At 39.9% G+C, this 72,089-nt stretch overlaps 4 protein-coding genes across 8 annotated transcripts; 2 read left to right on the forward strand and 2 right to left on the reverse strand.

Moving 5' to 3' along the window:
- Positions 1-13,125: 13,125 nt before the first annotated feature.
- On the reverse strand, positions 13,126-20,127 carry LOC141612398 (peroxisomal nicotinamide adenine dinucleotide carrier-like). 5 transcript variants are annotated; one of them, XR_012529082.1, is made up of 5 exons: positions 19,921-20,127; positions 19,745-19,820; positions 17,673-17,866; positions 15,135-16,488; positions 13,126-13,516 (listed from the first exon to the last, which is right to left on the reverse strand). XR_012529082.1 is itself a non-coding variant. In XM_074431162.1 (5 exons), the coding sequence occupies exons 2-5, from the start codon at positions 19,810-19,812 to the stop codon at positions 13,458-13,460; spliced, it is 237 nt and encodes a 78-aa protein (XP_074287263.1). In that variant the 5' UTR covers positions 19,813-19,820; positions 19,921-20,127; the 3' UTR covers positions 13,126-13,457. The 5 variants fall into 5 exon arrangements, 3 of the variants coding, with proteins under 3 accessions (XP_074287263.1, XP_074287262.1, XP_074287260.1); XM_074431162.1 differs by lacking the exon at positions 17,673-17,866 and adding an exon at positions 14,107-14,161 and having other exon boundaries at positions 15,135-15,189; XM_074431161.1 differs by lacking the exon at positions 17,673-17,866 and adding an exon at positions 14,107-14,161 and having other exon boundaries at positions 19,936-20,124.
- A 564-nt stretch (positions 20,128-20,691) lies between these two features.
- On the forward strand, positions 20,692-26,156 carry LOC141614725 (uncharacterized). The gene is made up of 3 exons (XM_074433470.1): positions 20,692-21,995; positions 22,091-22,922; positions 23,058-26,156. Exons 1-3 carry the CDS (start codon positions 20,692-20,694, stop codon positions 26,154-26,156), a joined length of 5,235 nt encoding a protein of 1,744 aa, XP_074289571.1.
- Positions 26,157-39,108: 12,952 nt separating this feature from the next.
- LOC141612394 (uncharacterized) lies at positions 39,109-41,862 on the forward strand. The gene is made up of 4 exons (XM_074431156.1): positions 39,109-39,233; positions 40,649-40,847; positions 40,965-41,163; positions 41,438-41,862. The coding sequence occupies exons 1-4, from the start codon at positions 39,190-39,192 to the stop codon at positions 41,572-41,574; spliced, it is 579 nt and encodes a 192-aa protein (XP_074287257.1). The 5' UTR covers positions 39,109-39,189; the 3' UTR covers positions 41,575-41,862.
- A 5,492-nt stretch (positions 41,863-47,354) lies between these two features.
- On the reverse strand, positions 47,355-49,743 carry LOC141615365 (uncharacterized). Its single transcript, XM_074433755.1, has 3 exons — positions 49,660-49,743; positions 49,461-49,552; positions 47,355-48,238 (listed from the first exon to the last, which is right to left on the reverse strand). The coding sequence occupies exons 1-3, from the start codon at positions 49,674-49,676 to the stop codon at positions 47,529-47,531; spliced, it is 819 nt and encodes a 272-aa protein (XP_074289856.1). The 5' UTR covers positions 49,677-49,743; the 3' UTR covers positions 47,355-47,528.
- Positions 49,744-72,089: the final 22,346 nt, after the last annotated feature.

The following is a 72,089-nucleotide window of genomic DNA, read 5'->3' on the forward strand; positions in this document are numbered from 1 at the left end:
ATAAACAGACAACGAAATCACACACACACACACAAACCACACCAATCCCAACAATCTCAATCACCGATCGTCCACTGGACCCACCACGCGATGGGGACCGCAGCACCGTACCCACCAAATCCCCGCTCCACATAGTGAGCGATAACCCTGTCCATTAATGTGCACATCCCCTTCCGTGGCGGGTTCCACGAAGGGCGAAACTAGGGCGTGAAGCCACTCCCGCAAGTGACTCTACTCAGCCGAGAACGCATCTCGAGAACCATAGGCAACCAATCACAATATCAACAACCGTCTGAATCTATCAACAATGTACAATCACAATCACAGCCGTCACAATACAATTACTATATCAAACAATCAATCTCAACACATCAACAATCATCCCATTATGGGACTAATACTTTGAGTAGAAATCCTACCCGAAAGCACACAATCGACGGTCTCTCTCTTTGTTGAATCAAAAAGCTTCCTCTATGAACCCTCCTCCTATCATACAACACATAAAGGCTACCAAATCACATACTACACATAAACCCCCAAATCTCTAAATTAGGGTTTAACCAAAACAAAGAAAAGACAATAAAAAAGGGTATACAGATCTTACCCTCGACGTAAGGAACTCAACGGTATAATCAACGCTAAGAACTGACCTTCCAAACTCCGGGGATTGCTAATTATGCGATTAGGATGAAAAACTTGTTTGCTTTCTCTCTTAAACAATGATTTAGGTTTTGCAAAAGTGATTTAGAATAATGACGACAAAGCTTATATACCTTAATCGCATATTTAACAAAACCCGAGAAAACTCTCCGTAAAACCGGCTACTCAATCGAGTACCCAAGGATACTCGATCGAGTACCCCCTACTCGATCGAGTACCCCAGCTACTCAATCGAGTACCCAACAGGTCAGAAACTTTTCTAAAACACAACTTACCCTTACTCGACAGAGTAAGGCCTACTCGATAGAGTACCCAAAGACTCATAAATACGGAGTATTACAAATTGATCATACACATTCATTATGGTCCACTTGTCATCCATCATCAATTAACAACAAGCACACATGGTTTACTCCCCTTTTCTTGGTCTTTGTATTAAAATCAGAATTAAACAAATGACAAGGCCGGGGGAGTATTTTCCAAGATGGACAATTATATGTTTATAATTAAATTACAATCAAGAATAACTATATTTTTATAATTAAATTACAATAAATAAACATTTATTATGTTTAAATTAAATTACAAGAAATAAATATTTATAGAAAGGCTTAATTTGATCAGCTCATAACTACGACCTTAACCTGACCCGAGATTCGTACAAATCCGACCCTTACAAAACCAAAATAGAATCAATCCTTATTTTACTTAAATCCAAAATAACCGAACTCGTAACCGACTTCCCAAACTCGTTTGATAGATTTATTCAATAGGTTTTAAAAGAGTCCAATTTCTCTCCATTTCCTAAAAAGAAATGGAGGGGCAAGTTCCTATTAATGGTACGGATCGCATCTTGGAAATATCTAACGATTCTCAATTTACGCATAAAAGTAAAGGAAAAATGGGAGTGAAATGGGTAATTATTATTAAAATAGATTGTGAGAGGAAATGGAGAGAAAGGAAATGGAGAGGATCCAAATCCGTTTTAAAATGCAAGTATACTTTAGGAGTTCATGTACCTTTGGCTGGAAAAATCAAGACCAGGAAAACAATTGTGTTATAGGAGCAGTTGGTCTTGCTTTAGACGGGTCGAATCTTAAGACGGGTAGTTACACTCATAAAACAAATAGGGGGACAAGGTGGGGGCACCCCCCATGTGCCTCCCACTATCACCAATTTGGGCATTTTGTCTCACAAAATGGTATCCGTCTACAACTAAAGACGGATAGTGCCCGTCTTTAGTAAGAATTTGTGTTATAGGAGTAGTATCTTGATGGCAGAAAGGCCAAATCAAAAGTAAGTGGGCCCCAATGATAAAATTGGCTTTGATAAATTTTAGGCATACGGAGTACAGACCAGTAAGTGGATTATACATCAGATAGTATAGTTTTTGAGCATTGATATAATGTTTTTGAGTTTTAATCTAAAATTTTTGAGTTTTATTATAAAGTTTTTGAGTTTATTTACTTAAACTTTAATCTCAAAAAGTTATATTATAACTCAAAAAAATTACATATAAGCTCAAAAAAATTTGACTTTTGACATCATAAAACTAAAATGTAATTTATAACCTCTATAGTACTCGAAAAAAATACACAAAAACTCAAAAAGTCATTAAGTATTGTTCCGGGCGTAATTCCAGAGCAGTTATTAGTTACCACCCGTGGCTTGTAGAATAATGTCTTGAGTTGAACCCTTCTTGCTTCTATCGTCCCTCTCGGCCTCTCCTGCAACAACAATGAACGAATCGAGGGCTTGGGCGTGTGTGCCAAGCGTACTCACTCCGACGCTCAAGTCAGTAAACTTAAAGGATTAAGCTGTGTTACTTGGCTAGATACGTATTGTAGAGAGATAAGGGAGATATTACCAGATGAATAGTGTATTTAGGTTTTTGTGTGTGGATCCTTTCCTCAATGAAGGTTGAGGAGTATTTATAAGCTTTCACCTTTTGTCACGTAGTGGCCAAGTGGCCAAGTGGCTAGCAGGTGGAAAGACTGATCTACCCCTCGGCCGAGGGACCCATGGCAGGCCGGCGGGCCCTGTTGACTCACCGCCGAGGGGTCTTGGATATGAGTACGCGGATATGTGTCCCGGCTGGTAGGTTGTCGCGCCGAGACCCTGGCTAGCAGGCCGATGGGCTGCATCGGCTAGGCTGTCTAAGTCGTTGACTTGCTGTGGATATCTTTGACTTTGCTCAGTGTGTTGACTTGGTCAGCGGTGCAGAATATGCCCCATCAATTTGCCCCCAGCGTAGTCTATGCCGTGGTATGGGCTCCGATGTACGTTGAGCATATATTCTGCACAAGTATTTTCAGAAAAAATTTCTGTATCGGCTTCTTCTTCTGCATCGGCGTGGCTCTTGGTAGGCCGTACTGTATACTATATCCCCCCTCCACATGGATGCGTAAAGGGCATCCGATGTGGAAAAGAACATGACGCTGGCCGAGACCAATCTTTGAGAGTGCTTGGTTGATTTTGATTGCCCCCGGCCGGTGCTTCCTAGCTTGGTTGGTCAGGTGGCCGGCGGAGACCAGATACCTAGGAAATTGTTGAGGAAGATGAATAGTCGAAGAGATGTGAATGGGCGTGTTAAAGACGCTTGGTCACTGTTGCATTGATTGACGTTTAACTGTTGCGACGATCGACATTCCGTGGTTGCATGCTCGACACGTGTCTGCTCGCTGATTGGCTGTCGCTTCATGGGCTGTGCTCTAATTGGCCCTTCTTTATGGGCTTTTTTCCTATAAATAGGGCAGTTTTTCCATGATTTTGGTCACTAATTTCATTTCCTCAAATTTTTCTAAAATCTTCATCTTTCTTAAACTTTCAAGGGCTTCCTTTTCTTCCAATCTTCAGAGTCTTTGATCCGGCGAGCACTTTTTCCTTTTAAGGTAAACAAACGAATTTTTCTTTTATCTTGCTAGTAATTTGCTGTGAACATGTCTTCTGCTGATGCTGGACCTAGTGGGCCTGTGTCGGAGGGTCATAGGTCTCCTTCTCCTGAAGTTGATCCTCAAATTCTGGAGGAATGGGAGGATGAAGATTCTTGTGGTGATTTTGGTGATGATTTCGGTGAGGAGGAGGAAATATCTCGTCCTAGTGAGGGGAGACAAGATCGTCATGGATCACGGCTATGTCTGTAAGATCGGTCTTGACCGTGCTTGGTCCCATAAGTTTGCCGTTGTTCCGTGAGAAACTTTTCGAGGGCCATTTTTTCTTTGGTAGGGGTATGAAATTGTTATCCCCGGGGAGGGTCGATCCGTCTGTTGCCCTCCACCGGCCCACCGGCGTGTACATGCGGCATTTGGAGTACGGGCTCCGGTTTCCGTTGAACGGGTATGTTATGGCCATAATTAGGGCTATGAACGTTGCCGTTGCCCAACTGCACCCGTTGGCCATGAGAACCATAATCGGTTTCGTCTGGCTTTGTCTCTTTAAGGGAGAGGCTCCGACGGTGAATTTATTCCGCCGACTTCATCATCTTAAACCATCAATCTCTGGCCGCGTCGGATGGTATAGTGTGCAAACGGAGCGGGGTTATGTCTCTGTGACAAACTCTCTTCTTGCAGGACGGCGGGGTCGGTGGGTGTACGTTAAGGTGCCGGACGACTATCCGCTGCCCCGCTCCTTCCAGCACCAGGTTAATTTGCGGTGTGAGACTAGGGCGGAGCATGACAGATGGGTCACCCGGAAACATCTGAAAATGGATGCCAGCAGGGTCCATCTGAAGGAGGACGAGAGGCTGGCGATGAGGCTATTCGAGGTGGACAAGAGTGGGATGCCGAAAAGATGGATCCCCCCGACGCAGATAATTCTTCAGGATGAGCCGCTTTGCTATGTCGGCCTCATACCGGCCCTAGCGCAGGGTGAGTGGGGTCGGTGTGAGGCCCATCACCGCTCTCAATGTTCCTGTTTTCTCGGACCTCGATTTATTTCCTCTACTTGACTCTTGCTTTGTTTCTTTTGCAGACCACTTTGGACCGGACCTATCTGAGGACCTTCTTCGGAGAATGGGGCTGCACAAAGATAAAACCGTTGCTAACTTGCATCCCAAGGCCCTAGCCCATGATCGCAGGACGTCGCCGAATGACCTTATGGAACGGCGGCTGAAGGCCTTGAGCAAGGAGGAGGCGCAGGCGAGGGTTGTTAGCGGCGTAGTGCGTCGGACGCGGAAAACGGCGTCGACACCGGTTCCCGCTCCCATCCCCTCCCCTAAGAAGGTGGAGATTGTTGATATTCCCGATGAGGGGGATTCTGACGCGGAGGGATCTCCCCTTATCTGTAAGAGGAAGAGGACAGCCTCTACCGCTGGCAAGGGAGTGCCTTCTTCGGTCAAGAAGGCCAAACATGGTATCCGTCTATCCTGTGGCTCATATTTAGTCGAAATATGTTGGTGTTGATGCCTTTATTGAATTTTTGCAGGCCAACCACTGCCGGCTTTCGCTCCCATTGGGCAGCAAGTGGAGGGGATTTCTGCGCAGGTCGGTGATCAGGGCGTCACCGTCAATTCTTCATCCCAGAAGGTTTCCTTCTTCCAGCCGCAGGCTGGTGGTCAAGGTGCCACCACCGTTCCTCCCCCCCAGAAGGCTTCCGTCTCCCAGCTCATAGAGGAAGGCACGAAGCTGATTAAGGAGCTGGCGAGGTGGAACGTGGTTACCGGGGCTCGCCTCATGGAGCAGGAGAGGGCCATTGCTCGAGCTGTTTTCGAGCGTAATGCCGCTAAGCAGGTGGCTGCGTCGGCGAAGCTGGATCTCCTCAATGAGCAGAGACTTAGGGGAGATGCTGAGAAGGCGCTCTTGGCTGAGAGAAAACTCCGGGAGGACGTTGGAAAGGAGGTCCTTGCTGAGAGAGCCAAGGCCGAGGCTGCGGCAGCCGAAGCTGCGAAGCTGCTGGAGAAAAGTAGCCTTGCTCAGAGGCGTGCTGACCTCTGTCTCCAGCAGAGGGATGAATACAGGGGTCTGTTTAAGGCCCAGGCGGAGGTGATTCGGGGCAAAGAGGCCATCATCAAGCAAAAAGAGGTGGACATCAATATGCTCCAAACCGTCATGCTCCCCAAACTGTGCGCCGAGTTCCGGGACTTGGCCGAAGACGCTGCTAGGGAAGTTATTGGGGAGCTTTTCCCTCTTGATGGTTCCTTCCCGTGGGGCAGGTTCGACGTGCTGCTTGATGACAAGCTCGAGGCTAAGGAGAAAGCCGCGGTGGAGAAGGCCCAGGAGGCGGCGAAGGCGAAGATGGAGAGGGAGGCGGCCGCGGAGAAAGCAGCTCTTGCTGAGAAGGCTAGGGTGGCTAAGGAAGAAGCTGAGAGGATGAGGGCATCTGAGAATGCCGAGGCCAAGGCTGAGGCTGCTAGAAAAGCTGTTGGGTTGCCTACTGGGGAAGATGTGGCTACCGATACTGATGGCAGGCAGCAACAGGCTTAGGAGAGCAAGTTTACAGCAGATCTGTTTCAGCTCCTCACTACCATGTGCTGCTTGATGAGAACAAGTTTACAGCAGATCTGCTTCAGCTGTTCGAGGGCCAATTACTCAGCCCTTCCTCCCCGCTATCTCTTGGTATATGAACATAATTGTAGCTTTTGCTTTTTGTACAACTTTGGTAGGTTGTGTTTCGACTTATCCCTGGGGGGACGGCCGTCGTCTGTATTCTTTTCACTTGTAATCTTGTAACTTATCTTCTAATAATAGTTCGTTTCTTTCGCCTTCGGCCTGGCCGAGGTCTTTGTCTCATCTTTGTCAGAGTTATCTTCCAGTATTCCTAATTGAGCGCCCCTTTTGTTTTCGCCTCGGCTTGGCCGGGGCCGTTTTAGAGTGCGTATCTCAACTGTGTTTCAACGCTTCCAAGACACTTCGAATGCTCTTGCGAGTGTAATGTGCGATGGCTCTTGTCGGATTGACCGTGGGAGCCGGCGTTGGTTTCTTGACGGAGACTGCCGCTCTTGTCGGTATGACAGTGTGAGCCGGCGTCTGTTTCTTGATAGCGTGTTACGTGGCGTCTACCACTTGGAGTGACTGCGACGGCGCTAATGTCTTGATGGAGACTGCCGCTCTTGTCGGTATGACAGTGTGAGCCGGCGTCTGTTTCTTGATAGCGTGTTACGTGGCGTCTACCACTTGGAGTGACTGCGACGGCGTCTACCTCTTGGGGTGACTGCCGTGGCGTCTACTACTTGGGGTGACTGCGACGGCGCTGTAGTTCTTCATAACGACTGCCGCTCTTGTCGGTATGACAGTGTGAGCCGGCGTCGGTTTCTTGATAGCGTGTTACGTGGCGTCTACCACTTGGAGTGACTGCGACGGCGTCTACCTCTTGGGGTGACCGCCGTGGCGTCTACTACTTGGGGTGACTGCGACGGCGTTGTAGTTCTTCATAACGACCGCCGCTCTTGTCGGTATGACAGTGTGAGCCGGCGTCGGTTTCTTGATAGCGTGTTACGTGGCGTCTACCACTTGGAGTGACTGCGACGACGTCTACCTCTTGGGGTGACCGCCGTGGCGTCTACTACTTGGGGTGACTGCGACGGCGCTGTAGTTCTTCATAACGACCGCCGCTCTTGTCGGTATGACAGTGTGAGCCGGCGTCGGTTTCTTGATAGATAACTGATGTGAAAATTTTGCTTTGATGGAAGGCTTGGATGGTTTTTCATTAGGTAAAAACATGCGTTGGGGTGTCCACAGCTATTTTGGGCACCTCCGCAGCTACATAAATTTCTACGAGATTGCCAATGCCCTAATGGCTCATCACAGGTACCCCTCCCCAGTCAGCCACTAGTTGCATCCATGAGGTCGCCTTCCTGCTGTAAGGACGGGCTTTTTCCTTTCTCGGACTTCCTCGCCTCTTTGAGGGATTGCATGTTGCATCCTCGGGCAGCTATCTGGATGTTGATCACCTCATCCTTCTCGTCTTTGGAGACGAGCTTATGCGCTTCCCCCCGGTCCGAGACGTACAGCAGTGTTAGGGCCCGGATGGACATCACTGCGTCGGCCTCGCTCAGGGTGACTCGGCCTATGAGAACGTTGTAGGCGGACGAGCCGTCAATGACCACGAACTCAGCTAGGACGTTTTTAGCCGCGTTCTTTTCGCCGAACGTCACCGGGAGTCTGATTGATCCCAGCGGCACTAGGCCGGCCCCGAGAAGTGTATAGGGGTTGGTGCGGGGGCTCAAGTCCTTGATCTTCAGGTCGAGGCCGAGAAAGCACTCTCTAAACATGATGTTCGTGTATGCGCTGTGTCGATCGTGGCACCTCTTGACCAGGTGGTTGGATATGTCCAAATTGACTACAAGCGGGTCGCTTGTGGGGCGATGACCCCTTCGTAGTCCTTTCTTCCAATGGTCATATCGGGGATGTTTGCAGAGGGGATCCCTGAGTGGGGCACAAAGTTGATGGCCTGATATAGCTCGTTTAGGTGTCGTTTGTGCCCATGAGCGGATCCTCCGTTCTCGTTGCCCCCGATGACAACATGAATCACTCCTATCCGCTCGAAGACGGACTTCTTATCTGAATTGCCGCGTCGTCTTTTGGCCTTTTGCAACGTACTTGCCGAGGCCTCCCTTCCGGATCAGTTCCTCTATGGCATTCTTCAGATGGCGGCAGTCGTTGGTCAGGTGGCCGGTGTGGCCGTGGTACTCACAGTACTGGCTCGTGTCACCGTCGCTTTTTGGCTTGGGGGGTCTCTCCCACTTCTGGCCCTCGTTTTTGCTCAGGGCGAAGACCTCGGCGGCTGATACGACGAGAGGTGTTTTTTCACTATACCGCCTCTGGTGATACGTTCCTGAATTCCACCCGGCGCCCGCCGAGTCTTGCTTCCGGTCGGATCTGTCCGACCGCGATCTATTACTCTCACGACGTCTTCCCTCGGACCGCGAACCGTTGTTGTCGCGGCGTCCTTCGTCCTGATTGTCCTGCCTGTGACTCTTCTTTTCTGAGTGCTCGGCTTCGCTGGGATCTACCCAGGTCTTGTGATAGTCTTCTACCTTGATGGCTTGGTCGGCCAACTTCCTGGCGGCGTCCAAGCCCAGGCCTCCGCTCTTGATAAGCTCGTTTTTTAAGGCTCCCCTTGGGAGGCCCTTCATCAGCGCGAAGGCCGCCAGCTCGGGATTAATTTCTCGAATCTGCTGGACCTTTCCATCAAACCTCTTCACATAGCTCCGGAGAGACTCGCCCCCCTCCTGTCTGATAGTCAGGAGGTCAGATGTCTCTACGGCTCTTCTCTTGTTGCAAGAGTACTGGGCTAGGAAGGCATCCTTTAGATCGGCGTAATAGTACACCGAGCCGTCGGGAAGCCCTTTGTACCAGCTCTGCGCCATCCCATGCAAAGTTGTTGGGAAAATTCGGCACCAGACCTCATCGGGCTGCTCCCATACCGACATGTAAGACTCGAAAGCCTCAGCGTGGTCGGCTGGATCACTATCTCCCTTGTATGACAGAGGTGGCAACTTGAGCTTATGCGGCACCTGGATTTCCAGGACGTAGGCGTTGAGGGGCTGCCTAACCACGTGTCGAACGACACGCGGCGATCGGCTCCTTGCATCCCTAACCTGGCTCCTCCCTCCGTAGCGGGAGGGGCTCCTTCTTCGACTCGGACTTCTTCTCCAACTCTGCTGAGTCGGACTCCTCTGGCTCCTTCGGGGTGAGCCTCGTTCGTGTGGCGGGGACGCTGTCCTCCCACGAGTGCGGGAAGGACTTAGGTCCACCGCGCCCACTTTGGGCTCCCCCGGCGTCTTGGCTTGGTCAGCTTCTCCTAGTGCTCCGTTCAAATTTCTTGGAGTCACGTTTAGGGCCCTAGTCTCCTGGACAGTTTCCGCCGCTCTTGTCGGCGTGACAGTGTGAGCGGGCGTATTACTGATTAGGTCCAGGAGTATTTTCAGTTTCGCTACGTCAACCACCTGTCCCATTATGGTGACCTGGTTGGCTGGCAGCGGCGTGTCGGGTATTATTGGCATCCCGAACTCTGGTTGGATTACTCCGCCGGTGGAGGGCTGCGCAACTCCAGAGTTGTTGAAAGCATCATCTTGGTAGAACGCGGTTTCGTCGGTCACGACTGCGTCTTGTTGTTTCGACATTTTCTTAGCTTTTTGGGTGGGTTTTTGTTGATTTGTTGTTTGGGAATGAATGTGACTAGCTTCTAGTGTCTAGTTCCCACAGACGGCGCCAATTGTTCCGGGCGTAATTCCAGAGCAGTTATTAGTTACCACCCGTGGCTTGTAGAATAATGTCTTGAGTTGAACCCTTCTTGCTTCTATCGTCCCTCTCGGCCTCTCCTGCAACAATGAACGAACTGAGGGCTTGGCTGTGTGCCAAGCGTACTCACTCCGACGCTCAAGTCAGTAAACTTAAAGGATTAAGCTGTGTTACTTGGCTAGATACGTATTGTAGAGAGATAAGGGAGATATTACCAGATGAATAGTGTATTTAGGTTTTTGTGTGTGGATCCTTTCCTCAATGAAGGTTGAGGAGTATTTATAGGCTTTCACCTTTTGTCACGTAGTGGCCAAGTGGCCAAGTGGCTAGCAGGTGGAAAGACTGATCTACCCCTCGGCCGAGGGACCCATGGCAGGCCGGCGGGCCCTGTTGACTCACCGCCGAGGGGTCTTGGATATGAGTACGCGGATATGTGTCCCGGCTGGTAGGTTGTCGCGCCGAGACCCTGGCTAGCAGGCCGATGGGCTGCATCGGCTAGGCTGTCTAAGTCGTTGACTTGCTGTGGATATCTTTGACCTTGCTCAGTGTGTTGACTTGGTCAGCGGTGCAGAATATGCCCCATCAAGTATAATGTAGTACATCTGATGTACAATCCTTTTTCTCGAGTACAGACCCTAACATTAATACTCCGTATTTGGTAATAACTAACGTGCTTTTATGCAAGCAATCTCAAATTCTCAATAGTAAGAACATTTCTTGGAACATTTTGTGTAAACATTGACATTTTTGTTTAATAATATTATTGTGTTGTTAAAAAAAAAAAAAAGCAATCTCATTATAGCCAACACTAGTTCATTACAATTGTGTTTTTATAGTGAGATTTGACAAGTACTCTATAGAATGAACTCTATTTTTTGTTTCTGACAATATAATACGGAGTAATATTTAATATTAAACAAAAAATTATCAAAAAATGTTCGTACATAAATTAATTGTACCGAGTACATTTTTATTTGTATATAAAGCGAATCCACAAGGCAGCAAGGGGTAACCACTACTACCCTAAAGAAAAAAAAAATCAATCGAAAATTTGAATGTGTGCAACCCCGAATCTGACAATTTTTAAGGTATAATTACCAGAAATCGCTTAATTGTGCATTAGAACTTCAGTGGATTAGCATGTCAGGAGTTTAATTCTCCTCATTAGAAGTTTTGGTTAATATTTTTTGGCCTTGTTCTACTTCCCTCGTTAAATGATTCTATAAATGGCTCAAAGTATTCCAATGAGAAGGGGAAAAAGATTGTAGATGAGATGTACTATCTTACACTTAATAAGTTTATGAGTTTTTGTGTATTTTTTTTTTTTTTTTGAGTTTTATAGAGTTTATAAGTAACATTTTAATTTTATAAAATTAATACTCAAATTTTTCTGAGCTTATATATAACTTTTTGAGATTAATATTTAAGTAAATGAACTCAAAATTTTATAATAAAATTCAGAATTTTAAAATAAAACTCGAAAATATTATCTTAATGCTCAAAAGTTATTCCATCTGATATAGCATATCAGATGTATAATCCACTTACTGAGATGAGATGTCATGGCTCATATAATTATTCAATTTGTTATTTTTTGCTTTGTGAGTTAATTTCTTTTATAAACTATAAAACATCAAAATTGTCGTAGAAAATTTAGATAAAGATAAATTGTTGAACTACTATAATATGAAAATTAAAGGCTACTCATAATACATAATAATGGTTACCCACAAAACTACAATCAAAATTAAAGTTGGAAAATAAAATGAAGTTGTTGAATTACAAAATGAAAACTTTGACATTTATTATTGATTTGAGTTTGTAATTTGATTTTTCTACAAGACATTTTATGCGATTTTCATATAATTTTTCGATACTTTTACACTTTTTATATTTGCTACCCCAAACTTGAAATCCTGGGTCGCCACTCGCCCCTGTGTATACTCTCTTCGTTATTTATATATGGCGGTTTTACATTTACGCGGTAAGTCTTTGATTTTAATATTTACAAAAATATATAAAAATTATAAAAATGCTACTATTAAATTCGTTACAAAAGCTCTTTCATATAAATATAATATCATAATATAAATTTATCATATTGGATAACTTATACAAGAACCAATATTTTAGGTTATTTATACTGAAACTAAAATGAAATATTATGCAAGGATTTAAACTACGAAAATCCAATCAAAGCCATAAACTGCGAAGAGTAGGTCTCTTGAGAGACGGTCTTTTAATAAATTTTATTGAGAGACCATTGTATAATTTTAAGAAAAAATGGTACTAAAGGTAATAAAATAGGTACAAATCATGATTAATGATAAAATTGGTACATTTATTATGTAAATAGGTAAGAAATTACTATGTTATCAACAACATAAGGGGTACGAAATGCAAATAAAAGGGTACGAAAAATTGTTCTCTCAATAACTTAGTGAGAGACTGTCTCTCCCAAATTTTAGTGAACTGCGAAAGTTTTGAATTAAGAGTCTCATACTCTATTTCCGCCCCAATTTTTTGTCAAAACAAAAGTTATCGTCTTTGAAATTGTATAAATAAGTTATGACTAGTCAATTTTTTTGTTTTTAAAAAAATGTAAAGTACAAGTGAAAAGATGAAGTAAATTATAAAGCCTATAAATGAAAAAAAATCCTTATAATAAAGTCATCCAGGATCAATGACCATATCTCCTCTGGCCAGTGGCCACAATCCTCCTAGGGAATATGCGATATGGCAATTTTCTGTTCAAGTCCCTTTTCTCCATTTTTTATTTTAGTTTATGTTGATTAAACTTTTAACCATGACTTTATTTAATCGTGAAATAATTTAATTGAAGACCAAAAGTAAGGAAAAAATAAGGATAAACGAGGGTTAAGCCTAGGGATTGGGGACACTAGGGCAGATTTTGGTGAGTCTCACATTGCATCCGTCCCAATTAAGACGGATGCAGGTAATGATTTGATGGATGATAGGATGGGTATGGTAGTAAAAGTATCACCCGTTTGCGGGTATCATTTGACACGACCCCGTCCCGCTTATACCTGCCTTATCCACATCCCTGTCTTACAAAACCAACAATTATACACTCTAAAATTGCACATGTCATTGGTCAAACAGCTAAGCTCCATCTCTTGAAGAGCAATATAGGAATGCGGCCAGTAGTGAGGGTTGTATATAAAATTATACATATTTGTGTGCATCTAACAAACATTAATACATTAATGACATCAATATACGCGTAAAATTGTCCAGGATTGTATTCTCATAAGAGCTTGATCCGTTGTGAAAATAAATGCATTTCTGCACCAACATTTAATCCGTCAAGTAGTTCATCAATACAGTACATAATGTATGAGATTCTGGCTTGTCATAAACTCCGTAAGTAGTTCATCAATACAGTACATAATGTATGAGATTCTGGCATACGGAGTACTAAATTATTTTGCACATCAACTGGTGCGTCGTAACATGTGTAGGTGAAAAAGAGCCGGATTTACAGTTATCAAGGCTTTGGCACCACCGACTTTAAGCCATTTTTACTAATTCCTCCTTAATCATAAACAAGATGGCAGCAGCGGCAACAACACTTTGTACAATTTTAGTGCGCATCCCTTAATAAAATCCAGCTAAACCTTCATTATGAATCATCTTCATGATCGCATCAAATGTTCCTGGGAACATTACAAACATCAATGATAATAGCATAACATGAAGATCAATGGTCATAAAAATAGTAAAATGTGCGTACAGCCATGTGCTACGTAAAATTAATCGCTGCCTCTTGACAGCTTCACGTCTTCATATCATGACATCACCATAAGCTTCAGCTCACTCAAGAAAAAGACCACGTCTCAAATCACAGTGAAATCTGAGAGCACTTTTGCAATAAATAGCTAAAATCTTACGGTTTAAATCAACTCTTAAGGTATCTTATACTTATCATGTGATCACATACTCCATAGAGATGCCTTACTTTCTGCATCATGACAAACCTTTGGTTTATAGTTTATACTGTCCTTTGCATCACCATAAGAAGACCAAATTGCTTCTTTTTTGACTTACTTAGTACTCGGTAAATAAGCTATAACATGATCTCTCAGAATTATCGACATCTGTAGACTTTCATTTAATTTAAGCCCTTCCATGACTAGTTGTTAGTTGTTACCCAGGTAAAAATCAAACGACTTAAATCAAGTTGGAAATTCAGTCATTTTCGCAATCGAGAGTCTATAAAAAAGTGGAAACTGAAGTATTTACAAACTTTCGTAATGATGCCTCTTGTCTGCTTCAGCAACTTGTTTCGCCTGAAGCCTAGACTGCAAAAAAAAAAAGGGTACAATTAGAAAACATGCTGACCTAAGTTCGATACTATAGTTAAATTTATGCTTTGGCACACATAAGAGAACAGCACAGGTAAATTCAAGTTTCTCCTTTAATTGTTAAAGTCATGAGAGGTAGCAAAACCCTCTTTTCCTCTTCTCTTCAAACTCCCAATAATAAAGGTGAACAGGCCAGAGTCAATTGGATAGGAAAAGTATCAGTCAATAGAAAAGGCATATCCGATTTTCCTGTTAATATGTCAAATGAGCGAATATGGGGTAGCATTTCTTCTAGTTGAAATATATAATGACCAAATATACCGATACACTTGAACATGATAACCATAACAGGTAGCACGGGTAAATTCAAGTTTCTTCTAGGTCGGCGCAGATCTAACCAGAAGTTCTCATTCAATTTCATGAAGATCAATGATCATAAAAACAGTAAAATGTGCAGTGCAGCCACGTGCTACGTAAAATTAGTCGCTGCCTCTTGACAACCACTCTTTCTAGTTTTAGATTAAAACTTGAGAGAATGTGACAGCTTCACATCACCATAAGCTTCAGCTCACTCAAGAAAGGCTAATCTAAGCTCAGACACTATCACTAAAATGACCCATCTCAAATCACGGTGAAATCTGATAGCACTTTTGCAATAAATAGCTAAATTCTTACAGTTCAAATCAACTCTAAGGTATCTTATACGAAGTACTCCTCATGTGATCACATAGAGATGCCTTACTTTCTGCATCATGACAAACCTTTGGTTTGGAGTTCGGTAAATTCAAGTGTTCGGACTTCGGTAAATAAGCTAACATGATCTCTGAGAATTATTGACATCAGTAGACTTTCATTTAATTTAAGCCTTTCCAAGACTAGTTCTTGCGCAGGTAAAAATCAAACGACTTAAATCAAGTCGGGAATTCAGTCATTTTCGCAATCAAGCAAGAATAACTGAAGTATTACAAACCTTCGTAATGATGCCTCTTGTCTGTTCCAGCAACTTGTTTTGCCTGAAGCCGAGACTGCAAAAAAGAAGAAGGTACACAATTAGGGAACATGCTGGCCTAAGTTCAATAGGATCATGTAGGTCAACAAGAGTTAAATTTATGTTTTGGCACACATAAAAGAACAGCACAGGTAAATTCAAGTTTCTCCCTTTATTGTAAAAGTTCACTTCACTGGTAAAACTACTTGTTAAAGAAAAATAGTCGGATCTCCCACGAGAAATATTTATAGCTCCTTGCATCAGAATTCTGATTTCTGAATTTATAGCTTCAATATCCAACAGTCACGCCCACCAGATTTTTTTCTTTGAAAAGAAAAATAGAAATCTATAGGTCTTTCGGAGAATTCCTTGAAAACTTATTCTTAGTACAAGCATGCTCCCCAAAGATGAAGTCAATACCCTGACGACCAAAAGTGGATGTGTCACAACAGTGGCTCCAAGCTTTAGGTGGAAAGTTGATATTTACAACTTTGATACCAAGACAAATGCCAACCTCTAATGCAGTTACACCATTGCTAGCGGTCTTTTTCATTGCACGTCTTTCCTTTACTTTTTTTCAACAGGGTTCCATACAGCATAAACTGCATGGAGGATTGCCTTCCTGCAGGTGCATGTGCACATAACACCACCTTAATTATGACAATAAAATGCTCCATATACTATCAACCCTCGGCCAAGATATGTAAATAATTCAATTAAGTACCATTATTGATGTTCGAATCGCCTCTTTTCCAAAAGCCCAAAAATCCAGTTACACTGTAAACTTCTTGCAACTACAAATTTTATAAATGAAAATAAAGTTGTGTAGACCATACCATGCCACTAAAGGAACAAGCTTGCCGTAAAAGCAAGGCGTACCATATAAATTTTGTTAGCACTCAGCATACCTACGAATCTCATGGTATCCAGGGATCCATGATACAAAAATTCACCATTCTCATTATTATACAATGTATTTACTAGTCTTTTACGCTGATCATAGAAATTGCTAGTGGTTACAACTTGCATCATCCGTGCCATGCTATGTTTATGGAGACCAATTAGACATCACTTAAGGACTCAACGAGGTCTGTATAATACAGCAGAAGATCGAGGTCATGGAATAAGGAATTAAAATGTAACTACATGCTCAATGAAGAGCAAAAAACAGTAAATACGAACAAGCCATTTGATGATTGGAGGGAAGTGATGAGACATGGATACTACATACTGCATTGCTAGCTCTATATGGAGGTGGCTCAATGGCTGCTATAATTTCTTCAGGAGTCTTTGGAGCTTGTCGATGGTGGTTCTTCTTGGAGGACTTGGTGTGGATCTGTAAAAAGAAAAGAAGACAAAAAAATAAGCATTCCAAAAACAGGAACTACTCATTCTAGCTTAGTATTCTACACACATCATTCAACATATGTGCAGAGCAGCATGCAGTTAAAGAACAAGTTTCAATAGTATATACCAATGCTGAACAATAGAGGAAGACATCACGGGATCATATGTTATCATCGTATAGGGAACAGAGACAGTTCAATCTAATATAAATTGTGAAGACAATACAAGGGTAGGAGAAGTTGCAACAGATGATACCAGCATGAAGACCTCAACAAAGAAAACAAATCAATCACCTCAACTGAAAAATGTTGGAAAGACCTATTTCTCGGCAATCACCTAACTCAATTAATACTGTGCTAGGAGCCAAGGTGTAGTTGCTCTATCCAATATTTCGTATCATTCGACGCTTATGATCTCTGTTAGTCAGAATGTTGGACAGCTAAACTCATGGGCACAATCCAGCATAAAGTAACAGCGTAAATTCAAACATCACACCACACTAGTTATTCGTAGTTCTAAGTTCTGTATGGCGGATTGGCGGGTGTTCATCTCATTTTGTACTACATGTATTGTGCTGAAAAATCCTATTACTTTTACAGTCACCAACTCATGTTGACAATATGCATATTAGCTACTAAGAACTTCACTGTCTTGCTTTGAATGTGGAGCATATCTTTATTTGTAATGGATAATGAAGAAAGAGATGATGAAGAAAGAGGTTAAAAAGAACGAGAGTGGGAAGCAACAACATTACAGCCTTACACAGTTACACCCTATTCCTAAAATGATTTGCAGGGTGGGAAGCACATGACCCAAAAAAAGTATGATTCTGTACGTAATTGTAGAAAACCTACTTTGATGGTTAATGCATGTCCAGAGAATTGTTGATTATTAATTCAAACCCGAAATTTTGACTAGAAAAAAAAAGGCCAATTTGGTTTGCTACTCAGGCATCTCAATATGAGGTGTTCAAAGAAATATAAGTGCCATGCTATGGTGATAAGCAGGTAAACTAACATTTATGATTTATTCATTCAACGAGACAGTAAAGCAACAAGGGGAGATACTTGATGTTAGTATGTAGCTACATGTAGAAGCAAATTTAATAACACCCAAAAACATCGACGAAGAGGTTCTATGAACAAGGATCAGAATTAAATAGGGCCAACCTACCAGAATAAGAGAGTTTTATGAACTCCCAAGACCTAATCCTCTACACAATCTTTTCAGTCAGCACACCCAAATACTTAAAAGTCAGGCTCCCCTCCTTAAGCATGAGACTTGCAGTAACTCCTTAATTAGACCCTCCCGAACTCCAATGAATAAGCAGCAAATTTCTCAAGATTTAGCTGCACTCCACTAGCCTGCTAGTTAGAGGCGTGTCACAAAAGTAAAAACTTGAGTGAGATCGCTGTTGCCAACGGATAAAGTGAGCATTGAAGACGGCCAAATACCCCCTCCGTCCCAATTATTTGTTAACCTTTGATTAAAATACCCCTCACAAATTATTAAAAAAAGGTAACAAATAAATGGGACGGAGGGAGTAAATGTTAAACTGAATGCTTTAAACTTTCTCAGGAACAGCGATAAATACACCATTCCATCATGTAGCAAACATTACATCTACACAATATCTCAAACGAAAATAAATGTTGTGTGACGAATGAATCACATAATGTGAAAACTAGTGTTGAATAGCAAAATCAACAAGTGGTATCAGAGCCCAATATTTAGGCGTTGAATAGCAAAAACCAATCAGATAATGTGAAAACTACTGTTGGAACAATCAATCTCTTGATCATAAACAAATGCAGTAGAAGGAAAGGGAGATAGGGTCAACCCAAATTTATCTGTAGCTGCAATCATAAATCAAAGATATCAAATCACAAACGATTTACAAAAAAGTTACCATACACAATACCGTATGTCAAATAGATGCTACTCTCCTAGAAAACATACATATGTAAACTAGGACTTGGGTTTTCTTAATCAAATACAGCTTAACGAGTTAGTTTTGCACATCAATAATCACACTCTAAGCTGATATCTCCATATCTTCTCCAGCGAATATGTACTAGAAGATACCAAACTGAACCAATGAAATCAAGAGCTAATCTTGGCAAACCATGTTCTAATTAACAGAAGGGAAACGATCAATAATGCAACAAGAAGACTTTGATTGAGTAACTTACTTACATTATACCATCCATCATACACTGCGAATTAGGGACTTGGTTTATTTAAATAAGTAATTGCTTCACGGGGATTTACAAAGAACAATTGACACCAACAGGCTAAACTAGGCAGAATTGGTTGCACAGCAGTTTGATTTTGAATGCTAAGTACTATTCTCAGTCTATCAGTGAGTCGGTGTCAATACAGAAATCAGCCAGTGAATTTGCATTCTGACGTAGGTGCTGTTCTAAGTCTCTCAGTGAGACAGTGTCAATACAGAGATCAACCAGTGATTTTGAAGGATTCTGAAGCGGGTTTCTTTACTCGGAGATTGGACAAAATCCAACAAATTTTAAAATGAGCCACTAACATACTTAAACATGGATCCACCCCGAAACCAAAGAGATATTTTGGACCTGAACGTAAAGTTTTGACTTGAATTGCAAAAAAAAAAAAAAAACACTAAATAACCAAAGAGATCCTGGTTCTGCTACTCAACACCTAACAATGCTATGCATTATGTTAAAGGCAAACAAGAGCTACTACCCTCTATATGTAAAAACTTTCAACTTTTTAAGTAAAAATATCGAATTTTTCAAAATCTTGGCTCCGTTGGCCCGATGAATTCAAATCTTGGCTCCCCATGTATTCTATTCTATTACTCTACATTACTGAATTGCACCCGATGAATTCAAATCTTGGCTCCGTTGTCCCGTCATGGTTCCACTCATACGGAACCAGTTTTTAAAATCATAGGAATAACAATAATTTCCTAACAAATCCATGAAATTTAATGACAAAGCAACTCTTGTAATAAACACAAATACAAATTCTTTTCCTCAATCAGAATCCATGAAATTTAGTGAAACATTACTCGTCATCAACTAAATGAATAGCAGAGCTAGAGCGTTACATCTTTTCCTAAATCAGAATCCCGTCTTCCACAAATAACTTGGTGCCGTAATCAGCCCAGTCAATTATAATGTAAAATTTCAGAATTACAAATGAAAACACAAACAATTGAGTGATAAATACATGAAAACATTCACATCAAAGATTAAAAAATATACCGGCGATTCTTCTTATCCAGGAGCCAACGGCAGGTGTTGCGATCGTCCGAAATTGCTTCGGTGTCCATGATTGTTCCTTCATTTATATTAATAAACCATCGAAAACACAAATTAGGCAGAAATTGATTATATATACCATCATTGCATGTGATGAGGGAGAAGAAACGAGAACAAACCCTAATTTGTTTTACCAAATTCTTGTTTAAGACGGAGGTATCGGTCTATTAGAGAAAATGCGCGGCAAAGAGTTCCCGCGGACTAAGATGATCGGCGGAGTAATTTGAAATTCTTTTTGGTTATGGTGTTCTTATGAAAAGAACTAATTGACCGAGTAGAGTTGTTTTAATTTTAAATTGATTTCATCCGACATTGGATGGACATATGATTTTCGCTCTCTTTTATTTTCGTGTCTCGTTTTGTGGTCTCATCACCTTATCTTCTAGCACATAATTATTTTATGATATTCACACAATTTGTTTCTATGATTAATGCTTATTAGTTTGGATGTCCGTGCGTTGTAACGAGTTAATTAATTAACTTAGTAACAAAAAAATGGTTATAAGGTGTTGATACCTCATATTTATAATCATAAGACCGCCGCAACCTTTGTAATACTACTCTGTTCAACAAGCATTGTAGCAACAATTATACGAAAAGAAATTGTACGAAAAGAAAATTCGATTTTTTTTCCTTAAAGGGTCTTCCTAGGGTTCTATGGGAGTTTCGTCCTAGTTCATCTACGCTTCTTCCTTCTTGTTCAAGGGCCCTACCTACATCGTGTGTGTAGTTTTGGCTTATAGGTGCGTTCTTTTCTGCTATTTTTCACGCGGTTTGTCGTTTAAGGAAAGTTAGGGTTTCTGTGTTTGCGCGGGTTTTTGTCTGGGGTTTTTTCGCATATTAGGGTTGCTTTGGTTTCATTACGTGCTATAGCTGGAGTTCTCTGAACTATGGCGTGTGGGAGAAGTAAGGGTAAAGGAGTGCTAGGAGAGTGCTCAAACGGAGGACGGGAGGTTTTTGTTTGGGAGGCTGACGAGGAGGAGGGCTGTGAAGGGCATGCGGAGAAGATTCTTGTTGGGAAGATTTGGGCTACAAAGACGATTAATAGTAAAGCAGCCATTGATACGATGCTTCGCTTATGGAATCCAACGGGGAAGGTGATGGGTAATGTGCTCGATGTAAAGGAGAGAACTTTCCTATTCAGATTCGAGGACGATAGGGATAAAACTAGGGTTATTGAGGGCCAACCTTGGCACTTTGACAAGTTTGTGTGGTGCTTCAATGAACCTAGTGGGGAGGGGAAGCTGTCTGACACGATTCTTGATAAGTTACCGATTTGGGCTCGTATTTATGATCTCCCAATTAAAGGTCGTACCAATGAAGCTAATTTGAAGAGATTGGGGGAGCAGCTGGGGACTTTCGTTATGCGTGACGTTCTTCCATATCCGGAGCTGGAGAAGGCGGTTCGAATTCAGATACTTCATAATATTCGAAAACCGCTTCAACCATTGGTGGAGGTCAGATTGGCAGATGGTAAGGTTAACACGTTCGATGTAAAATACGAGAGGCTACCGCTTTTTTGCTATGGGTGTGGTGTTCTGGGTCATGGTCTCAAAGATTGTGATAAGGGGCCGCATGATGAGGATAACCTGATTTATGGAGAGAAACTTCGTGCTTCACCGAGGAAGGGTGGTAAGGCGGGTGTGGCGGAGGGGCGTAAGACTTGTAGAGATTTGAGACCGGAGTTTGATGAGGAGTATCGGCGGTGTGAGGAGGAGATGATTGCGAAGTTAAAACGTATTGCTTTGACAAGTAAGGCCAAGTTTCAGAAGGGAGAGGAAGGTATGGAGCTTCGGAGTGTATTGGAGGGGAGTGCGCAAGAAGGGCAAGGGAATGATGGTGTAGGAAGCACGGGGTCTATGCAATGGGAGGGTGGTAGACGTGTTGAAGGGAAGACTGTGGATATCATGTTTGCTGGGGATAGGGGTGCTGATATGGTGGAGATTGTAGAGAATAACACGATGGCTAGTGGGCAGGCTGGTGAGGTTGTGGCCGAGAAGGTTGATGGGGAGTCTGGTAGGGTGGACCCGTTAGTGGTGGGGTTTTCTTGTGGGAGGAAATGGCAGCGGTTTGGGCGTGCGGATCAAGGAGGGGTTTTGGTTTCGACTGATTTGGCTGCTGAGGGTTTTTTAAACGAAAATTATAAGCGGTTGAGGGATAATGATGATGAGGAGGTTGATATTGGTTCGAGAAAGTTTGCTTGTCACAGGGATGTGTATATATCTGAGGCGGAGGTTGACCCGAGTCAACCCCGCCGGGCCCAATGAATCTATTGAGTCTTAACTGCAGGGGGTTGGGCAATCCCTCTGCGGTTGGCGGGCTCCGGAATCTTGTCCGGAGGGAGGCCCCGGCTTTGGTCTTTCTGTGTGAGACGAAGCTGAGTAGTGAGGAGATGAAGTCAGTTTTTTCACGTTTTGAGGATTATGGTGGGATGGCGGTGGATAGTGTGGGGAGGTCTGGGGGTCTGGCCTTTATGTGGAGGAAAGATGTTCATGTTGTGTTTCGGTCTGCTTCTGTTCATTTTATGGACTTTGATGTCCGGATAGATGGTCTTGATTGGAGATGTACGGGGTTTTATGGGTGGCCGGCAGTTCATGAGCGCTACTTATCTTGGGAATTACTCCGGTCTCTAGCTGCTGAGTCACGGATCCCGTGGTTATGTGTGGGGGATTTTAATGAGATTCTTTATGCTCATGAGATGAAAGGGGGCAATAGGGCACAGCGACAAATGAACAATTTTAGAGAAGCTGTGGATGTGTGTGAGCTAAGCGATTTGGGTTTTGAGGGGTATGAATTCACTTTTGATAATGGGCAAGCTGGTATGGATAATAGGCAATGTCGGTTGGATCGTGCTTTCAGTACTGAGGGATGGCGGGATTTTTACCCATATGCGAAGGTGATTAATATGACTCGTGAGTGGTCGGATCACTCGCCTGTTAAGGTGGTGCTCGATGGCCGAGAGAGGATTGACGGGCCACGTATGCGTAATTTCCGTTTTGAACAAATTTGGGTGGGGGAAGAGGGGTGTGAGGATGCTATTAAGAAGACGTGGGAGGAGGAGGATTGGAATGTTGTGGACACTATTGCTAGGTGTGCGCGAGAACTGCAAAAGTGGAAGGGGGTGAGTATAGGTAAAATAATGAGAGACTTGGGTCGGAAGAGGAGACGGCTGGATTGATTGAATAGCAATGAGAGGACCGTGGAGAACGTAAGGGAGAGGAAGACTGTCATTAAGGACATCAATTGTCTTTTGCAGCAGGAGGAGGTCTTCTGGAGGCAGAGATCGAGGGCTTTGTGGCTGAAGGAGGGTGATAGAAATACTAAGTATTTTCATAGGAAGGCGGGACAGCGAAAAAAGAAGAATCGAATTGGGAGGATTATTGTCGAAGGGGAGCGGGTTGTGACGGGAGATGTGGGGATAAAGGGGGCGGCTGTCGATTTCTTTAGTTCTCTGTTTACATCTTCGCGGCCGGGTGCTTTCGATGGGCTGCTAGACGGTGTCAGGGATAGGGTAACGACGGAAATGAATGAAAATTTAAGGGTTGTGTATAAGAGTGAAGAGGTGTTTGGGGCCTTACAACAAATGAATCCTCTAAAGGCACCTGGTCCTGATGGTATGAATGCTCTCTTTTATCAAACTTATTGGCATATTGTGGGTCCGTCTGTCACGCGGTTGGTTCTTCGTATTTTGAACGGTGGGGAGAGCCCTGTAATTATAAATAATACTCATATCGTGTTAATCCCAAAGAAAAAGGCGCCGGATAAATTCACTGACTATCGACCGATAAGCTTATGCAATGTGTTATACAAGTTAGTGGCTAAAGTGTTAGCAAACAGATTGAAGCAGTTCCTGGGATGTCTAGTTTCGGAGAACCAGAGTGCCTTTACTCCCGGGAGGTTAATTTCTGATAATATTTTAGTTGCTTTTGAACTGTTTCATTACATGAAGAATGCTCGAAGTGGGGGTGGTCATTTGGCGCTGAAGTTGGATATGGCGAAGGCGTATGATAGAGTTGAATGGGTTTTTCTGGAGAGGGTGCTGCTGGCTATGGGGTTTGATGGACATTGGGTTGGTAATGTAATGAGGTGCGTTCGAACTGTGTCATATGAAGTGCTAATTAATGGGTCTCCGTCTGCGGCGTTCGTACCAGGGAGGGGTCTGCGTCAAGGGGATCCGTTATCTCCTTATCTGTTTATTCTCTGTGCAGAAGTGCTGTCAAGTATGATTAGGCGTAAGGTGGAGGAGGGGGTGCTTCATGGTATCCGGGTGGCACCGCTTTCGCCGGTTGTCTCACATCTATTTTTCGCGGACGATAGTTTGATCTTTGTTAAGGCTAGCGAGACTCAGGCCCGGGTTGTCATGGACTTGTTGGGTCAATATGAGAGTGCTTCTGGGCAGTTGGTTAGTAAGGAGAAGACTACAGTGTCTTTTAGTAAGGGTACAGCAGCTTGGAGGCGGGCTAAGGTGGCTTCGGTCTTGGGAGTTAAGGTGGTGCAGGAACAAGGGAAGTATCTAGGTTTACCAACGGTTATCGGTCACTCAAAACAAGTTCTTAATAAAGTTATCCGTGATAAGTTGAATAGTAAGATGCAGGGTTGGCGTGGTAAGTTATTTAGCCGAGCGGGTAGGGAGACTTTGATAAAGGCGGTTGCCCAATCTATTCCTACTTATGCGATGAGTGTTTTTAAGTTACCAGCCAATTTTTGTGATGAGCTTCGTTCTATTGTCTCGAGATTTTGGTGGGGTTCGGAGAATGGGAGAAGGAAGATATCATGGGTGGCGTGGGAGTCAATGTGCCGTGAAAAGGCTAAGGGGGGAATGGGGTTTCGAGATTTTGGTAAGTTTAATTTAGCTCTTTTAGCTAAGCAAGCCTGGCGTTTGACTTGCAATGAGGAAAGTTTGATGGTCCGAGTACTGAAGGGTAGGTATTTTCCGAGTTGTTCTTTTATGGATGCCGAAGTAGGAAATAATTCTAGTTATACTTGGAGGAGTATCTGTGATGCAAAGCAAGTGATGGGATTGGGTGTTCGGAGGCGGGTGGGTGACGGGAAAGGAACGAGGGTGTGGCTGGACCCGTGGATACCTGGAACGTCTTCTAGGTGTGTGATCTCACCGCGGGGTGCTTTCGATTTAGAGATGAAGGTTGATGAGTTGATGGTCGAAGGGGAGGCGAGGTGGGATAGGAATAAGATCGAGGCTATGTTTTTACCTTTTGAAGCGGAGAGGATTATGAGTATAAGGCTGAGTGCGTTAACCCAGGAGGACAGTTGGTGCTGGGATGGAACGAGTGACGGGGAGTACTCGGTTCGGGAGGGATATCGATTGTTAAATACGGAGGGCGGTGATGATGGGGAGCAGTCCGATGCTTCGATGGGGGGTTGGCTTTGGAAGACGATTTGGAGCACACCGGTATTACCAAGAATTAAAGTATTCATGTGGCAGCTGTGTTGTGATGCGTTACCAGTTAAAAGCAATATAGCGGCCCGGGTCCGGGACTTCGACTGTTCTTGTCCAAAGTGTCATGGTGATGAGGAGTCTTGTATCCATATGGTTCGGGATTGTGGATGGAATGAAGAGGTCTGGGAGACGGTGGGGCTGGCGGTCTTTAGGAGTCATAGAAGCTTGAGCATAAGGGAGTGGGTAGAGCAAGAATTGCGTGATATGGGGGTGGAGGAACGGATTCTTTTTATGACTTCGTGTTGGGTGCTGTGGGAACAGAGAAATAAATTGTTATTTGACAATGGGGTGTGGAGGGGCGAGCGAATTGTAAGGAGGGTGACGGATATGATTTGGGAAATGAAATGCTTGTCGGAGGATAGTTATGAGGAGCAACGGAGGCGGGATGTATCTTTGGAGGAGGGATGCTGGACTAGGCCGAGTGGTGGTGCTTGGAAGATTAATGTCGATGCAGGCGTTAAGGAGGGTATGGGCGTAGGCTTGGGAGCAGTTTGTAGGGATGGTGATGGACGGGTGGCTTGGGCAGTGTCGGTTCAGGATGAAAGTATTTGGTCCGTGCAAATGGCTGAGGCGGAGGCTGTTCTACTTGGTTTGAAGGAGGCTCAGCGTGTAGGGATGCGGAATGTTATCGTCGAGAGCGATTGTCTTAATGTGATTGCTGATCTAGAGGGAGGAAAGATGGGCCGTAGCGATATTTTTCTCATTTACAAAGAAATTCTTAGTTTAATTCCGTCTTTTGAATCTGTTATTTTTAATTATACTCGTAGGGCGAATAATAAGCTAGCTCACTTAGTATCTCATGCTTCGCCATGGTTCATAGGTAGGAGATTTTGGTTGGATGATTTGCCTTTATCTTTTGTGATTGCTGCGGAACAGGATTTAAGTAATATATGTTAAACCGTTTTGGTTTACTTCAAAAAAAAAAATAATCATAAGACCGCCATATCTTATGTTATCTTTCAATGTGGGACAATTCTATTATTTTTATTTTTATATAATCCTACATTATTTTTTCAATGTGGGACATATAACATACTAAGTACACAATTTTATATATGTACAAATTATATGAAATCTATACGCTAATGATAGCATTTTTACCACGAATCAAATGAGATGTAGAAGTTTTTGTCCCTCTTTCCTTTTTTGGTAACTTTTGTGTGGTCCAAATTTAATTACATGTGGGGTAGACTGGAATAAAGTGTTTTGTGTGGTCCAAAATCATTTTCTTAATTCTTGTGCAAAATAGAAGGGGGACAAAATGAATGAATAGGAGGGAGTATAATAATTAAAAGACTCTCCACTTTATTTTTTACATAAAAAAATATTATTTATAATACTTTCCTAAATTAATTTTTAAGATCGCCTCACCTTATAATAATTTTCTAATGTGGGACAATTCAACTATTTATATGTAGTATATTTACCACACCTACATTATTTTTCAATGTTGGACAAATAACACACGAAAAATTACACCATCTTTTTTACACCTATTTCGATATCCAACCTGATTTAATAATGAGAAAATATTATACTATCTATTTATATTCGAACGTTTTTTTCCATTTTTTGTCATAAATAAAACATGTACAAATAACAAATGATATGATTTAAATTACATTTTTTTCTAGCACAACTTTTAAGATGTAATTGAGGGAGTAATAAAATTTATAAACAAATGCAAAATATTTTCTTTTTCTGGTGCGATTTTGATTAATGATTAGAAATTATGATGTGTTTTAGTTACTCAAATGTAATGAGGCATAATAATTACCTATATTTGAAAGTTAAAAAGATTTAATTTTACTATTTATCAAAGTAAAAAAGCTCATTATTGATTTGTTTGTCGATTCAAGATCTTTTTATGCGACCCTTGATTGTATTATCATTCATAAATTTTCTATTTTAGTGCAGAGATTACCATTATATACGACACATTAATAACCAATTTATGTATATTTAGCACCCATTTTATTTTTAATTATGATTTTGTCTTAAATAAAGTTATTATACTATCGATTGTCTTAAAATAAACATTATAATATCACTAATATAGTAATATATAATCGCTTTTATAAATATCTATGTGATTAATATTTGCATGGTATTGTTGTAACTAAGGTTTGTCGTTAATACAAACTCTTATGAAACTCTCTAAGATAATATTTAAGCGATTCAAATATTTTGGGTTGATACCCCTAAGTTTCAAATATGACTCCAATTTATTATCATGTGATACCTCACCTCATGATAATCTTCTAATGTGGGACAATTCAACTATTTATATGTATTATATTTACCACACCTACATTATTTTTCAATGTGGGACAAACAATATAGTTAGAAATACACCAACTTTTTCGCACCTAATTCGACATCTAACCCAGTTTAATAATAATAAGCAAATAATATGAAACTATATTTTAATACTAGCATTTATTTACCACGAATGTAATTATATAATTTTTCAAAAAAAAAATTATGTTACTTTTTTGCTAAATGAGATGTATAAGTTTTTATATAAAAATTATAAACATCACTTGGACATAATAAAAACTATATATATCATACCGTTGAGATAATGATATAAACTCTTAAGAGCTCTCCAAGACAATGCTTAAGAGACTCATAAGGTTTTGGGTTGGTATTTAGGTTCTAAGGATGTCTTCTATTTATAATCATATGATCGCCCATCTTATGCTAAATTTTCAATGTGGGACAATTATATTATTTATACGTAATATATTCACCACACCAAATAAACTTGCATATATGGTGGGTTGAGCCTTATCCTTAAGCGCCTACATATCCGTTGTGACGGAATCAAACCCGCATCGTAGTTCGACATACATTGGTCTTGGCATTCTGCTGTCTCGACCTAAATACTGCTGGCACACATTCTGCTAACTATGCCCGAATACTGCTAGTATGCTTTCTGCTAACTATACCCAAATACTGTTGGTATGCATTCTGCTAACTATACCCAAATAGATGGTTTTTTTCCGAAGGGGTTGCCGTCACACATTGGAGATACTTCTCCCGCACTGTCACCCACTAGACTTAACAGTTTTCATGATCATAGCCTACTTGAGCTGTAATTCCTGGTGCCCAACTCCGAGCAGTATTGTTGTAATACCACTAGTTGCATTCGGTGGGGAATATTTTCATCTTTGTAACCCGAACTGGATTGCTTTACTCGGTGGAGACTTCTCCGTTCATCGTCATGTAGTAGTGGTGGGCTCTGGAGCCGATCGGTGACATAGCCCCAGTTGCATGAGGTCTAAAGTTTCTGACTTTAGGGCGTCTAGCTGAGGCGTACCTACTTAAACTTGGACATATATCATAACAGAAATCACATAATGTTATTCTGAACTTTCGGAAATCATAACTCAAACATGGAGGGGCTCAAGGCCCAAACTAAAACATTGGGTTGTTTCTGACCCGATTGCACGTGAAAAGGGGCTTCGCTCGTAATTATTACTTCATTTTGAAAATGGGCTTCAGCCGTAACATTTTGTTTTAAAATGGGCTTTGCTCGGGATATTTCGTTTTGAGGATGGGCTTCGCCGGGAGCTAACATTTTGAAAATGAGCTTCACCTGGGATCATTAACATTTATTTTGAAAGTGGGCTTCGCCCAGAATATTTTATTTTGAAAGTGGGCTCCTAACAACTCCTACCAAGGTTCATGTTAGTTTGACTCCCTAGGTTCATTAAATTCATTAGTTATAGGTTCCAAAATCGTTGCTTTGATACCACTTTGTAACACCCACAAACACGAAGGTGCCTTACCAAGACCACCTAATGCATGAAAGTGCTACCATTTCGGTTACCCGAGGCAATGTATATCAAATTGACCATAAAAGAACGTACTTTAATAGATAAGTTTAAAGTGATACATAACCAAATCCAAAACTGTCAAAACAGATACAACTGTTCCAAATCCAAAACCATTAAAACAAATGTGAAGTTTGATAACACATCGCAAGACTCTAAACGACTCATGGTGACTCAATCCCAACTATCCCTCGTGCATCCCCGAATGGATCACCACCGTTTTTAAAACAATTCAACGGGGTCAGTTATTGATTACACAATATAAGATAAGGTAATAACAATAATACATACAATCCTCCAACACCGTCACATCACCAATCACCTGACTAGCTTGAAGGTCTAGTTCTGCCAGATTACGGCCGCAACCAGTAATCCACACCGCCAGTGTGGGACCGCAGCCGTTCCCACCTAAGCCCCCCTCATCAATACCGAGCGCAAACCCATGTTCTTTAATGTCCACATCCCCTCTTGTGGCGGGTTCCACAAGGGGCGAATCAAGGGCGTGAAGCCACTCCCGCAAGTGACTCCACTCAGCCGAGGGCGCACCTCGCGAACCAAAGTCACAAACAACCACAATCAATTACAACATCAACAATTACCAATTCAATGCGATATAGATAAATGACATCAACCAATCAACCATCTAATATACATGTAACCAATAACTGAGTAGGAAATCCTACCTAGAAATGCAATCACCACAATCGTCACAACAACGAATTATAAGCGTTCCTCTACGAAATCACCTCAAATCAATCATACAATCATACAATCACCATCTAATATCAAAATACTCCCAAAACCTTTAAATTACCCAATTAGGGTTTCAACCAAAATAAACAAGACAATATAAAAAATGTACTAGGATCTTACCTACAACGTGACGGTCTCAACGACGTAAAAAACTCTGGATTCCGATGACACAAGCCTTAGGATTTGATAGCAATGCGAAAGAGAAGAGCAAGGTAACTTTGTTTTATCTTTGTGAAGTTTAGATTAAGGTAAAAGTGAAAAGAAACTGACAAAAAGAGTTTTTATATCCTTCTCGCATTGCTATCAAAACCCGTCAAATAACGCGTAAAATCCAACTTACTCGATCGAGTGGCCCCTACTCGATCGAATACCCATCAGACAGAACACTATTTCGTACGCAAAACTCACTTATTTGACAGAGTAAGCTTTACTCGATAGAGTACCCAACAACACATAAAACCGTAGTATTACAGTAGACACAAAAAGGCTATAAAAGTAAGCAATATTAAAAATTAATATTTTAATCATCTTTAATGTTTAAATTAATTATATTAAATAAATATAAAAAATGACTTACTTTAATAATTCTGTTAATACTAAAGGTTATACAAGATATAAAATCGATTTTTAAGTTGAGTTTGTAATTTTAATTAAGTAATAATTTTTAATCTATTATTTCAAACATAATGTAACACCCCCGCACACCAGAACGCCTTACCAAGGACCATTCCAGTATATGACGGTGTCACCATCTCGGTTTCCCGAGGAGGTAGATCAAATTAGACAATACAAGAACTATATCATATCATTTGAATATCTGTTACAATACAATTCTATTCACGGTCCCTAAGATATAGTTCAATTACAACACTTGTGATTCTATAACTCTAGACCAAAGAGCGTGATGACTCGATCCCTCCAATCCCAAAGCAGCAGTAATCAACAATACCGCTAAAACAACCGCTCACCATCCCCGAATGGATCACCGCAGATACCACAAAACAACACGGGGTCGATCGACTAATCAAGTATAAGATAAGACAATAAAGTAAACAGCTAATCATCCGCCATCTCAACCTTACCACATCGTATCATAATCGACTACACCGCGAAGGGTGTAGCCCTGCCAGACTACCCATCGCAACAGGTAGCCCTCGCCGCCAGTGGGTGACCGCGGTCCATTCCCACCTAGTCCAGCTCATCATCGAGCGACTAACATTCCCTGTCCCTTAATGTGCACATCCCCTCCCGTGGCGGGTTCCACGGAGGGCGAACTAGGGTGTGGAGCCACTCCCGCAAGTGACTCCACCACAATCACAATCACATACCCAGCTGTCACGCCACAACGACATCATCACCCCAACACCCATACTCCGATGATCAGCAGATAGCCACAAATTACAATACAATCATAATCTCAAATCAATTAACAGTAGACTGAGTAGGGAGACCCTACCTCATCGCAAAGCATGAAAGACTTCCAACTACAAACAAGCACGACTCCAATAAGCACCCTAACAATGATAACCATGTCCTATTACACGACTATACTCAAAGAATCATTCAAAAGGGCACAAGGCAGAAACTTACCTAACCTTGCACATCGGTGACGACATAGACAACCACCACCCACGTCCTCCTTGCTCCGCGAATCCCGACATTCCCATGGTAGGGGTTTAAGCTAATCCCTTTAAGGTATGAGGCTATGGAGTGATAGAGTAGGGAGATGGTCTAGGGTTAGAGAAAGAGAAACTGTCGAGGAGATGAGAAAAATAGAAATGAAACTCGCGAACTCGTACTTATATTAACGCGTCGACAGCAGCCATACTCGGTCGAGTATAGGAACACTCGGCCGAGTAGACTCCACTCGGTCGAGTATTGGTGATACTCGGCCGAGTGGCCTCAGCTAGGTCGAGTAACTAACCAATACGTCTCCTATTACCAGTCTGATCCCTCACCCAATCATTCCTAAGGTCTGTTTGGTCAACAAGGTCGGTCAACAACGCTCCTACAATCCTGGGTGTTACAATCTTCCCTCCTTAAAAGAACTTCGTCCCCGAAGTTCAGCCCGTACGACACTCCCCGCAAAAATTATGTACCAAGACCTTAACCACCTTCACAAAGGTGCACAAATTCACACTATCCATACATTACCATCAGCCAACTTACTCAACAACAATCCTCTATCACAGCTACCTTTCCAAACAATAACCCATTCTCAAAACAGTATTCACCCTATACCTACACAAGTATGCAATTGCAACACTTTACACAATGTAAGAAAACCATACACACTTGTAAACTACCACGTTCCATACGTTTATATTAAATATACAAATGCAAAGCGATACACCATTGTAAAGTACATAAGTACACAATCACCACATTCCGAACACGTATACCAACTATCATCAATTGAATCGAATCTTCATGTTACTTGACACCCTTGCGCCATAAAATTTTCATATTAATTGAATACAACATAGATGCGGCTTAAAGAAAACATAATTGTAATCCAGTAATTCCGAATGTGAGCACACCTAACATACATATGATTCCCAATATTTCATAAAATTAAATACTTACACATGAAGAAGATACATCTTTCATAAATAAAATACTTTTCATAAAATTGAGTTGAGACCTCCGTGTATAGTATAATCTTTATATTACCCGAATACAACATAGCTATCGCTTCAAGGAAACATGAACATAAATTCCGAATGTTAACTACATACATGTGATACAACATAGCTATCGCTTCAAGGAAACATGAACATAAATTCCGAATGTTAACTACATACATGTGATTCCAAAATCATAGGTATAACTAAACACATATTTTACATAATTAAATACTTAATTCCGCGACATTACTCTTCCCCTCTTAAAGGAACTTCGTCCCCGAAGTTCACCAGTAATCATTTTCCCAAACCCAACGCTAAAACGTACCACATGACGGTGACATTACTTATAAACTCATGTAGCTCAACTTGTTTTACGACATTACACTCTGGTGACTTATAAAAACCAAATACTTCAGCAACCAATATATATACTCTTATAGCGACAGTTAACACATAGAATAATTGAAAAAGAACAGGTCTATACGTAACCTCATTGAAACAATTATCATTGTAACCAAACATATACATACGTATAAAACTTCTTACAGTGAGCATGTGAAATGAGTAAAGTATTACCTTCATATAATTAAATGTCTAGGGTATTTCCCCCCCTTAAAATAACTAACCTGTTTTATACAACAAAACATTCATAAATTTATAGCCGATACCAACAATCACAAATCCATGATACCATAATGATCCATCTGTAGGACGTCATCTAGTATAACATAGTAAAACAAGTATCTAACAAGCTTTGTCACACAATTATCACGTAATTATGAAATTTTCATAACAAATTTCCAATGTCCCTCTGAAGTCGCAATAATCGGCCGAGTATGAAAGGCTACTCGGTCGAGTAAGTTTTACTCGGTCGAGTATAAGAATACTCGGCCGAGTAGACTCCGCTCGGTCGAGTAGTAATATATATATTCGGTCGAGTATACCTGCCAGAGAGTGTTTTGTCGACAACCTAGCTATCACTAACAACCTGCATCCATTCTTCACCATAGATCCAAAACATAACCAATTCCGACATTAAGTGACATTTAAAACTTCTCCATACGATAACCAAGTAACGGCCTTATGGCCAAATACAGTCATCCAACCCTAGATACTAAATACTGATAACAACATTCAAAGAAGAACAATAAATCCGATCGATAAGGTAAATCCATCATAGCCAATTAAGTCCAACACCAAATAAATCAAAGTAAATAACCTAACAACCTAAGATCAGCAACGAGGACCCTCCTCCATGTCATCACCACCACCTGCGTCAGAGGTACCTGCACCTGAACTCCCTGCACCTGGAAAACCTGCTGCTGCTGAGTAGTCCCCTCCTAGCTGACTACCGGAGTTGGCTCCCCACGGTCCCCGAGGTAGCCAAACTCGCCTCCTCTCGGTGTTCTCCGAAACTCGGGTCCACCCCATAACTGTGGAATACTCCCGTATCCACTCCCGGTCCTCTCCACCATACAGGCCGTGCAAATCAGTCCCGATGCCCCGATTAAGGGTCATCTCGTGTAGGTTGCGAGCACCAAAGTAGAAGAGATCCGCTCAGCCAGCTCATGGGGCTGCATCCTAGGGTCATGCACCGTAGGGTACGGCGAGTACTGATAGGGGTGGTAAGGGTAAGAGTCGGGGGCAGAGTAAGAGGGCTCAAACACAACCGGGTCTACCCTAGGCTGCCTAACTCCACGACGCTCCCTAGGTGGGGGAGGTGCCTGCTGCTGTCCCTCATGTACGGTGACGGGCTCAGGTAAGTCCAGGAGGATCCGTGGGTCAATCATGTAGGACTGGGGCTCAAGTCTAGGGATGCCACAAGGCTCCCACTCGGCCAAATGATCAACAACAGGGAGATGAGCTGGGTCCGGAAGCACCATCCACATAGTTCCCCTCACTCTCCAAGCATACGACCCATCATCCATCTTCCTCAACCATCGGTTCGACGCCGCATCGGGCGTCCATGGTGGGTACAACCTCAACATACTCATTCCCCTCGGAGGTGGGGCCTCAAAGTCGGTCGGTCGGCGAGCTAGGCGGGTCACTATGGCCCCGCAAGCAATAAATCGGGTCTCGATCGTGCCATGCGCTCCCGACTAGAGCACACTATACCAGAGCACTGTAGTAAAACGGTTTCCGGCGGTGGAGGTTAAGGTAGGACACAAGGAGCATGACTTCGTGAGAATTGAGCTTACTCACGTCCTCTCTCGAGTAAAGTAGACAGGTCAACATCCTTAGAAACATACGAAGGGGAACGTGCTGGATATCATTAATCAACATGGCACCGACGGTAGGGGCGGGTCCGCCACCAAATAAGGAAGGTACTGAGGTGCGCCACTGTTCTTGGCTACGTCACTAAGGTAGTCATCCTCCTCGGCCTCTAAACCTAAATGGTCAGCCAACTCATCAAGGGTAAGCTCATGATCCTCATTCATGAGACGAAAAGAGACGGTCTTGCCCTTCCTATCATAAACAAAAGAGCTTAAAAACTCTAAGGTCAAGTGGGGGTATGATTTCTTTCTCAAGTGATACAACCCCTCCATGCCCAAAATCTTGAAAATGTGAACTATGTCCTCCTTAATCCCCAAAGTCTCAAGGATACTAGGGTTGACACATCGGGTGGGGCGAAAAGGACGGCGCATAAGAGCCACAAAAGCCTTACGATGATCGAAGTTAGCAAAAATTACCGATGGATGTGCCTCCACCGGCGGTACAACCGGTCCATCGCTACATTGCCCACCTCGAGTTGGACATTCGCGCGAGGTCTCTTGTTGGGTAAACCTCTAGTTTTCACCATACTGCAAGAAAATCATTTTTAACAAAGGATTGACACTTGAAAGTTCTTAACACAAAGGACGGACTGTTTTACTTGTATATCGATTTTGGAATAAGCTTTGTGAGATAAACTATCAGAAATCACCATGTATTTTACAATTCACATAGTTCCAAGTTTTCAAATCGCCTCAAATCAGGAAATACTCATCAACAATAAGAAAAATTCCGTTTTTGCTAACCCTAGAATTCAGAAATTGAATTTTTCCCCATGAAATTAATCAACCAAAATATACACAAGTTCTATACGTGGTTGAATTCGAAAATCAATAAGTTTAAGACTGAATTTCAATGGTTTTTAACAAGGAATCGAAACATAGCATGCTATTACACAAAGTCTTTGAAAACAATTAAGGAATTTGAGTTTAAATCTTACCTTAAACTGATTTAGGGCAATATAGAACAAGTGTGGTACCAAGATTTTACCCAAAAGCTTGAGAAAGGAAGAGTATGGAGTTTTAGAGAGAAGGAAACATGAAGATGGGAGGCGGAAATAAGAAAGAAAGGCACGAAATTAGGGTTTTTGTATAACCCGCAAAAAGGCCTGCTACAGCAACACTCGGTCGAGTGTTGGGAATACTCGGCCGATTGTTCACTACTCGGTCGAGTATTTAGGGTACTCGGCCGAGTGAGCACTACTCGGTCGAGTACCATCCTTACTCGGTCGAGTTTTTAAGACCAGAGTCGATTATTATTCTAACAAAATAGGTACTCGGTTATGTAACTTGATACTCGGCCGAGTTTAGTCTACTCGGTCGAGTACTCGCATCTACTCGGTCGAATTTTTCGAAATAAAGAAGGAGTCGTAACTTTTCACTGTTCCTGCAAAATCAAATAATATCGTTCGGAGTTCCGGGATTCCGGCTCGTCACAATTAAAACTGATTCCTACCACGTAAACACATAACAACACGTATATCCGTACATTCATCTCCAAACAATCATCACTTCTACCTTCATCCCTCACTATGCCAAGAAACTATTTTACTGTACCCATATGGCATATGTCACAATCTAATTACGGTACCTACCAGGTTTAGCTCTATATCACATCATTTCTACTTCGCTAATCACCGACGTACACATTATTCACATTTGTAACACAATAATTTCACACCTAACACATTCATCATAAAACAAATTGATTAATTTGTCACTGATCACACCTTGCAACAATTCCATATTCACTTCCACTTTTCCACACATCTATCTAACACATACCACTCTAGTAATAGATACGCACACAATATATGCACACAACACACAACACTTAGCAATCCACGACTCACACTAGCTACCCTTTTCCCGTGTCTGGCTTAAGTCCGATGGGGCCATGATTTTGAAATGAGGGCGCCTACTCACCCAAAATCTAGCATCGGCTGGGGCTCCCAACGTACATACACCAGGTTCATTTTAATTGACACCCTATGTTCATTAATTTCGTTAGTTCGAGTTCCAAAATCGTCGGCTCGATACCACTTTGTAACACCCCCGCACACCAGAACGCCTTACCAAGGACCATTCCAGTATATGACGGTGTCACCATCTCGGTTTCCCGAGGAGGTAGATCAAATTAGACAATACAAGAACTATATCATATCATTTGAATATCTGTTACAATACAATTCTATTCACGGTCCCTAAGATATAGTTCAATTACAACACTTGTGATTCTATAACTCTAGACCAAAGAGCGTGATGACTCGATCCCTCCAATCCCAAAGAACAAGAATCAACAATACCTCGCTAAAACAACTCGCTCACCATCCCCGAATGAATCACCGCAGATACCACAAAACAACACGGGGTCGATCGACTAATCAAGTATAAGATAAGACAATAAAGTAAACAAACGATCATCCGCCATCTCAACCTTACCACATCGTATCATAATCGACTACACCGTGAAGGGTGTAGCCCGCGACTACCCATCGCAACAGGTAGCCCTCGCCGCCGGTGGGTGACCGCAGTCCATTCCCACCTAGTCCACTCATCATCGAGCGACTAACAATCCCCGTCCCTTAATGTGCACATCCCCTCCCGTGGCGGGTTCCACGGAGGGCGAACTAGGGTGTGGAGCCACTCCCGCAAGTGACTCCACCACAATCACAATCACATGACCCAGCTGTCACGCCACAACGACATCATTACCCCAACACCCATACTCCGATGATCAGCAGATAGCCACAAATTACAATACAATCATAATCTCAAATCAATTAACAAGAGACCGAGTAGGAGACCCTACCTCATCGCAAAGCATGAAAGACTTCCAACTACAAACACAAGACGACTCCAATAAGCACCCTAACAATGATAACCATGTCCTATTACACGACTATACTCAAAGAATCATTCAAAAGGGCACAAGGCGTAAAACTTACCTAACCTTGCACATCGGTGACGACATAGACAACCACCACCCACGTCCTCCTTGCTCCGCGAATCCCGACATTCCCATGGTAGGGGTTTAAGCTAATCCCTTTAAGGTATGAGGCTATGGAGTGATAGAGTAGGGAGATGGTCTAGGGTTAGAGAAAGAGAAACTGTCGAGGAGATGAGAAAAATAGAAATGAAACTCGCGAACTCGTACTTATATTAACGCGTCGACAGCAGCCATACTCGGTCGAGTATAGGAACACTCGGCCGAGTAGACTCCACTCGGTCGAGTATTGGTGATACTCGGCCGAGTGGCCTCAGCTAGGTCGAGTAACTAACCAATACGTCTCCTATTACCAGTCTGATCCCTCACCCAATCATTCCTAAGGTCTGTTTGGTCAACAAAGTCGGTCAACAACGCTCCTACAATCCTGGGTGTTACACATAATATATACACTTTTCTATTTTTTTTTATTTCATCCCATTTATTTTTACATACTCTACAAGATTGTAATTTAGCAGAAAAATTCGACATGTATATGTAACTTTTTTTCAATAATATTTTGTGAAACCTTATTCGATGATTAATGCAAATATAATTATATTTAGTAACAATTTTTATTCTTCGAGTTATATATGGTCAAGTATGTCTACTTTGACTCTAAGAAAGAAAATGATAAAGAATAAAAAAAGGGTGGAAGTAAATATCAACATTTTAGTGAAAATTTTAATTTATTTTTAACCTAACAAGTCGATCCTAAATTAATGGGTTATTTTGATTTCAGTTTAAACAGATTGCAGGACCGATTTTTTCGCTTGACGCGGTAGAAAACTGGTCGATGAAATTGTGCCAATATTTGGCAGGTCTATCTTTATCCAACATGTGTAACACAAATTCTCATTTAAAAAGGGCATTATCCGTTTTAACATTAAGAGCGGTTAAGTATAGACATAAGTAAAAAAACAAAATGTATTGAGATTAGTAAAAAATTATTCCATTTGTGTAAGTGTGGTTTAATTTGATCGTTTTATTCATAAGATAAATATATTTGTCTTAAAGTAGTCCTATTACATATGATAAGGTGATATTCTCCAATTATCTGTACCCGTACACAAGACTCGCTATAACATTTTTGTACAAAATAAGTTTCTCTTAAAACGAATATATTTTCATCTTAAAATTAAAACAGGTCATATACATAACTATTGTATAGATAAGACAAATCTTTACTAATAGTCTAATATTAGTGATAATTAGTCAACTCGTCTTAAATTTAAGACAAACACCTTTTTTTCTTAAACAATAATTTATGATTTTTAATTACAAGTCAACCTAAGAAAAAGGGTATTACGAGCAATATTTTTATTACTTCCCCTCGTGCGAGGCAGCACGTGCCACAAAGTCATATATAAGTACCAAATCTGGAATTGTTAACAAAAATCGGCGCATTTACTCCTCTTCTCCAAAAAATTAGGGTTTATATTTGAAGGAATAACAATGGGAAGGAAGGCAATTACTACTCGCGACAACGACGAACGCAAGTATGTCTATCTTTAATTTGACATTTATGCTCCTTTTCTTATTTACTTGATTTTTGTTTGTATTTGTTGAATTTATTTGTTTGAAATTCGGGTATTCGATGTACTTAACCAAGTTATAACAACGATGATGATGATGATGATGATGATGATGATAGTCGTAACCCTCGGGCATGTGTAAGGCGTTTTTTGGATGAGTCAACTTTATATGTCAAAAGAGTATAACAATAATAACAGCAGCAAAGCATTAGTACCAAAATGTTTTGGGGTCGGTTAATAAGAATCATGTATCCATCGAGCAAATATAGATTTGATCAGAATTTATTATTGGAGTCCCGTTAATAATTCAATACTGTACTCAACAAGTTCAAGTTCGATGGACCGATATTGATATACCGATCCAAGATCTTGGAATTAGAATAAGTTTCGCTCTTCACTTGCTGTGGAGAGCCAAAAAATATAGTATTTCGTAATCTTGCTCATTGATTAGATCTGTATCTGTATTATCTCCAAAAAAAAGTAAATATAAGAATCCATTTAGTCATTGGTCCAATGTTGCTGCAAAAATAAAAACAGTAATGTTCCCCAATCTTCATATTGATTATTGAAGTTTGTTTTTGAAAATAGTCTGCCTTGTTTACAAAAGGCGCATGCTTTTGCCTTGCACTTGAGCGCCTCGTCGCAACATGCCCTTGTCGCCTTTCGTGTCTCATGCTTTTTTTGAAACAAAGATTTTTATGTAAGTATGACATTCATTATGACACCTATGCTTTTCGAATTTCTATAAAATGCCTATTATTTGCAGTTACTTGAATAATTTATGCAAATGATACCAGTCTATGAAATTGGTGATCACTAATCACATATACCACCATAATTATGAGGATGATATATCGCGATGAAAATATACAAAGTTGACGTAAGAACGATATTATTATTCCACAGTATATTTTTTTTTGAGGAGATTATTCCACAGTATATTGAATATGAATACTAACCATTTTTCTGTGTTAGTACCTTCTGTTATATCTATCGACAAAAATCTCCACTTTGATAACTTCCTTGTTGTAGCTAGAATCCAATCTGCCAAAATTAATTCTTTTTCGAATTTGTGTTTTCGTGTATATTACTTGTGCATTAAGCGGGACAAAGTTCAGCATACTTGCAATTTGGTGGCTTTGGCAAAAGGTATCGATATATGGAGTAGTAAACTACGGAGTATGTCTTATCGGTGTCACCGACTATTCTTATAACCTGTACTTGTTTAAATCCTACTTTCCTTCTCATTTAGTCTATGATTCATGATCAACATATTGTTTTGTTCCTTGGTTTCTTGTTTTTGTTTAGCATTACTTTCGCATTTTATGCGACTTCTTAATTGATTTCTTTTTATGTCTTTAATGCATCACGTTGGTTAGGAGGGAGCTGAATCTTGGTTATGCGCCCTTGAATCCTGCTCAATGCTATAAACCGTTGGATTCTATAACATATGATGGGATGTCATCAGATCCTCCACCTAAGCGGCCTCAAGTGTCTGCTGAAGAGGCAGCGGGTCACTTGCGCCGACAAACTGTCAGGACAGCGAATGCAGCCTTGGTGTACTACAACCGCAAGCATGTAAGTTAACCTGTTAACCTGAAATGTTTCTTTGCTTTCCATGTTACCCCTTACCAGAGCATATGGTGTGATAATTGTCATGATTAACCTGAAATGCTTCTTTATCTTTATTGACAGTCTACAGATTATCAACTGGTAAATGCTGTTGGCAGCAACGGTCGTTTGAGGAGTGGGATTTGGTATCATTGCAATTTTAAGGCTAAGAGGGAAAAAGATCACAAATCATCGGCTAAGCTGTTCTTTGCTGAAATGAAGGTCACGGGTGTGAAATGTGGCGTGACAAATTATTTGGTCACTGCATGTCGTGTTTTGGATGGTATGTCTTCCTATTATATGTTAATTTTGTCAATCCATCGTAACATTTATTTTTCTCGAGTCCGGTTTATAATTCAATACTGTACTAAACAAGTACGTTGGATCGATATTGATATACCGATCCAAGATCTTGGAATTAGAATAAGTTTGGCCCCTCGCTTCAATGTTTGCTCTTGATATTTCGTGTATAATCTTGCTCATAGATTAGATCTGTATTATCTCAGATAAAGTAAAGTGCTGAAAAACTAATGACAAACTTCTTTAATGCTCCACAGAAAGTAAAACAACGACTGGTTGTGAGATGTGTGGAAATTGGATTTCACATCCTACTCGTGGGTTTCGTGAAGGGCTTTACCAGTTCCAGCCCCGTTCCTTGCGTCCTCGTAGAGATGGGAAAGTTATGAAGAAGTAGTACTTGAAGAATCATAGCATTGTCTCTCTTTTGGATATTTCTGAAGAAGTACTTGAAGAATCATAGCACTTCTCTTTTGGATATTTATAGGGGTTGCAGTTGTAGTGGACAGTAGTAGTATTAACTGCAATACTAAAAAAACGATGCATTAGGCAAGCTATGTATATTTATGTTGAACATTGGATCATCCCTGATCCCTCCCCTCTGGTTCTATGAAGGCTAGAAAGTCTTGAACATTTGATCATCCCTGCTTTCTCCTTTAATTACTTTAGCATGGCATTTTACGATTAATTTTGCTGTCAAGTACGAAATGAATTATACCAGTACTGTGAAAATTTAGCATATACGCAAGTTTGGCGCACTTTCTTGAGAGCTATGAACGAACTCTGTTTTTGCGGGTTTTCGGGATTGTTTTCGTGTGTTTCTTACGCTCTCTCTCTCTTTTTTTTTTCGTGTATGTTGCTGTAATTTCGTCCCCTATGAATGGTGATGGACGCAGGTACTTCTAGGTGAGAGAGATGGAGAAGGATCTAGAGCACACGTTTTCTTGGTTAGAAAGTTAGTAAGTTTGTATGTGAATTCAACTCGGTTGTTGGTAAGGAAATATATGGAGAGTTGGAAGGTCGGTTTGTGTAGAGATTTGGTTTAGTTGATTGACGGAATATGAAATGGCTAGCTTGGGGAGGAAGCAAGGACGAAGCTTGCCTAAGCTTGAGGCATGTAGCTCGACACATTGAGTCACAGAAAAACAGAGTTTACGAGGTGGGTGCTGTACGGTTCTGTTTTGAGCTGCTGTACGGCCTGGTTGGCTGGTTAGGCTGGGTCAGGTCGTGGATGAAGCAGTCGGGTGCGTGAAGCGGATCTAAGGCTTAGGCATGGTTTAAACACGGGTTTGGGTAAGGGTGTAGTTAGCCATGGTTTGGGAAAGCTAAGAGAAGGGATTTAATGTTGGTAGTGGGATTCGGACATGTAATCAATGGGTAAGGTATAGGCTTTTATATCGTCTCAAATATCTCGTGCAAGAATCGCCTTTAAACCGTCATTAAAAAAATGTTTTCTAATCAAATTAAAATTACAATTTTTAAACTGACCTAAAATCTTGAAATCAAATTTAAAAATTAATTTAAGAAATTATATTTAGAAATTAACAAAATCTCCCTTTGTTTTATTTTCAATAAAACGCAAATTAATAATTTTAAATTAAAATCAAGATGATAAAATCTTAAATTAAAAAAATAAATCAAATAAAAACTGAATTAAATAAACCGATTAAATAAAATCGAATCCGTACCTACATCGCAAATCGACCCACAATTGAGCGAAGTTCATTGTTAATACACATCGTCCTATCATCATCGACTGCTTGATAAGTTTTCTATAAATCCCAAAATCGACAAATACGGGTATCTACAAATTTGAATGTCATCAATGACACTAAAGTCTTGTCGCAAAAGGTTTCCATCAACGACCGGGCATTGACTACTGGAAACATTCAGTCCGGTTATCAAACTAATGACAATCCGTCTTATTCTTACTCTTGCGGTCCCTAATGGTTGGCATCTTCGTCAAATTGACGTGAATAATGCCTTTCTGCTTCAAGGTCGTCTCACTAATACTGTTTTTATGGTTGAACCACCTGGCTTCGTTGATACTGACAAACCCGAGTTTGTGTGCAGGCTCAAAAAAGCTCTCTACGATCTCAAACAAACCTCGAGAGCCTGGTATACCGAACTCAAATCCTATTTAATTGCGTTTGGTTACCAAAACTCCCTCTCGGATCCACCCTTTTTATTCTTTGAAAAACACACCTTCAGCTCTTCGTTCTTGTTTATGCTGACAATATTATCGTCACCGGTCCCAATCACGCCCAAATCACTACCTTCATCTCTTAAATATGCTCAAAATTCTCCCTTAAAGACCTTGGTTCTCTATCTTACTTTCTTGGTATAGAGGTCACACCTACGAAAACTGGACTCCACTAAACAAACCAAATACCTTTCCAATCTCCTCCACAAATATAAAATTCAGGACTGTAAACCCGCTTCCACTCCTATGCTTCTGCACACTCCACTCGTGAAAGAAACTACCCAACCCATTGAAAACGAATCTGACTATCGCACCATCATTAGTATTCTTCAATACTTGTCCCTCACAAGACCCGACATAGCCTTTCCCGTCAACAAGTTAGCTCAATACTTCACTCATCCCACAACCTCTCATTGAACTGCTCTCAAGCGAGTCCTTAGATACCTTCGAGGCACGCTTCACCTAGGTATTCAGCTTACAACCTTGTCACCTCTCTGCCTTCACGCATTTTGTGACACTGACTGGGCGGGTGATCTTGCCGACTATGTTTCCACCTTGGGTTACATGGTATATATCGCCCCAACCCTATTTCTTAGTCCTTGAAGAAGCAGCGTACTCTATCTCGCTCTTTCCCTGAGGCCGAATTTTAAGCAATTGCAGATACGACGTCCGAAGTTCTATGGCTTGTGTCCCTTCTTCAAGAACTTGGTATTCAGGCTACTCATCCACCATTTATGTACTGTGATAACCTGAGTGCAAAACATTACTCCGCAAATCCGGTATTTCATTCTTGCATGAAGCATCTACTACTCTCATTTCACTTTGTCAAGGAGCATGTTCGTCAAGGTACCATTCACATTCAACACATAAACGGCAGCGATCAACTAGCTGATACACTTACCAAGCCCGTCCATAAGCCACGGTTTATCGAGCTATCTTCCAAAATTGGACTCCATCAAAGACGACGACCGCCCATCTTGAACGGGAATGTAGAAGATATGCTATTATCCAAGCAATCAATCAAGTCAACCAATCCCCCAAATCATGGAATTGATCACGCATGATTTGCACATATTTAGCAGATCATTATCCTTGTGTATATTCTTGTTATTTGTTACTGATTACCATGAAAAAGGAAGAGGAAACTTTAGGCTGAATATGAGGGAGTACGTTTAAGGGAGTGAAATGCAATATGTGAAACTAAATCCTGATTATAGAAGAACTAGTTTAGATTTCGCACAATGCATGCGCGGTATATTTAGAGATTTTAACATTTTAATGTATTATTCATAGATTTTAATGGCACCATAAAATTTTTCATAATTCACCTTATTATATTTTAATTCAAGTTATTCTTTGATAATGAATAAATGAAAGATTTAGCTTTTCCTGTAGTTTATAATTTACTAATTTTTATAATTTTATTTTACTTTAAATATTATCATTGAGAGTTTATTGAAATGATTATAGTTTGATGAAAAAACTTAGTTTTTAATGAAATGATTTTAGATTAACCAAAGAAACATTTCTTTCCATATTTGAGTAGATGCATTTTGGAGGGAAATTTTGTGAAACTTCTTATTCTCTTAGGGGGTGTTTAGTTGGAGCTTTTGGAATGGATTGAAATGGGTTCAATCCATTCTAGTGTTTGGTTGAAGATTTTTGGAATGGAGTTAGATATCCATTGAATTCTAACTCCATTTCAACCTCTTGGAATTACATACTCATGTGTTCGCTCAAGTTTCTAACTCCATTTCATCTTGTTAATACCTTTATATCCATTCCAAGGTCGAACCAAACACTTATGAATAAATATGGGATTCTAACTTCATACCACTATGGTATTACAATCCATTCCATACCATTCCAATACAAGCGCCTTAGTAGATAGGAGATGTCAAGCTAATTAAAGGTTTAATTATGAACTTAATGAATTCTTATTGCGAAATTTCAGACGCCTTAAAGTAAAGTAAATATTGAAATGTTGATTTTATCCACTAAAAATTATTAAAGTGCCGAATAAATAAAATAAAATAAATATTTTGAATTAATACTAACTTTCAACTTTTTTTTAATTATTTTCTCTAAAAAAAACTTTATTTAATTATTTTGTTCCAATTAAATGCAATGCGGCTCTATTCGGATTACAAAAGGAGCTATTCGGCTCCATAAACCCATAAAGAAACAAATTTGGGCCAAGTTTACTAGGTAAGCCCACAAATGGACTTATGTCTATCAAAGTCCACCAAGGGAATCAAAACCCTCTATAAATAGAGTTCTCCTCATTCAATAAAAATTGGTTGAGAATTCATAATTATAAAAGAGTCCGAGAAAATATTAAAATTGTATTCGTCAATCTAATATAATATAATGTTTTAGCTATAATAATTCAAACTATATTTTATAGGGTTATTTCATAACAATAATCCATCCTATTGGTGGTATGCAATAATCACTCCATCTTATCAATAATCTCAATTAAATCCAACTTAAACACCATACTTTCTAATAACGAATTATCTGATATTTTTTTTATGTTTATTTGTATCAAATAAACCAAGTGCTTGATTCATCATTTGAAAATATTACACATAAACATCACATATATTAACTAGGTTGTCCAAAAAACTATCAAATATTCAAACATAAACTTAAAAAATTATTAGCTGGTTCGTTATTAGAGGGTATAATGTTTAGGTTGAATTTAATTAAGATTATTAATTATTAATAGGTTGACGTGATTATTGCAGACCACCAATAAAATTAATTATTGCTTTAAAATAACCCTATTTTCTATATGAATTGAATGGGACAATTATCAATACGGGTTAAGGAGCAAAAATGGAATGTAACCAAATCAAAGAAAATCAAGTCACAATATCCATGCATTTTGGTTCCATGTAGACAATAACGCAATATTTTCAAGGATCATCCATCACATAATATACGGAGTATTCTTTATCTTCTTGTTATATACTTCTCCGTCCCGATTAATTGTTGTTCTTTGTTTTGGCACAAATACCAAAGAAAGAAGAAAAGCTAATTATTAAATGAGAAGTATATCAAATTGTCAAATTGCTCATTAAGTGTATTCTTAAAATAAAAAGGACAGTAATTATGTTACGCCTGCAAGCCTGCCGAGTCTGCGTCGATCAACCAGAGTTCGTAAATCTACCCAGGATGATGCATTCAGTTATGATTAGCATGAATTAAGGATAGGCATAAATCAAGGGAACAAATATATCAAAATTAAGGAGAAGATCAAGCCAAATAAAAGGATACGAAATAATTGAAGAGAGACAATTCCTAAAACTTAGCCAAGGATTAATATTAGAATAATTTAATTATAGAAAATTATGTACTCACTATTTAAGCACATAAGCGTGTAAGCCCAAGGTATCAAAAAAAAAAATAAGAATCATTCTCATACTCAAAGCTTCCTTAGTTTACCGAATTCTTGGAGTTTGCTAGCACTCGAAGTCTCGTAATCTTTATAAATTGAGTGAGACATCCCAAAATAGAATAGAATAAGGAATGATCGGGACATAGGGACTAGGGAGTATGTAAATACATAAATCATTATTTAATTATAGTAGTTTAGTCGATCAATGGGTAATTTTTGCCATATATCATTCCATGTATAATGTATTGCGGCTCATTAAGTGCATTACGGTAGATTAGTGTCTTGTAAATCGTGTATTCCATGATAGCTATGCAATTCTTAATACAATTCTCTAAACTCTATCACATCATAAAAGCCAACAATAAGCCACCCTTATATACACCTTCATCAAACGCACATCTTGAGCAGTAAAAACACCCACAAATTCATCCATTGGGACACCGGACCACCCCTAAAAGAGACACCGAATGAACCGAACCACCATATACGAGTCCAAACACATAAAGAAAATAAAGAAACAAACACTGAGATCAAATTAAGTCTTAAATGAGATCGAACACCGAGTCGATTTAATACATAGAAAATAAATCAAGTCTTAAAGGAGAACACTTAGTCGAATTAATACAGAGAAAATAAACATACGAAAGTCACAGCTATTCCAACAATACAATAAACTGAAACAATGCCAAATGCTAGTACTATTGCCTCCTCGGCTCCTTGTTAGCCATCAAATACCTCCAGCTCCTCAAGGGGATCCTCCGGCAGCTCCTCCGGCAGCTCCTCCGGCGGCTTGGTTTACCTGCACACGGGCTCTCTGGCGGTGGGGTCTAGCCCTATTCGCTGCCCAGTCTACAAGAAATTCATTTGCCCCATATATTTCCCCACAATAGGCTTCAACTATCAAACTATGCCTAAGCACACTAAGGCCATTTCCTAGCATGCTTCTACTCTTGTCTCCATCTGAATTTTGGTATATCCATAATGTCTCTTTGGGCTCATTTCCCATGAATAGAGAATCATCCTTGTATTCACCTACAAGAACAACTGCATGGGTATCTTGTATCACAGTTCCTTGAATAAAAGTTGGAGCATCCCTACCCATGTATGGTGTTTCACCATCAATAGAAAAATCATCATGAACATTGAATACCACCACTATGGTAAAGAAGTTGAGTCGGGTTTTCATCGCATTTTCATCAAGATTAAAATGAAAACGTTGATCGATCCTTAATTTTAGACCATTCAATAATGGGGCACCATTGATCATTGCCTCTTCTAAGAGCTCCCAAATTTCTTTCATTTTTTCACCCGTCGCCGAAACTATTTCATCCTCCCAAACTTCATGATTTATCAACATCCCGGGAGGTAATGCAGTGCAAACAGGTGCATGCCAAGCATATGAAATCCTCAAGTTATATGCAATATGTGTGCTTACCGCGGCAATAGCACATGAACCTAAAAACATACAGTTTATTTAGAACAAATTATTATCCATACAAAACAGTACAATCAATAGATTCCTATGTAAACATGGTTTCCTAAATACAATAAGCACTATACAATGTATTTTTATTGAGTAAATACCTGAACATATATGAATAAAAGATATGCAAAGGAGATAATCAAGAAGCTATTTGGAAGATTCATGTAATATTGTTAACTTGTCACAAGAAGATTTTAAATTAGGGTCACAGTCATCCCCTCTGATTTTCAGAACAAATATATTGCAATGGGGTAATTTTTTTTTTTTTTTTTTAATTATCATTATGATTATGTTGTCTCAATGTTTATTTTTCAACGATTTTGCAAATCAACTAAACCATGTTATCTTAGAATTTGTATACTTTATTCTGTGTTGGAGATCAAAAGTTCAAAACTTACCTCGACACTTTACGTATTTTGCATCTAGGAAACATTTTTTTTACAAAGCATATAAAAATGAAGAATATATGTGCCTATTAAAAATATATTAGCTCGACAAAATAATACTCTATACTGACTACAAAATAGAGAAAGTTATCATTTTTTGGTTTGGTTACTTTACATTCACGTTAATTTCGTACGTTCAAGATTTATGATTTCCGTTTCAAAAAAATATTATGTTCAAACTCCAATCTTCGTCACTAGAACCTTTGCTCTATAGCTACTCTAATGTCTCGTGGTTGTAAAGATTCGAGCATAAGCGTCTCGACAAACGTATATATACGTACTCAAGATTAATGCATGCAACTATGTTATGTTAAACTTCATGTACTCAAGATTAATGCATACAACTATGTTATAATCAAGCAACTAAACGACTATACATGCCACAGAGCAGTATTAAAGTATGAATAATCCAACAACAATTTACATGCCCTTATTTTAACTTAAGAGTATACTTTTATTTAATACCTTTATTACTTTTTATCATACGAAAACTAAAACAAAGAGAATATAATGTACAAAATAGCAAACACAATCAGCTACTTATGGATCTCAGACTCTCAGTATACCGGCGGAGACGATTTTTTTTTCTTCTAATTCTTAGCTAAAAATAAAAAAAATCTACAACTTTATGTAAATTAATTAAGTTTTATATTTTTTCCTTGGGATCCCGAAAAAAGAAAACTTTCTGTATCCGCTACTGTGTATATCGTCAAAGTGCAACAACCCCTAAGTAATTGATTCGACTAACCTTTGCGTTGTTGGATGGCAGGTTGGATAATTGGAGTAGAACCAGTAGGAGGAAGAGCATGATCCCATATAGACACTATATTATTATTGTTCCTAAATATGAACAAAATAAAGTCATTAAATAACAATGTGTTATTAGAAACTTAGAAATAAAGCCTAAATAAAATTAAAGAAATGTAAATAATTAAAGAAAGCCTTACCTTCGAGTTGGATTCATTGCAAAGAAGAATAATGAGATAGAGGGAAAAGAGATTGTAGGGAGGGTTAAAGGGTCTTAAGGATATGTGTATATAAATGCATGAGAAACTAGGTAACCAAATTAGTGTATGCTGCATTTATTTCATATATCTAACACTATGCATCGTCTCCTCACATCGACTTGTGCAAGTTTTTGTCTCTTCCACGGTGAAACAATTTATGTGTTGAGATTTTTTTTTTTTTCTTTTTTAATGGTCTTTTTAAGACGAATATATCCGTTTCAAAACGGAGTAAATATCATCAACTTGGATAGAACAACAAATATACGTGTCAATAAGCAAACGGGTCACGTCAGTTTGTACCCGATTATTTCGGATTTGTAAGAATTCAGGTCTGAGTCAGGTTATTTTGAGGCCTGTTATCGTCTAGTTATTTAGTGTAGGGATAATAATCGGCGTGTAACAAGAAAGGTTACAGGCATATCATATTGAATTGGGGTAAGTGAGTTTGGGTTACGGACTTACGGGTGAAGCTCAAGTTCTTAGTTTGATTGCTAGATTGGATACTTGGGTTTTTTTTATCGAGTAAATTTTGTTCGTTCAAACAATAAGCTTTTAGTCTCTAGATATTATTCAATTTTTATCCAATCTACCATATTTGTGTAAATAAATAAGGTGTTGGTTTGGATGGATTTATACCTCCATTGTAAATTATCATTGTTTACAACATTGTAAACAAGAATATGTGTTCTTACTTATATCATCTATACTAAACTAGATAATTATAACAATTAAGAACAACTATATGTTTATAATTAAATTACCAGAAATAAACATTTATTATGTTCATAATTTAATTATAAGAAATACATTTATAAAAAGGCGTTAATTTGATCCGTTCATAACTATGACCTTAACCCGACCCGAAATCTATACAAACTTGGCCACAGGGCAAACCCAAAATAGAGTCAACCCTTATTTTACCTAGATCCAAAATAACCGAACTCATATTCCGCTTCAATTCCCTAGCTCGTTTGACAGGTCTATTTAACAAGTTTAAATACAAGTATACTTCATGACTTCGGCCCTATTCTTTTGGACTTAGAGCCATCCCCTTTAAATTTATTTCTGATTTTCTAAATTCAGTTAAAAAAAGTTCGGATTCTACAAGTTAGTTCAAATCCTATAAGTTCAGTTCAATTTAGATCTTATAGGGTGAGTTAAGAAAAGTTCAAATACCATAGAGGTTTAGTTCAGATCATATAAGTTCAGTTAAAAAGGTTCATATCCAATAAGATCAGTTCAGAAAAATTCAAATTATAAAAGTTCAGTTCAAAAATATTTACCAAATTAAGTCCAAACGAGCAAGGCATTCATATACCTTTGGCTACAGTTGAAAAAGGCTGAGCCGACCCGAGGAACCCGACCCTCCTGAAACCCGACCCGATAGAATCCGAAAATTGGGTGAACGACCCGACCAGTGACCTAATATTGACTCAACCCGATAGATAACTCGATAATGAACTAGTTTAATTGTTTTCACTTAAAATTATAATTAATACACTTGAAAATTTTTTAAAGGTAAATACTTATGATCAAATATATGCTGATATCCTAACCCGGTACTGACCCTCTAATGACCCGACCCAACGTACTACCCACCGATGACCCGACATGAAATCTAATCAACCCGAACCCGTCATTGACCCAACACAGCCCAAACCCGTTATAACCCGACACAATTTAACCTAATCCGTAACCGACCCAATTACCCTATTGCCCTCTCTATCTTTGGCTTGAGAAATCGAGATCAGAAAACAAATACAGTATCTTGGTGGCAGAATAAAAGCAAAAATATAAGTAAGTGGGCCCAACGACAAAATTGGCTTGATAAATTTTAGGGGTACGGACTACGGAGTACGGACCCTAACTTTACTGTAAGTTACTCTTTTGCATTCTTAAATATTTGGTGATAATTGACCTGTCGACTAGTGCAATGCTATGTTACTCGGATACTTCACTTACTTGCCGTATTTCGTATCCGATATATATTTTGTCGGATACGATATGACACATAGATACGTCATTTTAGACCAAAATATTGAAAATTTCGCACAAAATAGCCGTATCAGCAGATACTCCGATACGTATTTTGTCAGGTACGAGTAGACGAGTCCAAGTAACATAGCTGCAATGTAAACACCATGAGAATTGTCGTTTCATTAGAATTGTTGTCGTTTCTTATACTTAGATTGTGAGAACTGAGAAGTACTCCGTAGAAAGAAATATTCTGTACTGTTTGATCATGAAACGACATTCTTCAAAACAGGGATATTCCGTATTAAGTACTACGGATTATCTGTAAATCAGGTAAGTTACCTAAGGGTAACAGGCTCGAATCTATAAAGCTTGAACTCGGGCCAAAAATGGTCAACAAGATTGCTCTTGTGGAGGCTTGAACTTGAGTTTCCTGAAAATTTCACCCAAGTTTTAACCACTAGACTCCACCCTTGCGGGTCAGATAGTTTATTTTGATTACATTATCATTAAAATTGTTGTATATAACCCACTACTAAAAAAAAGTATATTATCTTTAATTTTACAAGGATAGCTACAAGTTACAAACCGAGACAAATTCTAATCCGAAATACCATCAAGTTTACGAAATGCTAACAACTTAAAATTTTCTAATAGCTCACAAGTACAAAATAAATACATGTTGAATGACAACTTAGTGCAATTACTATTAAATCTAGAGTAAATTATCAATTACACCCACGTCAAATACACATTTTTACATTAACTCCCACGTCAAATTTTTTTATTAAATTACACCCAAGTTAATTGCTCAGTTTACAAATTGCACCCAATATCGGAATCCGGCCAAATTTCCGTCAATTTTCAAAATTTCTGGGATAAAACATATTTTTAGGACGATTTTGCCCTTCTGCCTTTCTTTATTAACCTTATGTTTGTTTCCCTTCTTCATCCTTCTCTCATATTTTCCCTAAATTGATTTCCTCCATTGTTCTTCTTCTTCGTCCTTCATCCTTCTTCATCCCATAAACCCCTATAAACCCAGAAATTTCAATCCCAAACCCAGAAATGCATAACTATACAATTAAAACCCGAAATGCATAACTAAATTTATTAATGAAAGCACAATTAAAAAATTCAACTTGTTTGATAATCAAAAGGGAGGAGGAAATTCAAGAGAATCTGGAAAAAAAGGAGGAAATTCAACAGAATGTGGGGGAAACTGGAAATAGAGGAGGAGGAAATTCCAGGTGGGATTGATAGTAAAGAAGAAGAACAAATCCAAGCTCTACCTCAACTCGTCGTGCTTGAGCCTCGGTGTACGAATTAAGGTTGGATCAATGCTTATTGATTTTAATTTGTGTATGGAGTATAGGTGTTTGGATTTTTTATTTATTTGATAAGGAAAAAATGATTGAAATCGGGGAAGGCTTCATGGTTATTGTTGTAATGGAGGAGGAAGAAGATGAAGTTGTAATGGAGGAGAAAGATGAAGCTCAAAGGTGGAGGAGGAAATAGGGGAAGTAACTCAAAATCACACAAAATCAGACTAATAGATTCGGGGGCAAAATTGTCATTTCATAATTTTTTTCGCCGGAAAATGGGGTTGGGTGCAATTTATAAACTGAGCTATTAACTTGGGTGTAATTTAAAAAAAAAATTTGACGTGGGAGTTAATGTAAAAATGTGTATTTGGCGTGGGTGTAATTGATAATTTACTCTTAAATCTATCTTGTTAATCTAACAACATGGAGAATTCGGGTCTCAGTTATATTGTATATTATCACTAATATGAGCATAAAAGAGTTTAGATCTTATCTGTTGACAAACAAAAATGTATAACATGATCGACTACTCATATAACCAAGTTTATTTTCTTTTTTTTTTTTTTTTTTTTTTTTTTTTGACAACAATAAACTATTATATTAAACTTGAAAACACAATACAAGAACTGTTAGCTTTGTTGCAAGACTTACGGACCACAAACTACGAAGGGCAAACAAAGTACGGATCGGAAAACGAGTTCCGTACAAGAATTGGTCTTGCGATAAGTTTGCGAACGGAGGATAGTTTTCGACATGTAACTCGGAAGCTAACGTTGCTGTAATCCATGCGCTGAGCATAACGCATAGCCAGTAGCAGGGCTCTTGCAGACGCATCAATTGAGCTTCCGGCACGTATTTCATGTGAAAGTAGGCGGTCCAATGCGGAATCCCAAAAAGAGCAAGTGAAGATTGCTGAAGCCCTATGTTTTTGTGTATAGACAGTTATCCAACAGCTGGCAGATTGATAGGACGAGGTACCTGTGGTAGCAGCAGGAGAGAAACACAGAGCAGGAGACGTGAATTGTAATCTACCCATATGCAACTGAGTACAAGAACTTACCAGTTCATCAGTGAGTCGATAAACAAAGCCAGGGTCAACAGGATGATTCTGAAACACAACAAGATTACGCGAGGTCCATATCGCGCGGATTAAAGAGCAAAAGTAAATCAAGCTGTAGTCCTTGTTCTGCTGCAAAGAATGATGAGAAAGGTAGGATAAAAAATCCGCAATCCAAGTTCCAAAGGGTGTAAAGGGATTCGCCATGGAGCTGATACCAAGCCAGCAAGACTTCCATAAATGTTGGGTTATCAAACAAGATCGAAATAAGTGATCCATCGATTCAACTGAGTTATGACAGAAGTGACATTCCTGTGCCACATTCAAACCTCGCGAAAGCAAATTTGCATTAGTTGGCAAAATATTGTGAGCCATACGCCAGAGAAGCAAAGACAACTTTCGTGATAAAGTCTTCTTCCAGACCAAATGCCAAGGAAACGGTGGAGCACTAGATCGAGCAGAGGAACCAGACGAAGTTTGGGACAAGAGGAAATAATACCCAGACTTGGCTGAGTAAGAGCCATCCTCCGTAAACTTCCAATAAATAAAGTCATCAATTTCAGGTACGGGAGGTTCCATAGCAATAATTACCTTTGCCGTGTGTGCCGAAAAATAGCGGAAAAGCTTTGCTGAATTCCAATCCCCAGATGGCAAGAAAAAGGATGACAAAGGTGGTAGTGGCTCATGACAATGTGGATTAGGGGTAGGTAGCTCACCATGAACCCATCTACTGGACCAAATATTAACCAACTTACCACTTCCAATTTTCCAACAGATTGCATCTTTAGATGAATGCACAGTACGACAAACCCCTGACCATGCATAAGAAGCATTTGAAACCAAAGACTTGGACTTCGGGATAGGCAAATCCTTGTGATATTTAGCCGTCCAAAATTTTGCAAGTAAAGAGGTTGGTTGAGAAGTGATGTGCCAGAATTTTTTAAGGAGTAAGGCTTGGCCCAGCACGAAAGTATTTTTAATACCAAGACCGCCATATGACTTGGGAGACTGTAAAATATCACGACGAAGCCAGTGAATCGAATTCTTGTTCCAGTCACTTCTCTACCAGAAAGCAGTAATCAAAGCATCAATCTTTCTACAAACCCCATGCGGTATAGGAACACAGGAGAGGATATGGTTGAAAGAAGCCAGCAAGATAGAGGAGATAATAACAAGCTTGCTTGATTGACTCAAGTGAAGCGCAGACAAAGAAGCAATGCGAGTAGTCAACTTGTCAATTAAAGGGAGAAACGGTTCTGATCTCTTGCGAGGAATATCAATTGGTACACCCAAGTAGATCACCAAAATGAGAGACCGTAGGCATCTTTAGAATCGACTTCATGTGGGTCTGAAAATCAGCTGGAGAATTCGGACTGAATTTGATGTAGGATTTATCCAAGTTAATCATTTGGCCTGAGACAACTTCGAAATTCTTCAGCAAATCTCTTATGACTTCAAAAGAGGCAGGCGTAGCTTTACAGCAAAGTAAAGCATCATCCGCAAAAAACAAGTGTGACAAAGTGGGGGCATACCGCGAAATTTTGATTCCCGTAACATTTCTTGTTCGTTCGGCCATGGACAACTGACGAGATAAGACCTCCATACAGAGAATAAACAAATACGGCGAAATAGGGTCACCTTGACGTAGACCAGAAGTAGGCCGTAAAGTAGTTGAAGGAGTCCCATTTATAAGAACACTGTAAGAGACTGTGGAGATGCATTCCCAAATGATGTCACGCCAGTGAGTAGGAAACCCCATATGGCGCAGGACCGCCATAAGGAAGTGCCAGGATACTCGGTCAAAAGCCTTGCTCATGTCTAGCTTCAGAACAGCATAACAATTAGTTCCCTTCTTGGTTTTGTTAATATAATGCAGAATCTCATGAGCAACCAGGCAGCCATCCGACATTAGACGACCCGGAATAAAAGCTTGTTGTGAATCCGAAATAATCGAAGGAATTACAAGCTTGAGTCTATTTGCAAGGCACTTAGAGGCTATACGGTAAACAACATTGCATAAGCTAATAGGACGATACTGAGAGACCAACTCAGGATGATCAATCTTTGGGATGAGGACAATGTGCGTGTTATTCCATTCCTTAAGCATAACCCAGAATTCAGGAACTGAAGAACAGCCGCAGACACAAGAGAACCAATTTGAGGCCAAAAAAATTGGTAGAACCGGGGGGTGATCCCATCTGGACCCGGAGATTTCGAACCATTCATAGTGCGCAGTGCTTGAAGAACGTCAGTATCAGTGAATGGTGCTGATAAGATAGAGCTATCTGCCGAGGATAGTGATGGCAAGTCCAAAGGCATAAGAAAGGCTTCCAAAGAGGAAGAGGATGAAGCAGCGGACGAAATTGTAGACGCACACAAAAGATCCTTAAAGTAAGATAGAATTTCATGCTCAACTTGTTCCGGTTCATGTAGCCATATCCCGGTAGTGTGCGGAATGAAACCAAATCGTTGTTTAACGAGAGCGACGACGACGCGATTAAAAAGAAACCGAGTAGGCAACCCATCTAATACCTCAGTGCGAAGCTTCACCCGCTGGGCCCAATAGCCATGTTGTTTAGAAATGAGTTGAAGACGATTAGAACGTAGCACTTGGAAATTATCGGCAGAATCAAAATCTGAAATATCTGTGGCCGATAGTTCAAGGTCCTTCTCAATGCACGACCAATTGATGCCATATGTAAGACGATGTTGAAGAACCCATTGTAGAATAGCAAACCTGACAGAAGCTAGTTTACGGGAGAGAACAAAAGGTAAAGAGCCTTGGAATGGTGTTTGAAAGGCTAAAGCGACAAGGGAGACAACTTCTGGAAGGTGTAAACACCAGTTATCAATGCGGTAAGGGCGTTTATAAGTTGTTTTCGTATGGAACAAACGTAAAATAATCGGGGAATGATCAGAAATGAGAATAGGTAAGTTTAGAAGAGAGGTTTGTGGAAAAACGTCAAACCATTCCTGCGTTGCATAAGCCCGATCAAGCCGTTCCATGATACAACTATCACCTAACTGTCCATTCATCCAAGTAAAGCGCGGCCCAAAGAAAGGAATGTCCACCAAACCGTTTAGAAGTTTCCAAGTTGTAAAATCAACCTGACCGCGTATGGAGCTGGTGCCACCAAATTTGTCAGAGTGTAGTTCTACCTGATTAAAATCCCCAATTACAAGAAAAGGGGTACAACCCAAAATTACATTAGAAATCCGATCCCATAAACTCGAACGATACTGAAACATAGATTCCCCATATATGAACATAATATACATATCATTATACACCCCCTCAGGCAGATGCAAACCCAATTTACAGAAAATAAAATGTGGGTTACTACAAATGACCTGAATATCAACCGAGTTATCCCAATACAAAAGAAGACCTCCACTACGACCACTAGAATCCACCCCAAAGAAATTGGGATACCCTAAATGAAAAGTCTTCATACAAGCAATATCTACAGAGGTATGAGTTTCTTCCAAAAACAAAATCAGCGGATGGAAATTAAGGACACATCTATGTAGATACGGAATTGTAGGATCATCCGCTTCACCAAAGCCCCTACAATTCCAACAAAAGATAGTCATTGATCCCCGGGTGGTGATTTATGGTCCACCACCTGACCAAAGGGATGCCTCCCATCTTCAGCGCTGGTAGAAGACAGGAAAGGAGACGAAAACCATGTTAGCGAAGATAAACGAAAATCCCAAACACAGTTGACAGAAAACTTGAAACGCTTATTAGAATCAAAACCCGGGGCCAAATCCAAACACTGGGATTTGCGCTTTAACGGCCCAACCCATCGAGCACGAAAGCCCAAATCAGGAGATTTAGGCTTCGTATAACTAAACCCAGGAAGACCCAGGAACTGATACAGACACTCAGGGGGACGAGTGTGAAGCTCAACAACAGACCAAGATGGAAAAACCCAAGTTAAATCCAGAAACTTGGAACGACAAGATTTCTTAAAGAAAGGTCTACTGAAAGAGTTTAAATTGGCAGTTACCTTTCTTTTGAAAACAAATTTTAACTTCCTACCAGATGAATCCATAGGAACATGACCAAAACCAGAGCCACGACTGGTACCAGCACCCATATTGTCACGAAAAAGAATGCCTACATCAACCTGTCGAGGAGGCGTAACTGGTTCTGCAAGTCCTAAAGACAAGGTATCATCCAAATCTTCTTCTGGAACAGACATTTTAAACGCAGGAGAAGCTGGAGTTGCAGAGGTAGAAGCTCCATTGGGGTTAGGCAGAGCACGAACCAAAGGGTGATGTTCCAGAAGAACCTCCCTTGACTCATCATTGTGAACCACGAGTTCAGCAGCTGGTGCAGAGAAAGGTGCTTCATCATCATCTCCATTGTCAGATGGAGACGACGAGAAAGAAAAAATTGGTGAATCCCCACCAGAATCAACATGAGCTGAGTCGTCAGGAGCGGCAATGTTGATCCTCGAGGTCAAGTACTTCGCACGAGAAGGAAGACCCATAACTTCAGGAGTATAAAAACGCGAACCAGGCGGTCCATGAAGAACCAACAAACCCCTGGCTCTAAGCTCCTCCATTCGCGCATGTATACGACGAGCACCTTGAATTTTACCAGATGGACAAAAGGAGACTCGATGACCCACTTCACCGCAAGTCTTGCAAAAACGAAAAACTCCCTCATACGAAAACCCGATCCATTGATGATCCCTTTCAGAAATAGCGAGGTAGCATCCCGGGATCAGAGGCTTTGAAAGGTCAACCCAGACCTTCACCCGGACAAAGCAGCGAGTAGGTGTTAACGAATTAACCACCTCCTCTTCACAAACGTCACCGACATGAGCCAAGAGGTAAGCCGCAACAGAGGAATGCATCAAATGAAAGGGAAGATGAAGAACTCGCACCCAAACCGGGACAATATGAAACAACATATTGTCAGGAAAGGTAGAAGCAGAACAAGGACGGAGAACCAGCAGACTGCCATCAACATTGACAGTCTGTCGGTTTCTGAAATACCGGTAATCAACAGAAGAAGAGAAGCTGAATAAATAATAAGGGTTCATGGGTCGAATAGAAATCGACCCATTTAACCTCCAATTGATGCCAATCAGCAACATGATCCGATCAATATCCAGGTAGCGTTGATCAATAAAACGAGCAGCGAGAACTTTGGTGAAATCAAGACCTGTGAGATCAACACAAAGATGTGGGGGAAGATTTATACTTACCCCTGCCCGACAAGGAGCAAAGGATGAAGAAGAGGCCATTTTATAAGGTTAAAAAATATGATTTGAGGTAAAGGTGTTGATCTGGAGCAATTAAAAACTGTAGATTTCAATTTATAGGAGAAGAAAGGAAAAACTGGTTAGGCCGGAGAAACAACCGGTGGCAGAACACGAGCAACAGAGGACACGTGTTCAGACAGACGACGGGAAACAGACACCTCAACAAAGCATGCTAAAGGATATGATGACAGATAAGTAAACAAGTGGGATGGATGAGTGGGTTTGGCTGTGATGAGAAGAAAGTGGGTGGATGGAGATGATGTTTGTCGGAAAAAAATTGAGACGGCGGGAAACCTAAAGAACAAGGAAATTTGTTTATTTTCAAACTAGTACTCATACAATTACGAAACTAAGTCCTTTTTTTTTTTTTTTTTTTTTTTGGCAGCAATAATACATAAAGGTAGACAAATTACGAACCTCTCATGGCCTTTTGAGCAAGGTCATGAGCGATCATATTAAAACACCTAGGAATAAAAGAAAAGCTCAAACAATGAAATAACGGAAATAAAGCACCCATATCCTCCAGTAATCCTCGCGTAAGATGATGGCTCATTTCCCCCCCAGATATTTGAAGCAATAACTTCAGACAATCCGTGGACACGTCAAGATGCCGAATCCCTTGAGCCGATGCCCAAATCATCACATCTCTAAGTCCAATAGCCTCAGCCTGCATTGCCGACTGAGCTTTGACCTTGTTCCCTCTTCTGCAAATCATAGAGCCATCAGCCGCATAAGCAACCCATCCAATTGCAGCTTCCTTAACTGACTTCCATGACCTTGACCTTGACAGGAGTACACGAGTGAGTCGCCCCAACCACATACCAAGGATTACCCTCCCGTAATTCATTAGGCATACATAGCATGCCCCCTCCTCCCTCTTTACTCTCGACCCGCGACTTCTCACCCACCTCCTTCTCCCTAGCCTTCACCACCGTATCTACCATAGTTCTCCAAATACCATAAAACATCTGTGGATGAAAAGATTCTCCTCTGAAAATCACCCTATTTCGGACCACCCATAAGCACCACAAAGTACCAACAAATTTAATCAATTTAATCTCAGCATCTTCCAACTTACTCATATACAAAACCCAATTGATAATCCAAGTCGCCACATCCATAGAGGGATCACAGTTCACCCGAATACCCAAATCTAAGCATGTCCAAACACGTTTCGCAACATTACAATCGCGAAAAAGATGCGCTCGTGTTTCCACAAGCTCCTGTTCATCCATACAAACCCTACAGGAAGAATCAACGTGAATACCCCGTCTTTCAAGACTTGACCCCATAGGAAGAGAATCAGAGATGAGCCGCCATAGGAACACCTTCCACTTTTGGGGAACATGTAGCTTCCACAAAATCTTTCTACAAAACCTTATCCCCTTCTCACTCATCTGTGTCTTATCTTTCACGCTTGCATGTTTCACCATAAACTGATGAAAAGCAACCCCATATCCACTCTTCACCGAATAATCACCATTTGACGTATGCTTCCAATAAATGCGATCATGAAACTGGGAAGCACAGACTGGGATTGCTAGAACATGATCCACGGTTCCCTTATCAAAAATATACCTGACCCGCGGCTCATCCCACCCGCCACTCGCCCTATAAAGGTTTCCAATTCTCAAGTCTTTGAGGCCTACATTTTCAAGACGTAAAGCCTCAACACTCGGTTCTGGCATTTCACCATTTACCCAACAAGTTGACCAAACATTTAACCTTGAATTTATCCCTGGTTTCCAAGCAACATTACGCTTGAGCAAGTCCATACCAACACGAATACTTCTCATACCCCATGACACATTTCCCGACCTTTTATAATCTAACTCGGCATTCATCCCTCTCTTGCCAAATAATCTTGCCCGAAACACTTTACAAAACAGAGAGTCTTGACCCGACACAATTCTCCATGCGTGTTTAGCTAACAAGGCTTGGTTCAAGCATTCAATATTCCGCATCCCCAGCCCTCCAGCACTTTTAGACAGACTCATGAAATTCCTACTACACCAGTGAATACCCTTACCCGATTTACATCCCGCCCACCAAAAATGTGACAACATAGAGTTAATCTTATTAGTCACACTTACCGGAATTTTAAAGACCGATAGAAAATAATTTGAAAGATTTGATAGAACCGATGAAATAAGGGTAAGTCTACCAGCTGATGATAGAAAAATTCCATTCCATGAGGAAATCCTCTTCATAACACCATCAATTAACGTCCGGAAGAGGTCCCGTTTTGATCCATGTATTTCCGTTGGAATCCCAAGGTATTTTCCAATTCCTTTGTTGTTTTTAATCCGAAAGATCTTAAGACACCGCTTGGCTTGCATCAGCCTCGTGCTTGGACTAAAAAGAATTCCAGATTTTGCGTCATTTATTATTTGTCCCGAAGCTCCACAATACGCATCTAGAATCCTCTTCAACTGCGTAGCAGAATCTCCCGTATCTTGGAGAAAAAAGACAGCATCGTCCGCGAAGAAAAGATGAGTCAGAGGAGAAACTTGCTTACATAACGGAATACCCCGCAATCGCCCACACTCCTGAGCCTGGGTAACCATTCCCGATAACACTTCCATACAAAGGACAAATAAGTAAGGGGACAAAGGATCCCCCTGCCGAAGACCACATCTAGGTAAGAAAGCATTAAGAGGCGATCCATTAAGCAGGATCTCATACGAGACCGTCGTAACACAATTCATGATTAAATCAATCAGCCTCTTCGGGAAACCAAACTTATCCATAGCCTTAGCTAGAAAACTCCATCGAATCCTATCATAGGCTTTGCTCATATCCGCCTTAAACGCCAACCGCCCAAATTTTCCACTTTTATGACCATTTATCTCATGAATAGCCTCATGGGCCAAAAGAATATTATCACTAATAAGTCTTCCCGGAACAAAGGCATTTTGAAACTCATCGGTCAACGAACTCATGACCCGAGCCAACCTATTAGCAATACACTTAGAGACAATTCTCATGAAAACGTTACAAAGACTAATAGGTCGATAATCATTAACAACCTCAGGGTTATCAGTCTTCGGAATCAGCGCAATAAAGGTACGATTAAATTCACGCAACACACGTCCCGAATTAAGCACAGAGAGAGCGGCTTTGGTAAAGTCTTTGTTAATACGTCCCCAGAACTTCTGGAAAAAAATTGCCGGAATACCATCCGGCCCTGGAGATTTCAAAGCTCCCATTTGAAAAACAGCAGCCCGCACTTCCTTTGCAGTGAAAGACTTTGCTAAACGATCCACATCATCATCTGGTAGCCTCTTCGTTATACCCCGAAGGGTCTCCTCCTCCACCACACAAGTCTCAGGCCCTTCCAACGACCCATTTGCCTTATACAACTCCGTAAAAAAATGTTGGAAAGCTCCGCCAACATCCTTGGGATCATACGTCCACCTACCACCATCCCCCTTGATTCCATGAATATAATTCCTTCCAGCCCTTCCTTTAACCCAATTAAAGAAGTATTTAGTACAGGTATCCCCATCAATAGCCCATCGAACTTTTGCCCTTTGTTTCCAAAACAAGTCAGCAGCTCGAGCAAAAGCACGCACTTCCTCATTCACCTTAGAGTATTCCTCATCCTTCCCCTCATGTATAGCCAATTCCATCCCTTTCTCAAGCCGGATATCAAAGTCCTCCCATTTCTGCCTCCAATCCGTCCTCTTGTCTAAAGTCCACATTTTCACCCTTTGTTTAACCAATGCTAGTTTCCGAATAAGTTGAAACGCCGGAGAACCCTTAAATTTCACCGACCACGCCTCATTCACCTCCTTTATACAATCCTCATGCTCGAGAGCCCATGAGTCTAATTTGTAAGGTTTTCTCGACCCGTTGCTAACAAGATTAAAATCCAACTCAATCGGAGCGTGATCAGAAATCTGAATTGGATAGTGCTTTAATCCTGTATTCGGAAAGAAAGTAAACCAATCCTTAGACCCCATAGCTTTATCCAATCTCTCATATACCCTATCTTGACCCTTCCGATTATTGCACCATGTAAATTGGGGCCCCTTAAAAGGAATATCCACTAACTCATTTCTAATACGCCAATTATTAAACATGGAAGCTCCATTTATCGTAGTAGGCTTCAAAGTCCATTTATCACAAGAGTATTCCACTTGATTAAAGTCACCAATAATTAAAAACGGATGTTGAAAAAACGATAACCGACACTCCAAATCGCTCAAGACGGAAGCCCGCATAGAGGAACTCGGAGCCCCATAAAAAAGAACCAAATACCATAAAAGCCCATTATATTTTTCGACAAGGAGGATCACAAAATGCATACAAGAGAACACATGGCGCATCTTAGCTTGTTTACGCCACCCAACCCAAAGCCCTCCTGAAGCGCCTAACGCATCCACACCCACCGTCTTATCAAAACCAAAAGATCGAAAAATAGGGCTAACACTACTAGCATTACATTTTGTTTCCATAATAAAAAGAAAGTCATAATAATTATTACTAACTAGCGCTCTTATTTTAGGAATTGTAGGGGAGAGCGCATTACTAAGTCCCCTACAATTCCAAGCCAAGCCCATCATGGTGAGAGAGGAGGTTGTGCAGGCCCAACCTCCGCAAAACCTTCAGCAGCATCATCACCATCCACAAAAGAACCAGTTGACTCATTCAAGTCAAACTCAGTCACATTCATACGAAACCCAGCACCTGAACCAGAACACGCACTCTGTCTATCACAAATACCTCTTCCCACACATGGACGCTTAGCAAGTTGAAGAATATATTCTTTGGCATTCTCAAGTGAAGCAACAGCATCTTCAGGCACCAACTCTTCCTGAACTTCAGTACAGCATTTCCTCTTTCTTGCTCCAGAAATAGCTTCCTTGTTATTCTTCAGCATATCAGAACAGTGATACAAATCTGCCAATCCCATAAACCCATCAGACACGCAGCCTGACACCTTCCTGCCCACATCCATATTTGCAATTAACCTAGCTGAAGGAGCACACTTTGAATCCACAGCAAACCCAGACCTCCCACCAGTCACAGCAGCACCAGATGACTCACCCAGAAAATCCCCCGAAGTGTTTTGATTCTGTCTTTCCACGGATTGAAGAGCAGCAACCCGAGCTTTCAGAGCATCAGTACGGGCCTGGAGATCAGCACCCATCCTTTCAATGGCATTAGAGGACAGGAAATGGCTGATATCAGCATTCAAGTCAGGCCCTCTAGCATTGGGTTCCTCCCTGACAGGCCTACTACAAACCTCATTGTGATCACCGTTTGCATCTTCAGAAGAAGAGATGAGGTTGATAGCACTGCTATGATGGAACTCAGACGACTCATCAGAGGAGTTGCCTACCGTAGCCGGGTTAATCAACCAAGAGTATGAAGGGACAGGCTCCCTAGCAGGAACAGGTTCAGAATCAGAGCTAATACTAATAATCTCAACTGAAGATTCTTCAAGTGGTGTACCCATCTCCATGTCAGCCGACCCCTCCTCCCCAGCCCCTGGATGAGGACCCACACCCTCAGGATAGTGATACATAATAGGAATGCCCATAGGGGGAGGATCAAATGTCTGATTTAAGCCACGATACTCATCCTCCATTCTAGCCCACTCAACATCTGCCTCCACCCTTGATAAAATAGATTCCTGAATTCTCACATCACGGTCAAGCACACCCCTTGAACTGCCTGGACCAGTATACACCAAGTATGGATCATCAGCTTGTATCTGATGCAAGAAGCTTGCATGCCCAGGTGCTGGTGCTCTCTGTTGATCCAACTCTTCTGTAGCACTATAATATTCGTCAGAATTGGTTTGATTATTATTATTGGCCTGCTCAGTAGCACCAGCTTGATCAGCATCAACCCCATTCCCATTCTCACCCACCAGAACAGAGATACCCACCCCAGTACCAGACCCACCACCAGCAGCACCTCAAACACCCTCATCATGAATCCAGCCTCCTAACCCATTCCCACCTTGTCCAGAAACCCCTTGCTCCACCCCACGATCATGTCCTACTACCTGTGTCGGTTGTCCATGAACAGATTGAGCCCCAGCATCAGCCTGGTCCCCAGCAGCCTCAGAGCCAGACCCCTGATGAAAACCTCTAAACAAATTACTCCCAAGTCCCTGACCATGCACATCTTCCATGGTAGCATCTCCCTGAGTACCCACACCCACATTAAGAGAAGTTCCCATAGGTGGTTGAGGTTGCATAGAACTAGGACCAACCCCTCCTGCACCACCATAACCAGCAGAATAAATGACTGGACCAGCAAAAGGTCGGTCAGTAACAGCAAATCTCATCCCTGGATAAACCCTCCCCCCAGGAGTGATCCCTAGTTCGAAATCCACTAGTCTCTCAGGTTGTTCCCGTTGCCTGTTTCTAGTTGGCCTTCCATTTGCCAACCGAACATTAGAAGAAACGTGCTTGGTTGTTGAAGGTGTAGCCCTCAAATCCATGTTAAACATGGTATGATTACTATTAGATTGAAATACCATAAAACCTTTCTCCAATGTTTTGTCAAGCATACCATTAATGCTAGACACAACTGTCATTAAACTTTCCCTGCACTGAGTACCCCTGTGTCCCACCTTACCACACCTAATGCAATACTTAAAAACCTCCTCATACTTAAATTGGATCCATAGTAGGTAACCCCCATCCATAGCTAAGAAGAACCCCGGCATCAAAGGCTCATTTAGCTTGACACAAACCTTCAAACGAAGATAGTCATTTTTTGGAACTACCTCAAAGGGCTCAACTTGATAATAATGGCTCAACAGTTTACCCGCCACCCTAGCCACATGCATGGAGAGATACTCAAAAGGCAAACCACAAACTCTTACCTTCATCTCCGCATATGGAAAGCGGACCGTCCTAGGAACAGTATCTGGAAACCATCGCGCAAAAACCATCAGTGCCCCATCAATGGTTGCAGTGCTCCTCCTCAGAAGTCCCTCCTTATCTTCCAAATCAGAGCAATGCAGAACATAAATTTCCCCCATCTTGTGAACAACAATATCCCCTTTTGTACTCCATTTCTCCCTAATGACATCACTCACCATAGCCGCCTCAAACAGACGATAATCCACAAGGAATCCCAGTATACAGTTACCCCAATATTCCCTAGACTGACCCAGATATCTTGGATCAATATTTACCACCCCCCCACTGCGCGGATAACGCCAGACATTTGCATGCACCGGATTAGCAGGATTAAAATCAGGATTTGAAGCCGATTGATGAAACGGCTGATGATTATAAAAATTCTGGTGAACATCCTGATCATCCTGTAGATCAACCCCACGAGCAAAGCGTCCAAACTGTTCTTCAAATTCCATTTCGACAGTCTGACAAAGACGGTACCTCAAAGAGCACTTAAACTTTGATTTTTTTCGAAAAGACTTTGATCTTGTAAAATGAATAAATGATTTAGAGAACAAAGAGGAAGATGATGAGGAAACCCTACACAAACCAGGGTTTAAATAACCCATAAGGATTCCTCAATCCGTTACTCTAACCCTAAATCTTCCCAATTAAAAACAAGGGGCTTCAAACCGATTGGGGAAGAGACTCTTGGAATTCCCCAAAGTAAAGACCCCCAATGTTTAAACAGATAAAGTAATGATTAAAATTTTATGTAAAGATTTAGAAGAAATAAATCTGCTTTTTGCAGTTGGAAGATTAGGGTTTTGCAACTACCCAATTGAAGAAGAAAGGAGATGATGATTGTTTTTTCTTGGAAAGGAAAAGGCACGTGCTCTCAAAGAAAGAGAGAAAAGGCTCTCTCTAAAAAGTAGAGAGAGAATAGATCGCGTTCAACTATTACGAAACTAAGTCAACAACAAAGAATAACCTTAAAAGCAATAGCCATGGTTAATCTGAGTCTCCTCTCATTCTTCAATTTTGTAGGCATTGCTTTTACACTATTTATTAGACTAGTTTTTTCCACTTCTTCAGCATTTTTTAGAATTAGAGCAAGTGTGACGAGATAATTTTATATAAAATTCTTCCATTTATCAATTTATTTTTTGTCAATTACTAAACTTAAGAACTTTATCTTATAATCGAAGAACTTTTGCTAAGTTCTTAATTAGGACCCATTACTAATTTTCTTATCTCTAAACCTGTAAAGAACTTTATCTCTATAAATTTTAGGGGTACGGACCCCAACGACAAAATTATCATCTTTGAAGTTAATATACATAAATTATGGCTAGTCACTTTTTTTGTTTTTCAAAAAAAGTAAAGTACAAGTGAAAAGATGGAGTAACTAGCCTATAAGCCTAGAAGTGAAAAGAATCCTTATAATAAAGTCATCCATTGATCCATATGGACCAATGATCATATCTCCTCTGGCCACAATCCTCCCATATCATCCTAGGGAATATGCGATATGACAATTTCTCTTCAAGTCCCTTTTCTCAATTTTTTTATTTTATTTTACGGAAATTTTACATAGGCGCTGTTTGGTAAACAACATATTGAGTGAAATTAATAGATTCCGGCTTAATGAGTAGGTTGACCAATCAATCTACTATTTTCACGTGTTTGGTAAACGGCATATTCTGATAGCATATTGGTCAAAATTTACTGTTTTTTAATATGCTGATAATAGCAGCATATTGTATTAGCATATTCAATTTATACATGAAATCATTTTAATTATCCTATAATTTGCTAAATACCAAACACTCTTTCTCAATCTGCTAATTTAATTTGATAGTCAAATCTGCTACTAAAATCTGCTAACTGTAATCTGCAATTATGAATCTGCTTCTGTCGTTTGCCAAAGAGGGTCATAATACTTTTTGATTTATCACTTTGTTAATGGTATTCATGTTTGTAAGAATGAGTCAATAATATCTTTGAGGTTCAATATTTATGGTAATGATACCCTTGATAAATAATGCACGTTAAATTAGACTAACGAGATATGATTAAGGCATAACTAATTTTGGCAGGAAATTTTGATTTCAGCGTAACTTAAAAAAAAAAATATCAGATTGTATAAAATACCTCCGAGTTTTGTAAAACCAAAGGGTATTTTTTGCAACAGTACAAAACTCAGGGGTATTCGATGCAAAGTGATTTTTTTAAAAAAAAATTGTTATGAAATCAAGATTTCCCGCCAAAATTAGTTATCCTTAATCATACACTGTTAGTCTATTTTAACGTGTATTATCCAATAAGGGTAATATTTACATAAATACTGAACCTCAAGGATACAATTGGCACATTCTTAAAAATATGGGTATCATGAGCAAAGTGACAAACTCAAGGACTACCACAGGAAATTTCCGTTTATTTTATGTGGATTAAACTTTTAACATCTTATAGTATTATTATTAATTGCTCCCATCAAATTCCCCTACTACTAAGAGAATAAAAATTCTCTTAGTTTTCCCTCCAAAAAGCATCTAGCTAAATAAGGTAATAAATAAAATTTTCTTTCATTACATTATTATCTTTTTATTGAATATATTCTTATAAATAAACTCTAATTTCTTAAATAAATTAGTAATTATGAATTTTTCATTAAAATAAAATAAAATTGATATTAAATAAAAGTTGCTAAATTTTTCAGTAATGCAATAGTTATTACTATAGAGAATAACTTGACACATGCTTACTATTAGTTTCGTGACAAAAAACATTCACTAAAAAAAATTTCACAGCTTAAATAATTTTTTTTATTAGTTTTCCATTTCATTTTTTTTTTGGTTTCATATCAAATTATAATTGAGTGAACTGATAAATAATTAATAAGGTGCAAATTTAAAAAGTATATAAATCCTTCTATATACTAAGATAATACAACTTCTCTAAAGTTTTTCCTCCAAAGTGCTCAAACTTATGTATGGAAACAAATTAGATTTTCATTTATTAAACTAATTTTCCATTTAAATAATTTATACATAAAACCGTATCTCCTATTATTAACTTAGTGACGAAAAAATAATTTTTTTTAAAATAATTTGATGTAACTAAAATATTTTCATAAAAAACACAATTCATGGAATTATTCAATTCTTTTGATTAATTTTAATATTAGTTACTTTTTATAAAAATTTGTGAGATAAAATCTAAAATTTATAACTAATACACTAAAAATTAAAAGGACTATATTTATCGCGCATTTGCGCGGAATCTACACTAGTGAAATAATTAATAAGCTACCATAAGATCAGCTGTATCCATCAATTTTAATTGATCATGTATTGATCTATTTGAAAAAAAATCCAAAGCTGGATTAGCAACTTGCATAAAAATTGGCAGCGGCTAATTCAACAAAACGACTTGGAATGGTTGAATTATCGAAGAGCAGACTGCAACCAAGATTACGGAAATGTGCTAATTCATAAGCTACACCATTAGACTTTCTACTAGTGAGTTTCATATGTATTGATCTATTTGAAGCATCTTTGTTCCGTAAATTTCAATTGATCATCTTTTAATCTATTGGTCAATGACTCAATGGTCGACACAAATTCTCATTTACAATTGTTGAAAATGAAAATAATTTACAATGAGAATATAAAATCATCCAAACCACCTCTTTTTGGAGGTGGTGATGCATACATAATACTCCTTTATTGTAACTTTCAACGGTATTAGTTGGTCACTTGATCAACTATTGTAGTTTTCTCGATTATCATCACCAAAAATTAAAAAAAAATCACGAACTACAATCATCTCAAATTATTGACAATGTGTCAAACCCGCACCTTTACGTACACAATTGAAGCAGCCTAGTAAATTTTATTAGATGACGACTTATTTGATAAACAAAACAAATTGTGGTTAAAATAGACATTGCTGGACGAACAAGCATTTGGAGTTTATTATTTGACCAAATTTTGGTGATTTGTTTTGACCCGGTAGACTGAGGTGATTTTGCAAATTCCCGTGTTTTGCACTTTTGCATCGGTTTCAGAAATGTGACTGTTGGGATTGCATTTTGTGCCAAAACCAACATCCCTTAACCATATTTTATTTATCGGTTTTTTTAACCTATGTCCACCATAAGAAAACCAAAAGAAAAAAAAAATTTAAATGTATTTATTTTAAAGAAAAGTAAAAATAATAGGATATTCCAATTTCCCATAAAAACATCATTTAATTATTTTCTTTTTTGTTTTCTTACCTATGTCTAGTGGGCATAGGTTAGAAAAACACTTTATTTTTTTTATTTTTTTTATATGGTACATGATTTTTTAACAATTATACCTATTTTATAATATATGGTAACCATGATTAAGTACCCCATTTTATAGTACAAAGAGTCTTGCTTGTGACGGACACTATCCGACTATACGTCACAAACTTGTGATAGATAATTTCCTTCTCACAATAAGGCAAGTGGGAGAGCAAGTGGGGGAGAAATGGAGTACTCCATGGATAGTGTCACTTGCATATTGTGAGAGGAGCACTATCCGTCTTCAGTTTGTGACGGATAATGCCCGTCTTCAATGAGAATTTGTGTTTATAGTATACGCACCCTTTTTATTGCTTTTTGTACCATTTCTCCATCAGTTTATAATTGGTCTTCTTATAAATTTATTGTGAGACCGTCTTTCAGGAGACCTACTAATGTTGTCTTATATGTTTACTTTTAAATACAAAGGAGTTTAACAAGATTAATAGTAAGAAACATCTCGGATTATGGAAAAGAAGGAAAAAACACAACAAAAATCTCAAATTTATCTACTTATCTTGATCCTTTGCCTAGTACAAGGGTGTTTAATTGATAAGTCGAAATTTATATGTACTTCTACAATAAAATAGTTATATTTTAGGGTAATATATTATATTTGGACTTAAGCGCATATGCTCACGTCTGACAGTCGTACCTGCAATGAGGAGAAATGGACAACCTTTTAATAAAATAGTGACAATTTTTACTAATTATAGACATGATTAAAAACTGACCATTTTCCAGAGTATTTACAATTTACCAAAAAATGATCGTTATTTAAAAAAAAAACAAAAAAGACCGTCGTATATAAGAGGAAATACTGGAACTAAATATCGTAACTTTGTGGGTTTTAGAATCATGTGATTTTATGTTAGTTTTTCTGCCAACTCTGATTTTTATTATGTATTTTACTGTAATTATTTAGTGGGAACCCATTAATTGAGACCGTGGATACAATTAATTTACGTACCCACTGTGCAGGTCATAATAAAATTAACAAAGAGTTGGAATTGAGTGTTTGAAATGCATTTGAAAGCTGACATCGACGCTTACTACTTTGTAGGATACCATAAATGCTGGTGTTGTCATTCGCAGATTTGAAATTGGGAAGTAAATAAACAATTCTAAATTTGCTAAAATGAAAAATACGTAGCCTTTATGAAAATCAGTGGAACATTAGCTTGATACTTCTATTAGATAAGCACAACTACTCCCCCGTGACCAGAATTGAAGACCAAAAGTAAGGAAAAAAAGTGGATACGCGTGGGTTAAGCCTAGGGATATTAGGGCGGATTTTGGTGGGTCTCGCCTTGGCCTTGCATCCGCTGCAATTAGGGCGGGTGCAGGTAATAGATTTGATGGATGGTAAGACGGATATGGGTATTAAAAGTGTCATTTGTTGGCGGGTATCATTTGACCCTGCACAACTGCACGTCCCCATCCCGCTTATACCCCCTTATCCACATCCCCGTCTTACATAATCAACAATTATACACTCTTAGCCTCTTATATCTACTTATTATTATACTATGGGTA

This window comes from Silene latifolia, chromosome 11, assembly GCF_048544455.1.
Source record: "Silene latifolia isolate original U9 population chromosome 11, ASM4854445v1, whole genome shotgun sequence".
NCBI classification, from domain to species: Eukaryota; Viridiplantae; Streptophyta; class Magnoliopsida; order Caryophyllales; family Caryophyllaceae; genus Silene; species Silene latifolia.

Bases quoted from the DNA above. Each gene is read 5' to 3' on its own strand.
- LOC141612398 (XM_074431161.1), bottom strand. From the start codon at position 15,413: ATGCAAGGAGCTATAAATATTTCTCGTGGGAGATCCGACTATTTTTCT. The intron at 14,162-15,134 runs GTTTGTAATACT...TTTTTTTTGCAG, and splicing joins CAAGAGGCATCATTACGAAG to TCTAGGCTTCAGGCGAAACA. The intron at 13,517-14,106 runs GTTTGTAAATAC...TAATGTTCCCAG, and splicing joins CAAGAGGCATCATTACGAAA to GAACATTTGATGCGATCATG.
- LOC141615365 (XM_074433755.1), bottom strand. The intron at 48,239-49,460 runs GTTAGTCGAATC...GTATGTTTTTAG, and splicing joins TGCCATCCAACAACGCAAAG to GTTCATGTGCTATTGCCGCG.
- LOC141614725 (XM_074433470.1), top strand. From the start codon at position 20,692: ATGGCGTGTGGGAGAAGTAAGGGTAAAGGAGTGCTAGGAGAGTGCTCA. The intron at 21,996-22,090 runs GTTTGCTTGTCA...TCTTAACTGCAG, and splicing joins GTTGATATTGGTTCGAGAAA to GGGGTTGGGCAATCCCTCTG. The intron at 22,923-23,057 runs GTGAGTATAGGT...TGTCTTTTGCAG, and splicing joins AACTGCAAAAGTGGAAGGGG to CAGGAGGAGGTCTTCTGGAG.
- LOC141612394 (XM_074431156.1), top strand. From the start codon at position 39,190: ATGGGAAGGAAGGCAATTACTACTCGCGACAACGACGAACGCAA. The intron at 39,234-40,648 runs GTATGTCTATCT...CACGTTGGTTAG, and splicing joins CGCGACAACGACGAACGCAA to GAGGGAGCTGAATCTTGGTT. The intron at 40,848-40,964 runs GTAAGTTAACCT...CTTTATTGACAG, and splicing joins TGTACTACAACCGCAAGCAT to TCTACAGATTATCAACTGGT.